General features: G+C 35.7%; 1 protein-coding gene and 1 pseudogene across 1 annotated transcript; both read left to right on the top strand.

Moving 5' to 3' along the window:
* The first annotated feature begins 23412 nt into the window (after positions 1-23412).
* On the top strand, positions 23413-25201 carry LOC107807180 (aspartyl protease family protein 2). The gene has a single exon (XM_016631514.2). It carries the CDS (start codon positions 23538-23540, stop codon positions 24897-24899), a length of 1362 nt encoding a protein of 453 aa, XP_016487000.1. The 5' UTR covers positions 23413-23537; the 3' UTR covers positions 24900-25201.
* Positions 25202-48566: 23365 nt separating this feature from the next.
* LOC107807178 (serpin-ZX-like) lies at positions 48567-49725 on the top strand (annotated as a pseudogene).
* Positions 49726-72089: the final 22364 nt, after the last annotated feature.

Here is a 72089-nt window from a genome sequence, read left to right as displayed (position 1 = left end):
GTGAAGTGTTGGGAAATATCCTACTGGATTGTAGGTTATGATTATTTTACCTTTTGAGCCGGGTGTTTTCCACATAAAAATACTTGTGTTCTTTACTTTCTGCATTTATTATTCCGCAACTATAGTGTAAGGAGCACATAGAAGAACCAAGTCCTTCTATAATCTGTGCACGCAAAATATTGAACACCACACAAATCACCCCCTCTTCTATGGTATTGGAGTATAAAAAATCAATTGGTATCATAGCATGTTATTCTTAAAGAGGCTAACACCTTAGGAGAAGATTAAGATGATTGCACCACCTAAAAATTGGGAAGGGCAATTGTTACACCCCATGTTTTCGTACGTAAAAGTACATCATGAGTAAATTGATGAAAACTCGAAAATGAGATATTACATCCCGCATTTTCATACATTAAAGTTTTGTCGAAGTTTGACATTTTAGGATAAAATACGGCCCGAACTAAAATACCCAGTATTCATGGACTAGTACCATATAAGGTACCACATGGCCATGATAGTAAAGTGTGTTAAAGTGAGTAGTATTTTAAGTAATTTGAGATAATTCTTAACTATGTAGGTAATTGGTTAATTATTGAATTAGTGGGAGATTAACAAGTTAATCAAGAGGTTAGTGGATAATTAATGATAATCTTGGATAAGTTTAAAGAGGGCAACGTGGCAGCAAGATATATCAAATTAGTGACTCTTAATGTTGTATGGTAAGGTGGCAAAATAAGAGAGTTAGGTGGCTAAGTCATTCTAAGTAGGTCCCACACCCACCAAAAGTTAAAAGCCCTCTCTAAATCACTTAAGAGATACAGCAAGTTCTCTTAAGAAAGAAGCTTCAGCAAGTTCTTAAGAATTATATAATGTGATAGCAACATACAGAGTTCATACAAGACCACATAATACAATAGTAACGTGAGTTACTTCAACAATTCATGCGAGATTGCGTCTTAACAACGTGAGATCACATATACATTTAACAAAGGAAAGCCACTGTAAGTCTTAGGAACGTGAGGGTCATATATCAAAACGTGAGATTTTGCAATTATAAGGGAGTACGGTGCAATCTTTCTCAAGAATATCATACGGATATTTCCCTACTTCGATCCGCCGTTACGCATTATCGCAATCAACGGTATTAAAGGGATTGTCAAGAGAATCGGTTCAGGTATGTTAAGGCTATTCCTTCTTTCTTTTTGGCATGATCTATACGACACGAACGAAACAAGCAAATGCACAACTTTCATAAATGACTCTATTCATAGAAATACTAGAGATGCTTATGTTCTTGATTTTTCATGTGAATTATTATTATATCTTCTGTTCATGGGTCTAAGAAAAATACGTATTTGATAAAATTTATCTGACAAGCATATTATTTTTATGACATTCCGAGAAAATCTTATTAACGTATTTCTTAAGGCATATTATTTTTATGACATTCTGAGAAGATATTATTAGCGTACTTCTTATGCATTTCATGCATTTATACATATACATTGACCCATGACCAGATGGCGTTATATACGCGTATATATGTATATTATATATATATGGGATATGGGAAAAGGTTATGGCGTTATATACGCACCACCACTTGATCAGCTGGTATACTTTGATGATTTGCCCACAGTGGCCGAAATGATATGATAGGATGCCCTCAGAGGCTTGATGATGTTATGAACACATATACCTATGCATGATATGATATTTATATGCATATGCATGACATTATAAAAATGAAATGATTCACAGAGCTTTGCAAACGTACATGTTGAGTCTTTTACTCAATGTTTCTCTCATGTCTATTATTTACTAATTTTCATTCCTTACATACTCGGTACATTATTTGTACTGACGTCCCTTTTGCCCAGGGATACTGCGTTTCATGCCCGCAGGTCTCGATAGACAGGTTAAGAGTCCTCCAAGTAGGCGATCAGCTCAGCAAAAAATATTGGTGCACTCCATTTGCTCCGGAGTTTCTTGCTTAGTTAGTATAATTTAGACGTGTGTTGTTTGGTATGGCCGGACTCTGTCCCGACTCTTATGAAGATTATGTATTCTTAGAGGCTTGTAGACAGATGTCATGTATATAAAAGATTGTATGGCCTTGCCAGCCTATGTTTTGAGTTTATAAATGATCATGTTGGCCTATTAGGCCCGTATGTCACATGTATATGATGATGTAATAAGAAAGATACGTTACGTTGGTACTCAGCTGAGTAAGATACCGGGTGCCCGTCGCGGCCCATCGGTTTGGATCGTGATAGAAATCCACTGCTAGGCCACCACTCTTCAATGGCCAGTACTATTCTTGGTGGAAGTCAAGAATGAGAGATCACATTCAAGTAGAGGACTATGAGTTATGGGACATTGTCATTGATGGTCCACTGGCTACCTTGAAGAAAACATCTGAAGGAGTAGATGTGCCAAAGACAAGAGCTGATTGCAATGCTGAGGAATTGAAGAAGTGGGAAAAGAATGCCAAAGCCAAGAAGTGGCTTGTTTGTGGACTTGATTTAGAGGAGTACAGCAGAATCCAAGGTTGTTTGATATTTTGTACTTCAATACCACACAAGATGGAGGAGGAGGTGATTTTTATAGTGTCTAATTTTTTGCGTGCACAGATTATAGAAGGAAATAGTTCTTCTATGTGTTCCTTACACTACAGTTCCGGAATAATAAATGCAAAAAGTAAAGAACACGAGTATGTTTACATGGAAAACATCTAGTTCAAAAGGTGCAAAAAACCACAACCTACTACCCAATAGGATTTTCTCAAAACTTCACTACAACTCTAAGCCAACAACAAAGTTTACAAACTCTTGCAAACCTAAGGATTACCTCTAACCCTTGTAGCAACCAGCCACAGGCTGTTGTGACTGCTTCAAGTTAACTATAACTTAAACAATACAACTCGAGTTTACAACCTATTGCAAACCTAATGATTAACTCTAACCCTTGTAGCAACCAGCCATATGCTATTGCGACTGCTTCAAGTTAACTCTAACTTGAACAATACAACTCAGGTACCTAGTACAATTTACTTCTAAAAGCTGAACGGTACAACTCAAAATGCCTACTACACTTTGAACTAGAAATAAAGAAAGACACATAGAACTCTTTATGTAGCTGGTTCTTCAATCTGGTTCGTGTAACTTCAGGATCTCTTAAAACTCACAGGAATTGCTCACAAAATGCCTTGATATTTTGCTCTCAATTTTTGCTTAACTTTAGTATGTGTGCATCAGATGTAAAAGAGAACAACACTGCTTAACATCCTATCATGTTCTTTGAACAACCACTATCCATGTACCATATTTGGCTGCTCTCCTTCACTTGTACCTGCAAAAAGAAATCAAGGGTTAGTCTTAGGAACCCAAACTAGTTTGGGTCCCTTTCTATAGAAAAAAGGATAAATAAAATTCTTTTTAGTACAACTTGGTAGCCTATTTTTTCCTAGAACAAAATTTTTGACTTGCCTTTTCTATTCCAGTGCATTTACTCTTATAGTGAACAGTGTTACCACAGTGTGTGCAAATTTTATTCTCAAGGAGTGTGAGGTACTTGATTTTGGGATCCCATTTAGGTGTAGAGTTCCTAAAGCCAAGTCCCTTTCTGTTGATACTATGGTGTTCTTGTAGCCATGAAAGTGCATCAGAGGACCTGTTCTATTTAGCTCATGCTTAACCTTAGTCAAGTCCTTTTTTAAGGTTCTTACCAGTTCATCCCTTTTATATAACTCATCTTTTACCTTTCATAGATCCTTTTCTAGTGAGAGTTGTGTGTCACTAGCTATTTCTTTACCTACTCCTAACTTTAGTTTCAGATTTTTAGATCTAAGTTCTAAGACAGTTGTATCAAGTGCATGAACCTAGTTCTTCAAAACAGTATTTTCCTATTTCAATTTTACAAGCTTTTATTTCCAGGTTTTTACATTCTACTTTAAAAGGTTACACTCTTTTGACAACTATTCTTTTTCAGAACTTATATTCTTAGATTCATCAATTAAAGTTAGCAATATTTCTGATAGTCTATCTTTAGAAAGGAATTTAATTTTATCTATTAGGTCCAGAAAACTTATCTTAGATTCTTCATCAGGTTCTTCTTCAGATTCTTGAATTGCTATAAGAGCTCGTTCAGCATCAGCATCAGCATCATTATCAATGTCCTCATGTGAACATTCTTTCCAGGTAGCAACCATTACTTTGGATGGTCTTTTGTTGTATTTCTTCTTATCATGAAAATGTTCCTTCTTTCTGTTTCTTCTTTTATATCTCTCCTTTTTTCACTCGACTTCCCACATAGGACAGTTCTTAATCATGTGGACCTTTTTACCACATTTGAAGCATCCTTTAGTAAACTTCAAGTAATCTCTTCTCCTCTCCTTCCATAAGCAATAGTAGTGATCATTGGATAGTGGTGGCCTAGTGGTGGATTGCTCTTTACAGTTTTCAGGTAGTGCACTCATCTTGATCTATTCCTAAAGTGTTAGCCTCTTCAAGAATAACCTGCTCTGATACCAAATGATATTTTATACTTCAATACCACACAAGAGGAGGGTGATTTATGTGATGTTTATTTTTTGCGTGCACAGATTATAGAAGGATATGGTTCTTCTATGTGTTACTTACACTACAGTTGCGGAATAATAAATGCAGAAAGTAAAGAACACAAGTATATTTACGTGGAAAACACCTAGCTCAAAAGGTAAAAAAAATCGTGACCTACTACTAAATAAAGATTAACTAGAGTTCTATACTCTTCCTTGGTGGAAGAGTTCTATACTCTTCCTTGGTGGAAGAGTTCTAGTTAACTTCAGTGTCTAACTCTTCAAGTAAGGAGTCCTGCTTCTTATCAATTATACAACCTTTTCGTTCAAGGAATATTATATATAACTACTTACGCTTATCCCCTTCACGTGCATGCATTTGCTTGAATCTGCATGTGCCTTGTGTACACTGCCCATGGACCTGGTTCATGCATGTGTTCCTTTGTCAATCATCAAAACCAAAACCACTTAGGTCAATATTGTTCTACTGCTAAGCAAAGTTGGAACACACTGCAAGTGGCCCATGAAGGAACAACGCGGGTGAAGAGATCTAGAGGAACTCTACTGTACTCTCAGTAAAAGAACTTTGCTATGAAGGATGGAGAAACCATTCAGGAGATGTAGACAAGGTTCACTACATTGACAAATGAACTAAAATCTCTTGAAACGATTATCCATGTCACGGCCCAAAATCTAACTAGCCGTGATGGCACATAACCTCACCCGTTAGGTAAGCCAAATAACAACAATCTGATTCAATTAATATTTAACTAACTCCAATATACTCCCCAAGGACTGGTAGTACAAATAATGAGATTCTAAGATTAGAATTTAAAAATCTGGTATGAAATAAAAATATGTCATTTGTCTAAAATATACATGAACAAATTAAAAATTCTAAAGCTACCATGAACAAGAGAAAGCAATGACTGGAACGCAGGTACATCTTCAGATCTAGCAACATCAACATTAACATCAACATCAAAAATCAACATCAACATCACCATGAACAAGAGGAAGCAACCGTCATACGCAGCAACATCAACATAAAAAATCTGCACGCAAGGTGCAGAAGTGTAGTATGAGTACAACCGACCCCATATACTCAATAAGTAACAAACCTAACCTTAGGTTGAAAGTAGTGACGAGCTGGGATAAGGGTCAGAGTCCAACTCCAATAACTAGCAATAGTTCATAACAATATAATTTAAAATAGCACAAGTAATAACTCAATAATAAAATGCTCAGCTCGTATAAAATTTCGGAAAATAAATATTTTCTTTTCAATATAACAGTAAAACTCAAATCCTTTGCCGAAAGTCACCAAAAATATGAGTAAGATAGAAATCTGTGATTTTTCTCAAAACTTTAACGACAAATAAGAAATTTCATTATCATATGGCATGAGTAAAGATACTTCTCTATGCCTACATATCAAGTATGCATATCTAATGCAATACAGCACGGTGATGAACTCATGTACTCACACTCTTAGAGTACTCAATCTCACTATCTCACATTTCCACTCATGACGTTCAATATTCAGCACATTCAGTCACTCGGCACTGTACATGGCAGATCCAGCTCAAATATAAATGACAACTCGCACACAGTCACACAGTACTGTATATGGTCAATCCAGCCCACGAAAGATCCAGATCCAGCTCAAATATAAATGACAACTCGCACACAGTCACACAGTACTGTATATGGTCAATCCAGCCCATGAAAGATCCATCCCAAATATATATACATAATAATTGACATTCAATCACTCAGTATTGTACAGAGCCAATCCAGCCCAGGGAACTCCATCCCAAATATAAAAAAACTAAATAAGGCAACTCCATGCTTTGGGATGTCCATCCCAAACGTAAATAAATAAATAAATAAATAAGGCAACTTCATGTCTTGGGAAGTCCATCCCAAACATAAATAAATAAGGCAACCTCATGCCCTGGGAAATCCATCCTAAATATAATGTCATATGCGCTCACTGTGGGGTGCAGACTCCAGAGGGGCTCCTTCAGCCCAAGCGCTATAATAAGCCATTTAGGCCTGCTGTGACGTGCAGCTCGATCCCATAACAATAAAGCCTATAAGGCCTGCTGCGGCGTGCAGCCCCAATCCATATAATAATAAAGTATATAAAGCCAATATGGCATGCTGCGGCGTGCAACCCGATCCCATAAATATCCTCATAATCAACCTTCGGCATCACTCAGTCACCAATCTCTCTAGTCTCTCGGGCTCACAATGTCTTGAAACTAGCCCAAAATGATCATATGATGAATCAATAAATAGCACAGATATTGAGAGATGATATGAAATGAATGAACATGAATGAGTATGAAATTATAATTTAAACAAATAATTCAACAGCAATACGACCTCTGTGGGTCTCAATAATACCGGCATATAGCCTCAGCATTATTTTAACATGATTCTCAGCTCAATTTCTCTAACACATGAAAGCACATGGAAAATGCCAAGATTATTTGACTACACAATTCCACTAAATCAATTACGTTACAGTTTCTACGATGCACGCCCACATGCCCGTCACCTAGCATGTGCGTCACCCTAAATAAATCATATAACACATATTTTCTGGGTTTATACCCTCAGCTCCAAGTTCAAAAATATTACTTACCTCAAACCGTGCAATCTTTTATTCCAATAAGCATTTTCCTCGCGATTTGGCATCAGAACGCCTCGAATCTAGTCACAAATAATTTGATACAATCAACACGAGATGTAGGAATCAATTGCATATGAAAATGCTAAATTTCACAATAAATCCGAAAAAGTCAACAGTGGGACCCACGTCTCAGAACCTGACAAAAGTTATAAAATATGAACATTCATTCAACCACGAGTCCAACCATATCAAATTTACCAAATTCCGACATCAACTCGACCTTCAAATCCTCATATCTTATTTTCAAATCTCTATACCCAAATTCTCGAATTACACATCAAAAACACGTAATCTAGTCGGAATATTCAATGATAATTCAATATTATTGACTAACAATGATTACAAGTGACTTACCTCAAGATTTCCCGTGAAATTTCTCTGAAAAATTGCCCCATGTCGTGTTCTTTCGCCAAAAAATATTGAAATGAGCTAAAAAAAAACAAAACTGCTCAATAAAACACTAATCGCATCGCTAAAAGTCTATTTCCCGTCATTAAAAGTCTATTGTCCGTCACTAAAGGTCCGTACCAGAACCTGCTTGCACCTGCAATTTATTATTTCACTAAAAAGTCTCTAAGCCTCTAACTCCATTATACGAACTCGGAATTCGACGATTCTTGTTCCTATGAGTTACAAATAATAATACGAACCTAGTCGTTCAATTGAAACTCAATTCAGAGCTCATTTTCTCAATATGATACCAATTTCGCTCATTAAACAATTAACTCTTGTTTCGCGCTAAAAACTCAATCACGACTTGATGAAATTAGACCAAACATTCCAGATCATTCCTATAATTTATTATCAAACTCCCGGAAGTATCAAAATCAAATTTTGATCTTTAGAACTAAAAATGGACCTTTGGCTTATGCTCAAAACACCAAACTCTTTCAAAACTCATCCGAGTCCCATGTGACCCCAACCAAGTATATTAAAAAGTCCCATAACATGACACGAACTTAGTCGATGCCTCAAATTACATTAAACAACACTAAAATACGAATCGCACCCCAATTTAACCTTAATGAAAACTAACGAACTCCAAATTCTACTTTCGATGCCGAAACCTATCAAATCAAGTCTGATTGACCTCAAATTTTGCACACAAGTCATACATGACATAACGGACCTATCAAAATTTTCAGAACTGGATTTCGACCCCAATATCAATAAAGTCAACTCTTGGTCAAACATCCAAACCTTCCATTTTCAACTTTCACCATTTCAAGCCAAAATCAACTATGGACTTCCAAATAAATATTCAGACATACTCCTAAGTCCAAAATTATCATACAGAGCTATTGGAGCCATCAAAACTCGATTCCAGAGTCATTTGCATAAAAGTCAAATTTCAGTCAACTCTATTTATTTAATCTTCTAAAGAAGGATTGTTCTTTCAATTTAATCCTGAATCATTCGAAAATCAAAGCCGACAATTCACACAAGTCATAATACATATTATGAAGCTACTCAAGACTTCAAATTATTGAACGGGGTGTAAATGCTCAAAATGACAAGTCGGGTCGTTACAATCCCTGAAGAAGAAAGAGTTGAGAAGATACTCACTAGACTCTTGCCATTTACTTGGGAAAGTAAGATTACTGCAATTTAGGAATCAAAGAATATTTCTACTCTCCCACTATATGAATTGATTGGAAACCTCACTACTTATAAACTTAGGAGACAACCCATAAAAATGGATGTACCTAAGAAGGAAAGGAGTTTGGCACTCAAAATCAGTGAAGGTTCTGATATGGAAGATGATGAAATGGTAATGATCACCAGAGACTTTAAGAAGTACCTAAGGAGAGGAAAGGGCACTTCAAGAAGTGGAAGTTACAACAAAGCAAGAGCTTCGGAGAAGCAAACCAATAATGGATGCTACAAGTGTGGAAAGACTGATTATACGATCAAAAAATGTCCTCTGTGGGAAATTGAATGAAAGAAAAAAAGAGTTGAACGGAGGAACGGGAAGAAGGAACGGGTTGAACCCAAGAAAGGCAATAACAAAGTATCAACCAAGGCTATGGTCGCTTCTTGGGGAGAAAGCTCAGATGATGACGATGATGATGATGATGAACGAGCACTAATGACCATTGGAGAATTTGATGAAAAAGCTGAGGTAAGTGTCCTTCATCTCAAAGACAAGATCAATTTTTTGTCTAAAGAAAGATTATCTGAGTATTATTGGAACTAATTGATGAATCTGAGGATGTGAATAATGAAAAGGAACAACTGTTAAAAGAATGTGTGATTTTGAAAACTAAGTGCAAAAACCTGGAACTTAGGGCTTGTGAAACTGAAAGAGAAAATGTTATGTTAAAGAACCAGGTTCATGCACTTGATATAAATGTCCTAGAACTTAGATCTAAAAATCTAAAATTGAAATTAGGAACAGGAAAAAAGAGAGATGTTCACACACAACTCACTTTAGAAGAAAATGTAGGTAAAATAAAAGATGAGTTGTATAAGAGGGATGAATTGGTAAGAGTCTTAAAGGAGGATCCGAACAAGGTCAAGCATGAGTTAGACAGAACTTGTAAGTAGAACAGGTCCTCTGATGCACTTTCATGGATACAAGAACATCATAGTAGCAACAGAAGAGGACGCTTTGGAAACTCTGCACCTAAGTGGGATCCCAAAAGCAAGTACCTCACACTCCTTGAGAACAAGATTTGCACACACTTTCGTAACACATGTCACTATAAGAGTAAATGCACTACAAAAGAGAAGGCAAGTCAAAAAAACAAAAAATTGAGCTAAAAAGAATTTGATTCATCATTTTGCCTATAGAAACGGACCCAAACTACTCTCCAAGGTACTTGGTGGTAGGGTTGCCTAACATTAAGTTCAGGAAGATAAAGTTTGTGAGGCTTGTTCAAGGGATAAGCAGGTAAGATCCTCTTTTAAAAGCAAGAAAATGGTAAGCACTACCAGGATGATGGAACTGGTCCATATGGATCTTTGTGGACCAATAAAAATACTGAGCAGAGGTGGTAAGAGATATGTTATGGTGCTTGTTAATGATTACTCTATATTTACTTGGACACTATTTTTAACATCTAAAGATGAAGCATTTGATATGTTCACTTCATTTGTTAGAAAAACTCAGAAACAACTAGGTAATCAACTTGCATCAATTAGGTCTGATCATGGTACCGAATTTAAAAATGATAAATTTGCTGAATTTTGTGATGAGCATGGCATAGATCATAATTTTTCTGCTACTAGAACTCCACAACAAAATGGAGTAGTTGAAAGAATAGGACATTGGAGGAAATAGCTAGGACTATGCTACTTGCTAGTAAATTTCCCCATAGCTTCTGGGCAGAAGCTGTAAACACTGCATGCTATATCATAAATAGGTGCGTGACTAGACCTCTTATTGAGAATACTCCCTATGAGTTACTTAAAGGGAGAAGCCAAATATATCCCACCTTAGGGCATTTGGATGCAAGTGCTTTGTGCACAATAATGGAAAAAAAACTCTCTAGGTAAGTTTGATCCCAGAAGTGATGAGGGAGTATTCTTGGTATATTCTTCACATAGTAAAGCTTATAAGATTTATAACAAAAGAACTATGTGTGTAGAAGAAAGTGTACATGTGATTTTTGATGAAACTAACAATCTTTCTGAGAGGTAGGAACAAGATGATGAAGCAATTGGATTGGTAAGAAACTCAAATGAAACCACAGCCCATACTGAAGCTGCACCAGAGGAAGGAACATGTGATGGAATATGTCCTTCCACCTAGGGCAACCTGGCAAGGGGAACTGAATAGAGAGGAACTGATCCTCAAACCTCGAGGGAACCTGTCCATGAACCTGTTCCTCAGCAATAGAACATTGAAGGAACATCTAGGGTAAACCAACTGGTTATGAAACCTTACAAGTATCAAATTTCTCATCCTATTGGAAACATAATCACTGATCCAACCTCTGGAATCAAAACCCGATTTTTTTAAAAGATCCTCTGTGCTTTTGATGTTTTTTTATATCTTATTGAACCTAAAAATGTTACTGAGGCTTTGCAAGATGTAGAATGGGTGAATGCAATACAAGATGAACTCAACCAATTTGAGAGAAGTCAAGTTTGGCATGTGGTACCAAGACCCAATGACAGATTAGTAATTGGCACATGGGTCTTCATAAACAAACTTGATGAAGATGGAACAGTAAGAAGAAACAATGCAAGATTGGTAGTTAAAGAATATAGTCAAGAGGAGGGCATAGATTATAATGAGACTTTTGCTCCAGTTGCAAGATTAGAAGATATTAGACTCCTTATAGCCTTTGCTGCTTACATGGAATTCACTCTCCATCAGATGGATGTCAAGAGTGCCTTCCTCAATGGCTATCTAAAGGAAGAAGTGTTTGTCAAGCAACCTCCTGGCTTTGAAAGCAAGGAATGTCCTGATCATGTGTACAAGCTTGACAAGGCACTCTATGGTCTCAAGCAGGCTCCAAGAGCATGGTTTGAACGATTGTCTAAATTCTTTCTTGAGCATGGCTACAAGAGAGATAAAATTGACAATACTTTGTTCTTAAAAGAAAAATGTAAGGATCTCTTGGTAGTTTAGATATATATTGATGATATAATCTTTGGAGCAACTAGAGATAGGCTAAGTAAAGAATTTGCTAAGCTAATGGGGAGTGAATTTGAAATGAGTATGATGGGTGAGCTTAATTTCTTTTTAGGCTTACAAATTAAATAAAATTTAAATGGAACTATGATCCATCAGCAGAAGTATGTGAAAGAGTTGCTTCAAAGGTTTAAAATGGAAGACTCCAAAGAAATTGACACTCTTATAGCAACAACCACAAAATTAGATATAGATGAACTTGGTTCATTTGTTGATCAGAAGATGTATAGGGGAATGATTGGCTTTCTGTTATATCTCACTGCTAGTAGACCTGACATTGTTTTCAGTGTAGGCCTTTATGCTAGATTTCAAGCAAATTCAAAGGAGTCTTACTTGACTGTTGTCAAGAGGATCTTGAGATACATAAAAGGCACCTTTGACCTATGTCTATGGTATCCAAAAGGTAGTAATTTCAACTTAGTGGGATATGTTGATGCTGATTATGCAGGTTTTCTTGTGGATAGAAAGAGCACCTCAGGTATGGCACACTTTTTTAGCTCATGTCTTGTGTCTTGGGCCACCAAGAAGCAAAATTATGTGGCCTTGTCTACTGCTGAAACTGAGTATGTGGCTGCTGCCTCATGTTTTGCTAAACTATTATGGGTCAAATAGAAATTAATGAACTTTGAAATTGATGTAGGTTGTATCCTCATATTTTGTGATAATACCAGTGCAATTAGTATGACCAAGAACCCGGTTCATCACAAAAAAACTAAGCGCATAGATGTTAGGCATCACTTTTTGAGGGACAACTATAAAAAGGGTTTGATCACTGTGGAATTTTATGCTATTGACAAGCAAATAGCTGACATCTTCATAAAATTTCTAAGTAGTGATCACTTTAAAAGGAACATGTTAGAATTAGGGATGATTAACACCGCGTAAAAGGAACCAATTCTAACTCAATAATTGGTTAGATAATTTGAAAATTTTGTAAATAATTAGATTAGATGTTGCTGAGTCTCATACTTTCACTAGTATATTCTTGTGTCATGTGCAAAAATGTCTCATTAATCTCTAATGATATTATCTTTATTTTCTTGGAAAATTCAGACTTACACAAGAAAATTCTAAGTGAAGAACCTGGTTCATCAAGATTACATGGTATGTACTCTCCACTCCACATATTTTGAAATAATTGTATATGGATCATGATCAAAAGAAGAGTCCTATTTAATCCCTATTTCCTTCAAGTTTATCTGTTATAAATGAACCAGTTTCACCAAAGAAGAATCTTACACGCCATAATTGTCTAGATTCTAGGGAAGAGTCCAACGTCTTTTCAAACTAACTTTTCCAGTGTGATTAGACTTCTGAACTTCAAAAAGCAATTGTTACCCACTCAAACTCTCCTAAATTGATTAGGCTTAAACTATTTCTTCCGAGGTCATTTCTGAAGTGGCTGGAAATCTGGAGAACAGGTTTGTTCTGGTTAGAACTATTGCTGGGGTAGAGACCACTGAGTTTGAAAGAATTGGTGGTAAAAATAAAAGGAAAAAATAAATAGAAAGTGAGGGTGTTCAAGGTGATGTGAGGGGAAAGGTAAAAGAAGGAGTGGTTGAATCTTCACCTACTCCTATTAATTTGACTGAGGAAACATGCGTGATGGTGTAATGTAGTGAGGAAGTTGTTGAGGAGGAAGAAAGTTGGAGAGAAGAAGGAGGTAGTGGATCTGGTGATGCTAGTGCAATTGATGGGCTGGTTAGGTTGAGGAAGAGGTTCCAAGAACTTGTTCCATCTGTGAAGGAACCCCTCGAAGAGTTATTGAAAAAGGTGTCTGATAGTTACAATCCAAAGAAAAAGAAAAGTTCAGGAGTTAAAATCCCTGGAACTGCTAGGGCACACAAGAAGAGAAAGACTGCCTCTTCTATCCCTGTAGAGACTCCTCCTACAAGAGGAAGCGCTACAAGGAGTCAGAAGAAGTCGAGTGAGGCTGAACTTGAAAGAGCCTTAGAAAAGAGTAAAAGAAAAGCCGATGCAAAGGGAAAGAAGAAAGTAAGTGAGCATGTTGAGGCAATTGAGATTGAGGGGATGGACCTAGTTCTTCATGATGAAGATGGGGCAGAGGAGGTGGAAGTTATGACTCCAAAGGCAAAGAAAAGAAAGACTTCCAAAAAGAAGTCTCCTTCAAAGACTGTTGATGTAAAGCTCTCTACCTTGGCAAAAAGAACCAGGTCTGCCGTGAAATCTAGGAAAGTGCAAGTAGTGAAAGAGGAAGAAAGTGAAGAAGAGGAGGAAGCTGATGAGGAACGGGAAAAAATGGTGAATTTTGGCAAGCGAACAATCTTAAAAGGTAGACTCCTCAAGCATTTGGAGGAGGAAGGAATGGCGATGCTGATAGAGAAGATAGAACTTCAGGGTTGGAAGGACATGGTCCTTCAGGTGGAAGGAAGACTAGAATTCAAAAAGTTCAGAGAATTCTCTCTGCGGCCGCAGAATTAATAAAGAAGCCCAGCAGTACTTGAAGCAGAAGTGCGGATAGCACACGATTTGTGCGGTCGTAGAACATGGTATGCACTGATAAGAATTTAAAAAGTTCAGAGAGTGTGCAATTGATCAAGACTAAAGCCTTGCATAAAGTGCGGACCGCACATGAATTGTGCGACCGCAGAAGCTAAATCGCATCCGTAGACCAAATTATGCGGCTGCAGAATCTAGTCCCCTACAAACTCAAGCAATGTTCGGACCGCATATAGAACTGTACGACTGCAGAACCTATCGAGGAGAATTTTTGTCAGCGAATTTTGGGCCACTATAATTAGATAGGAATCACATTTTTAGGTCAAGTTTTAAAGTTCTAGCAGTTGTAGTCGTTGTAGTTTTCCATTTTAGAAAATTTGTGATCATTTTGGGATAAAAACATCGTAGTTTATCATTTTAATTTTATATTATGGGTTTAATTAGTATTTCATCTTTGTTTTCTCATTTTTTACTATGAGTAGCTAGACTTTTACTAGGGTTGTGACCAACCCTAGTGCGTAAACCTTATGGGTATTTAATTTAATGCTTGTTTATGATTGAGTATTTGTTATTTTGTCTAATTCATGCTTTAATTATAGAATTATTGGTTGCAAACATTGATTCATGCCTTTTTGACTTGGTCTTTACTTGAAAAAGAGGGACCTAGTCTAGAAAAACTTGGCTAATGAGAAATTAGGCTAGTTAAGGATTTGACTAGACCAATTAAAGAGTTTGAACTAGAGCTGGGAAAAAACTGATTTGAGCTCATTTTAACTAGTTAGTTTGATACCCATTTGGACTTGAGAAAGCCAAATTGAAAACAATTACTCTATGACCGAGAGGTATTGAGTGGGTAACTTAGAGTTGGGAGCTATAATATACCCCGATCAATAAAATAAATATTAACGTGCTTAAACCATTAGGCGAACACCTAGGAAAAGGTTACATCACTAGGCCTTTTACCCATTTGGTAAAAACAACAAAAACAATTACTTGCTTCCTAGTTTCTTCTCATTAGTTTACAATTGTTAGTGTTAATTTAGAAGTAGAAAACAAAATCCCTTGTTTGGAAGTGCAATTGAGTTATTTCATTTACTCTCATCAGGTGTACACCCTAACACCCATATTAAACTCCCTATAAAAATCGACCCCGACTCTTGTTAGATACTATTATTCCAACAACCGTTTCCACTAACTATTGAACGCGAATTAGACGTGGATCAAGGGTCACCAACATAGTGAAAGGGGTGACTGTGAGCTTTGACGACAAGGAGTTGGGAGAAATTCTAGGGGTACCTACTGAAAGGTGCAATGACTATAAGAAGCTGAAATGGCCAAGCCTAGAAAACCTCCCCACCTCCCTTGCCATTACAGGAAAATTTGCTGACAATGAGTTAGAGTTATAGCCCAAGGCTGTATACAAAAGTGAGATGAAGCTTGCCCATAAGCTGCTATTTGAATTTGTCAACAAGGTTATTCTACTTAGGCGGGAAAGAAAGCATATTGTAACTTTCATGAACATGGTCCTTATGGAATGCCTGGATAGTGGGAGGTAGATAAATTGGCCGGGGTTTATCATCCAGCTCCTTGATAGGGTAATCACTTACACCAAAACTCATTTCATACCATATGGTTTCATTCTCACTACTAGGCTGACTTACTTCAAGGTTCCCCTAAAGAAATAGGATGTTAGCACAAGTAAAGATTACTTTAGGGCCAACACATTAACTGTTTGTGACTATGAAGTCCATGCTGCTGCCAAAGAACCTGGTTCTTCCAAGCAGGTGCCTGTGAACAGCAAAGTGTGAGCCTTGGTGCAGGAGAGTGAGGCTAAGGACGCTGATATTGAGAGACTGAAGAAGAGGATGGCTGAAGTAGAAAGTGAGAGGAATGCTCTTAGAACTAAGCTTGCTAAGAAAAGGAGAAAAATAAAGGCATTCTTCATGACATGCTAAAGCTGCTTCAGGCCAGAAACCAAGAACGTAGTCCTTCTTAGCCTTGAAACCTTCCTAGCCTAGTTAGAAAAACTAGTGACCCAGATTGGATATATATATTTTTGTCTTTTTGCTCATGATGTAGTACTTTTATTTCCTTTTATGCTTTATGGATGACTCTTATCAATGATAATCAACTGCTTTTACTCTAATTATTTGTTGATGCTTAATAGATGGCTAATATCCTTAAATTGATAAGTTATACTTGACTCCATGATTGCATTTAAAGTAGCCTAAATGGCCATAAGTAAGATCTGCTAAAATCTGGTTATCTAACATAATTATGAAACTTTGCGATGATGCCAAAAGGGGAAAGATAGGTTGTGCTTTTACTTTAGACTGTGATGTTTATAACCTAATGAACCTGGTTCTTGATGATTTGTGACTTTAAAATAGAAAGTGCTCTAACATTGTGTTAATGTTGAAGCTGAGTTGAAACACCTCTCATGCTTATGAAAAGCACTGAGTTTGTCATTATCAAAAGGGGGAATTTGTTAGCCTGAGTAGGTTTGTTTTGATGATTGACAAAGAAACACACGCATGAACTAGGTCCATACATAGTGTACATAAACACGGGCAGATTCAAACGAGGCATACACGTGAAGGAGATAAGCATAAGTAGTTATATCAGATATCTCCTGAACGAAAATTGATAAGGAACACGACTCCTTACTTAAAGAGAACTCTATCCAAGATAAGGGAAGAGTTAGAAGTTGAAGATAACTAGAACTTTTCCACCAAGGAAGAGTAAAGCATTAGAACTCTAGTTATTTTCTATTCTACTAACTCTATATATATCAGTTCGTTCTCTTTTACAGTTGACGCACAAACGTTGAAGTTAAGCAAGAATTGAGAGCAAAATAGCAAGGCATTTTGCAAGCAATTTCTGCATGATTCAAATGTGCGAACCTGAAGCTACATGAACCAGATAGAAGAATCAGTTCCAAGTGTCTGTCTTTTATTCTAGTTCAATTATAGTAGGGCTTTTGAGTTATACCTTTCAGCTCTATCTAAAAGCATCTGTACTAGGTACTTTGAGTTGCAGTATTCAAATCAGAATTAACTTGAAGATTGTCGCAACAACTTGAGACTGGCTGCCACAAAGGGTTAGAGGTAATACTTAGGCTTTCAAGAGTTTTGTAAACACTGTTTTGGCTCAGTGATTTAGTGAAGTGTTGGAAAAAATTCTACTGGGTAGTAGGTCGTGGTTTTTTCCACCTTTTGAGCCGGGTATTTTTCGCGTAAAAATACTTGTGTTCTTTACTTTCTGCATTTATTATTCCGCAACTGTAGTGTAAGGAACGCATAGAAGAACCAGATTCTTCTATAATCTATGCATGCAAAAAAATTGGACACCACACAAATCACCCCTATTGTGTGGTATTGAAGTATAAAATATCACGTAGTCTCTTAGGTTTAGTTGCCATTCGAATTACATGATAGATTGTCTAACAATGAAGTGTTTCCAACTTAATTCTATGCCATTTTTCAGTATTTCATGGAAAATGATCAGATTTTTTAGGAATACTCCTAATATAGTGTCTTGATGTATTTGATTTGAGCCACCTAATTTGCTAATAACTATGTGCATAACGTGTATATCATGGTAAGACTCTATAATCATGGAAATGATGCCTATAAATTTGTCAAATTTACGTGAAATAATTTAGAAAAAATGCAGACTTTAGCTGTATACAAATATGGTTCCTGTCGCATGCACAAATAGCTTTTTACAGCTATGTTTCTAGCTTTTTATCTTGAAAATGACTGATCTTCAGACACATTATTATATTACATAAGGTACAAATAATCAACTTCCTTAAAACTTCAGATTTTACTATATTCTTCCCTGTATTCGTTGTGAGTGTTAGAATTTTACATTAAAAGATTTGAAAAACTGTTCATATGAGAAAAATTAGTATTACGCAGTAATTGATGTTTTTACATCAAATAAATGAATGCAACACGTATATTTTGAAAACAAAATTGATATGTATTCTCATATAATTTGTGACTCTTACAATTACTTCTTTATTATTTTGAGTAACAATTTATTTTTTGCGGAAATCACTTGCCCTAATTTAGATTTACGCCGCCATTTAAGATGGAATCACTCCCTATTAGGAGAGGAATAATATTGACAACAGTATTTTCGACGCATAACATAAATTTATGAGTAAATATCAATAATAACAATAAATAATAGATATGAACTCATAACTTTAAAATTATAATAGGTTCAATACCAAAAATTTTAAAGGTGAAACACATAAAGTTTAAATTTTGGATATGCAGCCTCTTAAACTTGCAGTAAATTTCATTTAAGATGTGAAATAAAGCATGATCCAATGTCATAAAACACGAATTTCAGAATATTTATTTTCACTCTAAATAAATATATTTTTCAAAATTGGATGTTTAATTAATTTGAAACCTAACATACCACCAACGTCGAGAAAATAGGGGGAAAGAGGAGTAAACATAGGCAAAAATTGCGGGAGTGACAGCTGTGGATGGCAGACAAATAGTAGACGCCGTTAAGGTTGGGACAATGGTTTGGTTTTAACATGTCGTCGTAGTCAGACATCATCGGATCCTGCCCCTTTACCCCACAAGCCTTACCAATTGGTGCTAATTTGAAGACCATTGGAACCAATCGAACAGTGCCGTATCGATTCGATTTTTAAGTTTTTTAAATAAAATTATAGATTTTTATATAAATTTATAATCGTATCGATAATTAGGGATAAGTTTTTATTTTATAAAAATAAACCGAAAAAATACTGAACCGTACCGAATAAATTTACATGTGAAAAATATGTTTATATATTAAGTTTAAAAATAATAAACCATTAAATTTTCCTTGGGTCTTTGAATTATGAAAACAGTTACAAGCCAAAAAGTTATAAACTCAAAATCATAATTCCCAAACCTATTATGCTACTCTAATTAAAACTAAACTATTTCTCACATATTCGCTAGCAAGACACAATGTATTGTAGCGATTATGAGCAGCAAACTATAATGTATTGATTATGTTTTCTTTCATATGATTTAGATTTATCTTTTTGAATATTTAATCTTCTATAGATTTTATTCTTGAGTCTCACTCCCAGCTTGGTTAATATCTTTCCACTCAAGTGATTTATATTTTCTTTATATTAATTTGTTTAGTTTCTTTTACGTTGTTGTAAAATAGTTGATGGATCTATACTCTAACCACCTTTCATATTTTCTTAATTTATCACCCTTTAAAATGTAAAAATATCTAGAGAGCTTTGCTAAGTCCTATAAAAGTACGTATGTTATTGCATTCTACTTCTACTAGTGACTTTTACATGACATTTAAAAAAAATATCGAAAATTAACTGAACCGTACCAATACCGAAGAGAAACCGATATGATTGGGACGGTTTCGAAAAGTCTAATTTTGGTTATACATAATAGAATAACCGAAGAATTGGTATGGTACAAAATTTACTAAATAACCGACCGAACCGAACCATTGACACCCCTAAATTGGATGACTCAACTAATTAACAGCATCTTTTTATTCCCCATAACTACGGGTGACAAACAGGCGGGTCGGGCCGTATATGGATGAGTCGAAAATAGGTAATACAAAAATGGATAATTATCCGACCCAATCCATATTTAATATGGATAAAAAATGGGTTAACCGGCGAATAATATAGATATCCATATTATCCATGACTTCTTGAATATGATCACTTTTGGGAGAATTTCTAATCTCCCAAACTTGAGTAACCCCCAATTTGAGGCTTTACAAATTTAAAATTTAAACCCATTGATTATCCTTTGGTTATCTATTTACTAAGTAGATAATATGGTTCTTATCCATATTTGACCCGTTTTTAAAAAGTTTATTATTCAACCCATTGTTTAATGGATAATATGAGTGGATAACTATTTTCCTTTAACTATTTTGCCACCACTGCCCACAATATTTCACTACATACAAGTCACGGGTTCGAGCCGTAAAAATAGCTATTAATGCTTGCATTAGTGTAAGCTATCTACATTACATTTCTAAGGGGTGGTTTGGTAGGAGGTATTAGAAAACATAATGCAAGCATTAACTATATGCATTACTAATACCTTTTTTGGTACATTTTTTCAACCTGCGTCAGTATTAGTTATACATCATACTTGGTATTATCCTATGTATAAGTAATGCATAGAAAACCATGGCATTAGTAATACCAAGGCTACTAATGCATGTATTAGGTTGGTTAAAGACAAAATTATCTTTAAAATCCCTTAAAACTTGAGAATATGGAGGGCATTTTTGTAAACAACTATTTTTAAAAAAAATTATGTAATGCATTATAATTTTAATACATCACATCAAACAGTAGATAAGGAATAATATCTGCATAACTAATGTTTGCATTACTAATACACCTTATTCCACACTATTCTTATACACCCTACCAAATAACCCCTAAGGGTGCAGCCCTTTCCCAAACATTATGTGAATACAAAATACTTTGTGCAGCCCTTTAACATTTCACCACATTATAAGCCATTTCCTTTAAGAGGAAATTGTGTAAGTAAAAGTGGTTACAGTGGAATGAATAGAATCCTTCATTCTTTTATCAAAAGTTTTGAATTTGAGTTCTATGTATAATAAAAATTTAATGTATTTTTTTGTGTAATATAAATTTAAATTAGCCAGGGATCCAATTAGTACAAATACCCGGCAAAGGATGATAACAAAAAAAAATGTGTGTGTTTTGTCTTCAATCTATATGCACTGATCTCAAACAATAAGAGGGGACAACTACACATCAAAACTATACTGTGAGACTCTATCAGCTTATAATTACTATGTACATTACAAGTATTATGTTTCCATTTCAGAACTTTTAGTTTATTACTCTCTTCATTTTCATTTATGTTTTACTTTTCATTTTATTTTAATCTGTATAAAAATATCATTCTTTCTATATTTTGTAGTAACTTCTTAATTGCAATATTTTCATTTTATTCTTGTTGACACTCTATTATATAAATGAAATTATATATTTAACTATATAAGATTTAAAGAGTATTTTTATTATTATATACTAAAGTTTAAGATAAAAAAAACTATAAGCTTTTTCATTATTTTAATTTGTGCCATGTTAAACTAAAATACATAAAATAAATGAAAAAGAATGTTTATTTCGTATTTTGTTTTCATATTCGGTGTCTGCTACTCGCATTGGAGTCCAACTATATATAATTCGCGCCACGTAGGGCCCCATCCGGGAGGAAAGTGCTTCATACCAAAGATTTTTTCATACCTAAGGCTTGAACCCTAGACCTTTAGTCAAGGGAAGAGCTCTAATTAACTTGACAAAGCTAAGTGCAAGATAAAATAATATACTAAGGTACGATAGTTCGGACCTGTTCTCTTTGGCATCTTAGGGTTTGTTTCGATTGGCTAACAACAATAGATATTTAAATTAATGTTTTTACATTTCTTGCTTTAGCAATTTGATCATCATAGATTTATTTATTTTCTTATATTATTTTATTTATATTTCTAGACTCCACTTGTAAAATTAAATTAGATATATTACTGTTGTTGTTCTTTAAATAAATAAATAAACAAAAGCTTATTCGTTTTATAGTCAAAATCTCGTACTCTTTCTATTTTATTTTCTATAAACTCATTTGACTAGACAAAAGTTCATGAAAAAAGACTTTTTGAACTAGTGATTTTAAACATAACATGATATTTATGTGGTCATACACTCATGTCATTAAGAATAAAATAAAAGTTTAAATTCAAATTATTTTTAAATATACAAATAACTTTCTTTTTGTGACATAGAAAAGGAAGTAATGTTACATAAAATGAAAATGAAACAGATGGAGTAATTAGCTTCACCTTATATGATAATTGATAAGTTACTGCATCGTTGCTTTTTAAAACAATAGTTTGCATGTATCTCGAAATTCGAAACGAATAGAGTAATGCAATGAAGGGAGTTCCAGTGGAGTACTTGTAGTTTTTAAGAGATACAAATTAAGGAGTAGTTTGGTACGAAGTACAAGAAGGTATAATGTTGGTATATAAATTTAATATCACCTTAATATTTTGTTTAGTTAACAAATATGGCATAAGTTATCTCGAATTAAAATTAGTACCGGGATAACTTATACCTTATAGAGGGTGGGTAATTAGTGCCGGAATAACTTATATATACCTTCTTCTTATAAATTATGCAATTATTATTTTTAATACAACATACCAAACAGTGGATAAAAAACAATACCAGAATAACTAATCACAACATAATTAATTCCAGCATAACTTATCCCGACATAAGCTATATTCAAATCAAACGACCTTTTAGAGTGTAATGTAGAAAATATTGGTACTTATTATATGGCGAAGCATAAGCCTCAATAATTAAGGTACAGGCCAGGACATAAGTCCTGAATTTTTTATTATCCTTTTAATATTACTTCCTCCCTCTCAATTTATGTGTAGTGTTTGGTTAGGTACGGAATTTAAAAAAGAGAGAAAGACTTTTAGAATTTGTAATTTAGAACAAGCCATAAATATTTGTGTCATAAATCATCTTATTGAAAATAAAATAAGAAGTTTAATATTAAGTTATTTTTAAATAAGAAAGTATGTCATTCTTTTTGAAATAATTTAAAAAGAAAAATACTCTCTTCTTCTCAATTTATGTGATGCAATTCTGATTTCAAGTGGAATATATAATCTTTAAATTTTGATATATAAAATTTATATATTTGAAAACTATTTCAAAAGCATTATAAGTCACAATAATAATAATTTAAAATATTTGAAAAAAAATATAAAATAATCATAAGAAACTTATTTGATTCACAAACTTTGAAAAGGAAATGATCTCTTGTGGAACGAAAATCTCATTTAATAATAGAGTAGTACTAGTATTATTTTGATAGATGCACTTAGTCCAAATAATTGTTTTTTGTGATGATATAATATTACTAATCATTATTGGCCAAAGATAAATATATACTACTAGTACTCCATATCAATCAATAATAGAAAGAGAGTAACACGTACGTATAAATGCAACCAACCCTTCCTTTCCATTTCTCTTTCTTTCCCAGATCTTAAACACTACTCTTCACAGTACAACTCTAATCTCATAATAATAATAATCTCCAATGGGAAGAACATTGTTGTCCCTTCTTATCTTTTCTCTCTACTTCCTCTCCTCCGCCACTCCCTCCGCCGCAAACCACCGTAAAATCGAATACCTAAAACTCCCATTACTTCACAAAGACACATTCCCGCCAAACCCTTCACAATCCCTCTCCTCCGACCTCCGCCGTATAAACACTCTTTACTCCTCCGTTAACCACCGTAGCATCCGCTCAGCTAAACTCCCATTAACTTCTGGCGCATCTTCCGGCAGTGGACAGTACTTCGTCGATCTTAAGCTCGGCACGCCGCCGCAGCGCCTCCTCTTAGTAGCCGACACGGGCAGTGACCTCGTCTGGGTCACCTGCTCTGCCTGCCGGAACTGCTCTTCCCGCCGCCGTGGCTCCGCATTCCTCGCCCGCCATTCCTCCACGTACTTCCCCTTCCATTGCTACGATAAAAAATGTAGGCTCGTCCCCAACCCGCGAGGCGTTGCGTGTAACCACACGCGCCAACACAGCCCGTGCCGTTACGTGTACTCTTACTCCGATGAGTCTGAGACCAGAGGATTTTTCTCTACCGAAACGACGACGCTTAATGCCAGCTCAGGCAGTGCTGTGAAGTTTAAAAAATTTGTATTTGGTTGTAGTTTTGAAGCGTCCGGTCCAAGCATTACCGGTCCGAGTTTTAACGGAGCTCAAGGTGTAATGGGCTTGGGCCGCGGTTCGATTTCATTAGCGAGTCAACTCGGCCGCCGGTTCGGCAACAAGTTTTCTTACTGTTTAATGGACTACACTTTATCTCCAACTCCAACGAGTTACTTATTAATCGGCCGGTCCGCTGAAGTCAACGATTCGAAAATGAGTTACACGCCGATGATAAATAACCCATTTACGTCGACGTTTTACTATATTGGTATTGAAAGTGTTTATATTGAGGATATAAAATTACAAATAAGCCCCTCCGTTTGGGCTATTGATGAGTTGGGAAATGGCGGGACTGTTATGGATTCAGGGACAACATTGACTTTTCTTGCCGAGCCGGCTTATCGGCGTATAGTGAAGGAGTTTAAGCGGCTGGTTAGGCTACCCGAAGTCGATGACCCGACTCTTGAGTTTGACTTTTGTGTAAACGTATCGAGTGTGTCGAAACCTAGTTTCCCTAAAATGAGTTTCAAACTCAGAGGTGACTCGGTACTCTCCCCGACACCCGGGAACTACTTCATCGACACCGCGGAGGACGTTAAATGCCTCGCATTGCAGCCGTTGGCGGCGCCCTCGGGGTTCTCGGTCATCGGAAACTTAATGCAGCAAGGGTTCGTGTTCGAGTTCGATAGGGATCGATCGCGGATTGGTTTTACGCGACACGGATGTGGTTTGCCATAATAACTCGGTAACTTACTGAGCCGTGGATACTTTTTTTTTTGTCTTTTAATTTATTTTTTTTTGAAGGGTGGGGTACATTTTTTTTTCCTGTGGAAATTAATATAAATCGATTTGTTGTAGTGAATTGTGTTAAAAATAATTTGTATTCTTTGTCGTTTTTGTTTGTATGATTTTTATAGGAAACGGCCAAAAAATATGTGGTGAGGGAAAAATAATCAGGGAGGAGATGTTTTTGTTGCTTTCCGCTGTCTGTCTGATTTATGTTTGATGCTTTCACGTGAAATATTTAATGAATTATGGCATAATTTGGACTTTGGGGGGGGGGGGGGAGCTATGGGGTTGTAATATTATATGCTTTCCTAAGCACAAATTCAACTGTATGGTGACTGTATCCACATGAACATGTCAATGCTTGTGAAAATGAAGTTAACTTTTAATTGTTTATTTTTTTCTTAATAACATGTTTGTATAAATTTTCTGGCAAATAATGTTCATTTGACCACTCTCCTACAAATGTAGGCTTTCCTAGTCAAATATCATCATATTAAACAAAGTATATATGCATGTATTGTCCGTTTTGGCCTAACATATCTTATAGATTTATTCCTTTAGCTATGCCATCGAGTCGGAAAATACACGTGTTAATTCAACTTGTGTTCAAAGCATATTTAGAATTTCTGGAATATGTGCGCATTACTAAAAAAAGAGAAAAAATATTAAGTGGGGATTGATCCATATTCTTTTAGGTTAGTAATCCAATATTCGATCAAGTGTACTATTCATTTTTTAAAGTATCAGTGTCAACAGATAGTATTAAATTAATTTTAAAAAATACGTAAATAAAATATATAGTTTGACGGAGAGACCATGAGTATGATTTGAACTATAAATTCGCCCATGCTTGTGTTAGGCCTTATCTCTTTACTTTTCTCTTTTTCTTCGGAAGGTAATTGTCAATCTAAAAAGCCTGCCCGCCCTTCTCTTTTACCTAGCCTCATCGGCCATCCGTCATAAGCGCTATGTATTTTTATTTTTTTTATAATGTGCAAATAAATCTTTCAATGTGATTGGAAATGATATAGCTATTATTCTGCTATTTAAGCCCCGCAATTGAAAAAATTGAAGCGTGCTCACCTGCTCTGCTCCATTGTCATTCCTAATTTAAATAATTTAAAGAATAGGTATTGAATGGACAGCTAGGCAAAAAAATGAAAACGAAAGCTATCAATATTAGATAAAACAAACCAAAAGAAAGAAGTTAACTGTAATTTTCATGAACTGTATAAATCACTGTATTCTCATTTAATTTTAGAATTCGGTGTAATTTTTACCCTATAAAATAATGGTGTAATAACTTCTCCTCATCCATGACAAAAAGTTGGTTTTATAAATTACCCTAAATGAGTAATTTTCAAGAATTACTATTTCCTAACAAAAGGGCAAATAAACGTTCCATGTTTTCTACCCCATGTTTCTAAAATGTCATTATAAGTTTGTTATATATGTTTGGGGGTCGAAAAATTGAAGGATATTCCTGTCAATTTCTTGTCTTATTGTCATGTCAAACGACAACTTTTTTTCCCATTTGCCAGCTCTACTCACGTATCCCTAGGCTTAGTTCAATTTACACTCACTATTTTATTGGACCCCAAAAATAGAGATTGCTTTGTAGTGCAAAAGAGACTTTACTTTCTCTACGTCCCCATTGAATTATAGCTATTATAAACTTTGGTCCATGAATGATTTAGTTTTGGGCCTTTATTAGGTAGGTTTTATCTTTCAATGTAAAATTTTTTGGTACGAATTCGAATTTAATCAAGTCTTAATGTGAATATCGAAAATCAAAAATCGAATGGAAAATAATAATAAAAAAGACTTAAGCTTTTCATACATTGCATTCATTTCGGGGAGGAGTTTATCATAGACAAGTCACGATTTAAAGATTATGGATTTAAAATTTTAATCTTTATAGTTCGACCCAACTTGTATTTTACACACTATCTTCGCCCTGAAACTTATTGCTCCCTGGTCTCATCTAATAGGAAGGTACTTTTAGCTGATCATGAATCTTTAAAAAATAAAGAATTTTATTTTAAAAAAATTGTGATTTGAAATATACCATAAACATTCATTAATCATTTCAATAACAATAAAAATTAAAAGCTTAAAATTAAATAATTTTTAAATATGAAAAAATATTATTTTTTATGACATAAAAATAAAAAGTGCCACATAAAATAATACAATCTCCCCTCTATATATATCATGGAGCTAGTCAAAATTCAAGTTTATGTCAATTTGTGTTGAGTGTACTCATTAACAATTTTAATCACACAAGTCTTTGAATTTCAAGTTCCAGAACTTCGATATTACATTTTTCTTATTTTAATCCATAAGGAACAATAACATATCTTTATAATTTGCTGACAAAATCCTTTTGATGCACAGTTTTAATTCATTTTGCATATGCATTATGCAGTAGATATAGTTTTTCGTCCAAACAACTACAATTTTTATTTTTATTTTTGGTTCCCAAAAAATACTTTGGTTTACTTTTCAATTATTTTATGTATGTGTTTATCCATCCCGAACCTTAATATGTATAACCTTTGAACTGCTAATATAAATTAAGCGCTTCTCTAAAAGGTAAAAGTCTTTTAAGCAATCATTATTCATTAGTGTATCTAGGTGTCATTTAAAAGTACATGATCACACGGTAGAAATACTATCTCGTTCAGAATATCCTTATTTTTCAGAAAAGTTTTTCAAAAGTTTTTTCCAAAAAATTCTCCAAATTAAAACCTTTCAAGAAAAGCAAGCTTAATTGCACTACAATTGGACTATTTCAAAAAAAAAAAAAATTAAAAAGGAAAAAGAAAAAGTGAGTTAAAAGTTAATTCTTCTGTGTAAACTTCTACTTTTAACGTGCGATGATGCAATGAATTTTTTTTATCCTTAATCAAATATTTTATATTTATATTACAGAAATAAAGAATCTCCAAGTAAAAAATATTTTACCCTTTTTGAACTTATCGATGTAAATTCAAAATTATCAAACTAGTGAAATTTCGAATACCAATAATTCAAAGAACAAAAAAAAAGTACAATTTTCGCTTTTTCTTTACGTGTCAACATAAAAAGTTTAAAAATAATATAAGTCACATGATGGACAGTGTTGCCATTATTTTCATTCTAGTTTCTAGTAGAAAATTGATTACGCCCTTTGAAGATCTAAGAAGATTGATCAGTTATAATCACCAGCTTTATTTAGCAATAATTAAAACATAATAAGTTCGAGTATATACATCTTTGAGTATGACATTCCCTTATTATTGTCAATGACAATACTCCTTTTTCATTTCATGCAACACAGACCGGGTCAAATTATTTTTTCCGAATAATTGTCAATTGATATTTCGAAATATATATATTTTTTAAAATTGCATAATAATTGTATAAAAAATACACTTAAAAATGTTAATAACTAGAAATAAAAAAGTAATTCTAGAAAAACTTACTATGATCAAAGTAAAAATAACTTAATTCTTAAAATAACAGTCTAATTAATGTTATTTGGCTTCAAACATTTGGGATTTGGCAACCTAAATCACATTCAAATTGGCTACTCGAAAGTTTGGGCAGTGGCAAGTTTTAGCTAAACACGATTTTTTGCATTGGACACTAAACATAATTTTTTTCTTGAATTAAAATCTTCTTATCCTACAATTGAGTTATTTTTATATTAGATAATTTAGTTCATGGTCATATTTTTATTGTAATTTGACCCATGAGTAATATCTACATTTATATTTTTGAATTTTACTATTAAATCTACTCCTAAAATGATGTTTGATGAAATTTATTTTACACTTCGTGTCTCCAAATTGGCATAACACAGCGACAAGAAAACATTTATTTGAGCCCTTTGTGTGAATAATAATTTGGGCAATAGGGGTTGAGGGCTAGCTCACTTGATAAGCTCTTTGTCTTTTGCAGTTCAGGTGGAGGGCTCAAACTTCATCAGTAGTGTAGCATTCCCTTCTCATTTTCCGGATGTGTTAAAAAAATGGTAAAAATAAATAAATAATTAGGGCAATGGGTCATTTTTTTTGTTTCCTAGCTAATATTCTGTATCAGAGCTCCTGCTAATGTGTATTCTCGTCACGTAAGGATCACTAAATGGGGAAGCATTCTCTAACAAGATTTTTTTTCATCCCACCAAAACCCTAGGGGTTGTTTGGTATAATGGTGTAATATCCTAGGATATCCTATGGGGTGAGATTTCCCATGTGATTAGTTATCCCACCTTCTATATGGGATAACGAATCCCACATTTTAGAGTAAAAGTTATCCCAGGATTAGCTAATACCTTAAACCAAATATGGGATAAAGTTAATCACAAACTTTATCCCGGGATCATTATTCTTATCCCATGTACCAAATGACCCCTCAGTGATATCTAATCCACATGTCACAATTTGAACCTCGATATTACGAGTTCAAATCTAATAGCATCCCAGTTACTGTTGTCAAATAGAGTTTCCCTATTACCCTATTAATTATTTACTAAAAGAAAATAATTATTTACTAATGGTATTTGATCAACAGGTAATAATTCGAATCTCAGTACTAGAACAATAAACCTGGTGTAATCCCATAAGTAGGATTTGAGAAGGATATTGTGTACACACAGTTGTTTACCTGTAAAACGGTACAGTTGAATTTATACGTGGTTTATAGACAAGATTAATTTGATCCTGAAATAATGCAATAATAGAAGAAATGTACACTACTTAGCCTTAAAATGTAGATGAAACAACAAAGATGATAGTTCCGGGAACAAGGTTTTCGGGCACAGCAATGATGAGATCAAAAAGCGAAAAAGTAAGATTATATTAAGCATTGTATAGAATGTGGTATAAGTTTTGCCAGAAAATTCGTGTCCTTTACAATGATAACTGGGCTTACTATTTATAGTTGTGTCTAGGGAATGAGGTCCTAGGATCGTGCCCTCCTTTAATGTTATTTATGAGGGTCATTGATGAAAATATAACGGTGAATATAAATGTCAAATTCTCTATAACGAGTAGTCACTCTAAATGCTGTAGAATATTTCTTATTAAATACTGCCGGGCACAGAGCATTTAATATACCTTTATGAACGTTATCCCTTATGGTGACAAGCGGAATGGCTGCGTTCGATTTTCGGCCATCCTCATCTAGGGTTCCACGTGTCTTTCCTTTAGATGACCACGTGTCATATCATATTTCACCATATACATATTCATATAACTTTCCGGTGACATAACTTTGTGTTACTGGGAAGTTGGTAGAAACACTCTATTGGCGGGAATTACTATAACTCCCTCTGAAGGCTTCTTACGGTTGATTAGACGTATGTCTCTCCGCATTTAATACCCCGAACACGCGTCATCCCACGATTCATCACAACTTTTGCCGATTATTGAGGTAATCATAGTCATGAATTTAGCCGCCAAAATTTTACTTATACGCATCATTCTTTTCCTTTGCACTTCATAATTTCTCAAACTTCTGATTTGCATATTTGTTCTCCATCCTTTCTCTAATTCTCTTCAAACAAAAACCTTTTCCTTCTTCTTATTCAATGGCTTCTTCCTCCAAGTGTGCCGGTTCTTCAAAGAACAAGAACAAAGCCGAGGACTCTGCTCCTTCGACGGTGGGTTCCATCATCCCAAGGAGACTCAATATCACAAAAGACTAAGAAGAGAAATTTTCTACTGCTAACCCTCGTACATAGGCTGTTAGTAGGTACTTCTTCCATTCGTCCTTCCAGTATTCCTGCTGTGAAGGAGGACTACCGCTGCCATGAGTTGGATATTATTGCTCCTGATCTATCAGAGCGAGTGACCCTTCCCAAGAAAGGTTTTACATACTTTTACACGTATCCCTTTTCTTTGGGTTCGTTTTCTTTGAGTGGAGAGCTTGATTCCATGATTGCGAAGTTTTTCCTTTGCTACCAGGTGTGTTTGGCATAGTAAGTCCTTCAGTGTGGAGGACGGTCGCCTGCCTTCGACGCTTGTGCCAGGAGACTGGAGATGAGCTAACCTTAGCTCATATGATGAATCTCTATTCTCCCAAAATCTTCCGCGGGGGAATGATAAACCTCTGCAAGTATGGCCACCATGCTTTTCTATCTAGCATGGATGATGATAACGATCGTGGGTGGATGGAAAGGTTTGTTGTAGTCTCCACCAACGACATCATTCCGGCAACGGCTTCATCCTTTTCGGCCGCTTGGAACCGCACTCGTAAGCTCTTTGTAGATATTTCCTTTTACTAAATATTTTTCTATAGCCGTATTGATCCTCCATCCTTCGTTTGTTTCAGCAACACAATGGATCCCACCGGCGATGGAAGGCTTGGACCAGTGGGTTCAAAAGATCTTGGCCGTCACGATGCCAGAAACTCATTTTTGGAAAGAACTGGCCCTTAAATACAGGTGGACGGCCAAAAATCATGGTAATTTTAACTTACCTTGCTTACATTTTTTTTATATGTGGAGAACTTGGTTGAACCCTTTTGACTTGTTCATGAAATTAGGTCTACCTGCGGGCTCTGTTGCTGTCCCCGAGGAGGACGTCTTGGCTGATCATGCTGATGCAGTGAGGCTGTTTTAGGAGGCACTTACTTGAACAGGTATCTCTGGGCCTATTTTGGGCGCAAACATTTCTTTACGGAGTCCTCGATCGGAGGATAAATAACTGAAGAGAATACGTTCATCCACGACCGAGGAAAAGAATAAAAGGGCAAAGATTGATGTACCCGAGTCATCTCCGGTGGCGATGGTGACGGGTCCTCCTTCCGGGCCGGTCATAGACACCGTGATAATTGATGATGATGAAGAAGCTAGTGATGAGGGAGCTTCTCTACATAGAAGAAAATGATCCTCATCATCTCAACATGATGCTCGACTTGTTGAGAGAAATACACCAACCGAGGACGATGCCTCGACACTTTGGGAGAGTTTGATTTGGTAGATAATGTAACTCCCATTTTCGGGCCCCAAATGTTGTGCCCGATACTGCGGGGCTGAGTACCAGGTCCTTGCCGTATTTGGTTGGCGAGCATCCAACAACCAGCACTGCATTTGATACAGCTGCTTCTCACTCTTCAACTCCATCAGCTTCATCTCCATCTTTACCAATACCAGCAACTACTACATCACTTCCATCTTCATCCACTTTTCCACCAGCAGTTGTTACATCGTCTCCACCGGTCGTACCTGACCATGAAGAGGGTGTTCCTTTTTTTCCATAATCCCCAGTTCATGGAAATTTTGGGCAAAATTATGCTGCCCCTTCTGAAGATCCACAAAGGAGGAGGAACGTTACTCTTTCGGTCTCTACCGGATGTAACTTGATATCCCGGCCGGTGGAGCTTGCTAATTATCTGAAGCCAAAGAGAAAGACTGGGAAAAGATTCAGGCACTCTTGGGAGAGTGTTTGTTGAATAACGCCATGCACAACGCCGCAGCGGTATGCTCCTTTATTCCTTTGTTATTTCTTCTACTTTTGTATAAATGTATTCTAAGTTTTACTTCTTCTTGTTTTATAGGCCAACTTTCTTGCTTCTGAGGGCTTTCATAGGTTAATTCGTGAGAAGGAGAAACTTACTTCTGAACGGAATCAGCTTTTGGTGGAACGGGACTGAACTGTTCTCCGCCTTTCGGAACTGGAAACCAAAGCTACTGAGGTCGTTGTTTTGGAGGCTCGTTTGCAGCAAAGCGAGCAAGAAGTGGTGACCCTTAGCCAAGAAATAGGCCCACTAAAGGTTAGATTTGATGAAGCCAAGGCCAAATGGGCTGAAGTCTAGGACGTCGTTCTTGCTGCAACCGAGCGCGAGGCTGCCTCCGCTGAAAGAGTGATTAACTTAGAGGCAGCCTTGAACTCCAAAATTGAAGAGCTTGCTGCTGTGGGGGCGAAATACGCCCAGCTAGAAGAGAAGTAGAGGAAAACTATCGAGGATAATAGGCTCTTTAGTTCAACTATCCGTGACCTTGATGTCAGCCTCAAATTTGCTAGGTCCGCCCGGGAAAACCTTTCTGCCGAGGTAACCCAACTCAAAGAAAAACTCAAGCGCCGAGAGGCTTCCCTCGTTGTTGAAAAGACTTACACCATGTACATCATGAGGAGAAAAACCTTGGAAGAGGCCAAATCCGGTGTCATTGACTTTGATGCTAAAATTGCTAAGGCACGCGAGCTTGAGTTAGCTACTAAAAGTGGACTCCCATCCAGGTCTGATGTACCTGGCCCTTCTGGTTCTGGTTTCGCGTTTTTGGGAACTGAAAAAGAATCGGATGATGATGATGCCGAAGGCCAAACTGATGATAATGTTGTGTCAACGGTGGACCCACCTACTTCTCCTGGAGATGCGGACACCTCTCTTTCTCCTGGTTCCGGAGGTAGTGCAGTCTAACTTTTCTTTTCTTTTTCCCATTTTGTACTTTTACTGTTTCGGCACGTTCTTGTAAATAAAGACATATTTTTGCTCAAGTATTGTTTGAGTCTTACTTTCATTTGAATATCCATGCAAGTCTTTACCCTTTGAATTTGCTTAAGAATTCTGCGCACGTTTTTCTGTTCGCGCTTTACTATGTGTAATCTCGGATGCATTTTCCTCGAAGCATTTTGGTTTCAAGCATTATCCCTTTTACGTGAGGGTTTCTATAAGTATTTGTGCAAGTTTACTTTTTGCGTCCTTTCGTGTATGTCTTCAGGTGTAGTTTTCCTCAAAGGCATTTTGATTTCGAGCATAAATTCTTACGAAACCAACCCTTTAACGCGAGAGTTTTCATAAGAGAGGGCCCTCTTATGTTTACGGTGCTCTTAAAGAGGATGTCTCATGTTCATTATGACACTAACATTTGAAGTACTTGTTTAACTTTCAAATGAGAAAGTTAGTTTATCGTTCAGACAAGAAACAAGATAAAAATAACAGGATTTATTTTCATATAATTTCTTCTATTTTCAAAAGTACACAAGCATTTATTATGCTAAGAAATTGCCATTACTTGTGCCTAGCATGTATTATGCTAAAAAGAAATTGCCATTACTTATAGTTATCTTGTTATAACTTATTTCTATGGGGCTGGCTGCACAGTCCCCTGGTCTCGATGATGCATTTAGTTTCGTATTTTCGTTTCTCGGTTGACGTGGTAGTCAATGTTGCCGTATTCTCATATCACTCCCCCCCAGTGTTCGAATGCGAAGAATGCGAATTGGAACACTGGAAGTCTTGTGTCTTCAAAGATCCCACCAATGAATTGCTAGATAATCCTTAACTCGGTAACATACCTTACTTCCCCTTAGGAATCCATGCTATCGAGCGAAAGAATATCTAATAACCCTCTAGCGGTTTGTGCTCGTGAACGGCCGGGTAACCTTTGTTCGGTAGCAAACTTAACTTCCAGTGGGAATTTGCTATCGAACCAAAGATTATCTAACCATGCTCGAGTGGAAGCTTGTTTGTTTGCCTTGCTATCAAAGGTCTTATTGCTGTTGTCTTCATAGTATGCTTTCTATCCCTGCCTCATTAAAAACCTTGCCAGAAAAACCCAATTGGGACAAAAATTGAACGAAGAGAGAAAGAGTGCAGGATATACTTTTCGCTTAAATAATGTTCATCAGCAATAATATCTTTTGAGGTGTACCACGTTCTAGTTGCTAGGTAAATTATCTCCATTCTAGTTCTCCAACTAGTATGAACCTTTCCCAGTGATAGCTAAAATCCGGTAGAGACCTTCCCACGTTGAACCTAGCTTCCCCATGTTGAGCTCCCGGGTAGGTTACTTTCCTCAGGACCAAATCTCCTACTTTGAAATAACGGAGGTTGGCTCTTCGATTATAATATCACTTCATTCTCTGCTTTTGAACTGACATTCTTACACGTGCCAAGTCCCTGCGTTCCTCGAGCAGTTCCAAGTTGATTAACATTGCTTCATTGTTCGATTCTTCATATGTCCGAAAATATCTCAAAGTGGGTTCGCCCACTTCCACCGGGATTGGGACTTCACAACCTTACACAAGGGAAAGAGGAGTTTCTCATGTGCTCGATTTGTCCGTTGTTCCGTAGGCCCATAAAACTCCGGACAATTCTTCGGGCCATTTGTCTTTTGCTGCTTCCAACCTTTTCTTGAGGTTTTGAATAATCACTTTGTTTGTTGACTCCGCTTGACCGTTTGACCTCGGATGATAAGGAGAAAATGTGATCCTCTTTATCTTCAAATCTTCGAGAAACTTTGTAACTTTTGCACCGATAAACTGTGGCCCATTGTTGCATGCTATATCTTTTGGTATTCCGGACATGCAAATTATATTTTCCCACAGGAAACCCACCACTTTGCGTTCTCCGATCTTCTGATAAAGACCTGCTTCCACCCATTTAGAAAAATAGTCAGTTAGAATTAAATAAAATCTTACCTTTCCGGGAGCCGGTGGCAGCGGTCCGACGATGTACATCCCCAATTTCATGAATGGTCATGGGGACATAACAGAATGTAAGGGTTCTATCGATTGGTGTACTAGTGGTACGTAGCGTTGACACTTATCATATTTTCGTACGAAGTCTTTGGCATCTTATTCCATGCGAGGCCAGTAATATCGTGCCCATACCAACTTCAGCACCAAAGAATCTGCGGCTGAGTGATTGCCGCATATCCCTTCGTGGACTTCTCTCATGACATAATTAGCTTCTAACGCTCCTAAGCACCGGGCCAGCGGGCCTTGGAAGGATTTTCTATACTATTGGCCTCTCTTGAAGCTATAACGTGGAGCTTTGGTGCGTAACGCCCGAGATGCTTAGGGGTCTTCGGGCAACTTCCCATGCTCGAGATAGTCGATTATTTCATTTCTCCAGTCCCAGACCAGACTAGTCGAATTTACCTCATAGTAACCATCCGTATCCAGGACTGAGTTCATCAGTTGCACCACCGTCCCAGACTTTGATCCCTTTATTTTCGTCGATGATCCTAAGTTTTCTAATGCATCCGCTTCTGCGTTATCCTCCCTCGGGATATGAGTAATTGACCATTCCCGGAATCGTGCCAAAAGAGCCTGGACCTTTACCATGTATTGTTGCATACGTTCTTCTTTGGTATCAAAGATCCCGTAGACCTGATTTACCACCAGCTGCGAGTCACATTTGATTTCGATAACCTCGGAATCAAGTCCCTTGGCTAATTCGAGCCCTGCAATCAAAGCTTCATACTCTGCTTCATTATTAGTTAAATGGACCGTTCTGATGGCTTGGCTTATGGTTTCCCCCGAAGGCATGATTAGACACCCTTTTACATTGGAAGCTCCGTCTGTAAATAAGATCCAAACCCTTGATGTCGATTCTGACACCATTACTGCCTCCTTAGTTGATAGAGGCAGTAGTGTCGGACTGAAATCGGCCACGAAGTCAGACAAGACTTGTGACTTAATTGCAGTCCTTGGTTTATATTCTATGTCGAACTCACTCATTTAGATGACCCATTTGGCTAATCTGCTCGAGAGCTCGGGTTTATGGAAGATGTTCCGTAAAGGGAAAGTAGTCACCACAACTATCGGGTGGCATTGGAAATAGGGACTCATCTTCCGAGCGGCGACTACGAGAGTTAAGGCCAGTTTTTCCAAATATGGGTGGTGAGTTTATGCTCCCGTTAAAATTTTTCTAATGTAATAAATGGAAAATTGCGTACCTTCGTCCTCCCGGACTAAAACTGCACTTACCGTAACTTCTGAAACCGCGAGGTAGACTAGCAAAGTTTCACCTTCTTTTGGTTTTGAGAGAAATAAAGGGATTGATAAGTACTTCTTTAGGTCCCTCAGAGCCTATTGGCACTCCGATGTCCATTTGAAATTATTTTTCTTTTTGAGCAGTGTGAAGAAGCGATGACATTTTTCCGACGACCGGAAAATGAACCTGCTTAAAGATGCTAATCTTCCTGTGAGCCTTTGGACTTCTTTTATGTTCGACAATTGATCTGGGATATCCTATATGGCCTTGATTTTGTCGGGGTTTACCTCAATTCCCCTTTGTGCGACCAGAAATCCCAGAAACTTACCAGAACTGACCCTGAATATACACTTCTCGGGATTAAGTTTCATGTTATGCTTCCTCAGGATGTCGAATGTTTCTTGCAAATGCTTAAGGTAGTCACCTTCATTCAAAGACTTAACGAGCATATAGTCTATATAAACTTCTATAGTCTTTCCTATTTGCTTTTCAAACATCTTATTTACGACCCGTTGATAAGTGGTTCCGGTGTTTTTCAACCCGAAAGGCATCACATTGTAATAATATGTACCGAAATTTGTTATAAACGAATTCTTTTCCTGATCTTCCGGGTTCATCTTGATTTGGTTGTACCTGAAATAAGCATCGAGGAAACTCATTAACTCGTGACTGGCCGTGGCATCAATCATTTGATCGATATTTGGAAGTGGGAACGAGTCTTTTGGACACACCCTATTAAGGTCTTTATAGTCTACACACATGCGAAATTTATTATTCTTCTTCGGAACTACTACTACATTGGCTAGCCAGTCCAGATATCTTACCTCTCGGATTGAACCGATATTAAGCAAGCGGGTTACCTGTTCTTTGATGAATTTATTCCTGGCCTCGGCAATAGGGCATTTCTTTTGTCTTACCGGAGGTAAGTTGGGATCCAAACTCAGCTTGTTCACGGCTACTTCCGTCGGGATACCTGTCATATCCTCGTGTGACCATGCAAAACAATCGACATTAACTTTAAGGAATTCAATAAAACCAGACCTGAGCTCCAGGTGCAGTCCTGCCCCCAAATAGGATTTTCTTTCTAGGAATTCTTCAAACAAAGCAACTTGCTCCAGTTCCTCTGCCGTGGACTTCGTTGCGTCCGTCTCTTCTGGAACTTGGAAATATCTAGGCACTTGATAATGTTCTGACGACTCTGCTCCCGGACTAACTTATTCTAGATCGGGAATAGGTGCCGATTCCTGTAATTTATATGCCGTGTGCTCATTCCCTTTGCTACTGGAAATCGAAATTGCATTCATCTCTCTTGCTGCTAGTTGATCACCTCTTATCTGCTTGATTCCTTCGAGCGTTGGAAACTTCAGCAATTAGTGATATGTTGAGGGTACAACTTTCATCTTGTGTAACCATGTCCCTCCCAGGATGATATTGTATCCCATGTCACCATCTACTACTTCGAAGAGAGTTGTTTTCATTATTCCTTAGGCATTCGTGAGCAGCAAAATCTCTCCCCGGGTCGTCACGCTTGCAAGGTTGAATCCAGCGAGGAGCTTTGTTGCCGGAATAATGCTTCCGGTGAGTTTATCTTGCTCCAATACTCTCCATTGTATGATATTAGCCAAACTTCCTAGATCCACTAGAACACGCTTAATCTTAAAATCTAACACATTAAAAGAAATTACTAGTGCATCGTTATGTGGTAACAGCAATCCATTTGCGTCCTCCTCCATGAAAGTGATATCGTCTTCCCGGAGACTTTTACTATGAGTTATTGATACTTTCGTCTTCTTCACTGCCGAAAAGTGACCTCGTTAATCGCATTCCCTCTGAAGATCATATTGATCGTTTGCCGTAGGGGCTCTTCTCCTACTTTTGAAGGTCCCGCGTTGTCTCTGTTACGAGCGTAATTGTTCTTATCTCGATCACTCAAGAATTATCTGAGGTGACCATTCTTCAATAGTGTTTCCACCTCTTCTCGGAGGTGTCAGCAGTCCCCTGTTCGGTGGCCGTTCGTCCCATGGTATTCACATAATAAGTTAGGATCCCTCTGGCTGAAATCGGATCTCATAGGTCTCGGGGAATCGTGCTTCTTTAATATTTCTCATGGATGATACCAACTCCACTATACTGACGTTGAACTTATATTCCGTTAACTTAGGGTAAGAACGATCCCGAGACCCCGACGTCTCTTTATCCTGAAGTGATCTATTATTTTGACACGATCGGTCCCTCTGTCAATAGTGAACTTGTTTGCTGCCCGAAATTTTTTGCCACGACATTCGATCCGCTCGTAAGGCAAAAACTGGTCCCTCGAAGTCCGTTTGTCAGCGTCGTAGTCATCCTTTGATTTTTCTCTGCTCTTCTCCCATCCCTTGGCCGATGATGTAGAACCGACCTGGTCATCTTCGATCCTTATCTTTGACTCATACCGGTTGTGGACATCTGCCCAAGTTGTTACTTGAAACTCAAGCAGGCTCTCCTTCTGCTTCCGGGAAGTGTCCGAGCTTCTCGAATTCGATCCTTTGGTGAATGCTTCAGCTGCCAATTCATCCGGGACAGTCGGAAGCAACATTCTTTCTTTCTGGAATCGGGTAACGAACTCTCGTAATAATTCGGATTCTCCCTATGCGATCCTGAATATGTCGGTCTTGGGGGGCATGAGCCTTGATGAAAGAATCTGCGAGCATCTCAAAGGAATCTATGGAATGCTCGAGTAATAATGAGTACCACGTTAGAGTTCCCCTCGTGAGAGTTTCTCCAAATTTCTTTAACAACACAGATTCAATTTCGTGAGGAACTAAATCATTTCCTTTTACTGTCGTTGTGTAGGTGGTAATATGCTTATGTGGGTCTGAAGTCTCGTCATACTTTGGCATTTCAGGCATTTTGAACCTTTTTGGGATTAGTTCTGGTGCCACACTCAGGTTGTACGATAATTGAGTATACTTCTTCGAGTCCGGGCCTTTCAATACTGGTGGCGCGCCCAGGATCTGGTCCATGTGGGCGTTTACTTTCCTCATAAACCGTAAACGTTAATTCTTGAACGGGTCATTCTCGTTGTTGAGACCGAGTCCGTTCCCCCCAGCCCCGTCGGAGCCAAATTCACCCCTGGGATTGTTGTTGTTGACTCTCTACTTGCATTATTCGAAATTGGATCTCCGGGAGAAATTGGATCTCATCTGTTTGCATTATTCGAAACCCCCAATAGCGCCTACTTCAGCTCTGTCATAACCTTATCTTGCCGCGTGAGATGGCCTAGAATGATCGCCTATTGCTCTTGCAGGACCCTCACCGCATCCATGACATGCTCCCCATCAACATCATCAGGAGTTGTCTCCCGAACCTATCGAGGGTTCTGCCTGTCATCCACCGGCGTGACGTCATTTCCCTCATCGTGAGTGTCACTAATTGAATCCTCGAAATGAGGCTGATCCCTTCGAATTTTAAGGTTGTATGTATTGTTAACAGTGTTATCTGCCATTTTTGTGATTTTTTTCTAACACAAAATAATCAAATCACTTTAGTAAAAAAGGCAAGAATCAATTTAGTTGCACGGCTGTCTAGGCCCCACGGTGGGCGCCAAACTGTTTACCCGTAAAACGGTACAGTTGAATTTATATGTAGTTTCTAGACAAGTGAACTAATTTGATCCTGAAATAATGCAATAATTGAAGAAATGTACAATACTTAGCCTTAAAATATAGATGAAACAACAGAGATGACAGTTCCGGGAACAAGGTTTTCGGGCACAACAATGATGAGATCAAAAAGCGAAAAAGTAAGATTGTATTAAGCTTTGTATAGAATGTGGTGTAAGTTTTGCTAGAAAATTCATGTCCTTTACAATGATAACTGGGCTCACTATTTTATAGTTGTGTCTTGGGAAGTAAGTTCTAGGATCGTGCCCTCTAGGATCGTGCCCTCCTTTAGTGTCAATTATGAGGGTCATTGATGAAGATGTAACGATGAATATAAATGCCAAATTCACTGTAACGGGCCGCCACTCTTAATACTGTAGAATATTTCTTATTAAATGCCACCAGGGGCAGAGAATTTAATACACCTTTATGAATCAAGTCCCTTCCGGTGACAAGCGGAATAGCTGCGTTCGGTCTTCGACGATCCCCGTCTAGGGTTCCACGTGTCTTTCTTTTAGATGACCATGTGTCATATCATATTCCACCCTGTACAATAGTCTTATCCCTACCTTGTGAAGGTAAACGTAGAGTTTCCTATAGACCCTCGGCTCAATTTTAGTATTACGAGTTCAAATCTAATAGCCTCCTTAGTTACTGTTTGCCGAATTGACTTTTCCTGTTCTTATTAATTATTTACTAAAAGAAAGCAATTTTATTTGGATCATAAGGGACCACTCAAAGTTTTGAGAATGGAGTCCACTCTTTCATAGGCCCAAAGTAGTTCGTTCTAATTGAAAATTATTGAGGAGGCTTTTTGGTCTAAGCTAATGGCTTGGACATAAGAATTGTAAAATTTTAATAAAAAGTGAAAAATATTTTTAAGTGAAAATGGTATTTGAAAATTAGAGTTGTGTTTGGACATGAATATAATTTTGGGTTGTTTTTGAAGTTTTGTGAGTGATCCGAGTGAAAATTTTTAAAAACGGCTTTTTGGAGTTTTTTTAATTTTTGAAAAATTTCAAAATGCATGTTCAAGTGAAAATTGAAAAATTTATGACCAGACGTTGATTTCGAAAAAAAGTAAAAAATTTCTTATGTCCAAACGGGCTATTAGTGTTTAGATTTCTTTCTCAAATAAAAGAAGAGAATCTAATGATAAACAAAATAATACGTTAAATGTTGTGGGCTTGGTCTACACAACAAGTGTTGTTTTGGTCCACAAGTTGATGATTGTTTGGTGTACTGCCATTATAATTTTGAACAACCCCATTTTTTGCTTTCTTTGTGTGGGTTTCTGTCAGATCGAATAGTTATTGCTGAAGCTGTAGGAATGGTCTACACTTCCTAAACCCACCTACAATAAAGGGTCTCTATTTATTTCATCCCGAACCACGAGTTCGAGCTCTCTCAGAATGAAGAATTTCTTGGTAGAGAGCGATTTACCTCCTTAATGGTTCTATCATATGCGAATTCGAATTATATCGGGCTAGTGGCTTCTAATACCGTAGGAATGACACAGGGTAATCATTCTAAATGGCTGTTATTTAAGAATTAACCAATGTATCCTGAATTTCAGCTTTTCGGTTCAATTTTTCAAGACGCAAATATCACGAGTTATCGTGAAATTCAGATTTTGTATTTAATTTTCATGACAAATACTGAATAATCCCTAAAAGAGCCGTGAAAATGGCTATTTGTATACTTTCCCCTCTAATACCATGTGGCTAAACCTAAATAAAGACTATAATCTTTTCATTAATTTAACTTCCATAAATAGAATGTGTAAAATTATTTTACACTCTCTCAAGTTATTTAAAAGATAATTACATATAACTATTGATCATAATAAATGAAATTAATAATTCAGAAACTACGATAAATAACCTTCTATAGCAGGTTAACTTATACTATAAGACATTCATTAATTTATCCGTGAATAAAAGTTAAATCCTCTTCTCACCGTCTGCAATGAGATAGTTTAACTGTTCAAAAGATCAAAATTCAAATCGCATTATCAAAAATTATTTACGGCTTCAAATTTTAGATAAGTGATGTAGTTCAATAAATTTTTCTTACTCATCCATTGATTATTTGATAGGATAACTTATTCTTCCCACGTGATCTGTAAAATTTCTTTTTTAATTTCTTTTTTTGGTGGCCATCTCAATATTTAATGAGCCAAGCCTTTCTTTAAACTTTACAACAAATAGTACATTTAAATTTTTGTCTTGGTATAGATGGAAGTTGTGGGTCTTTCTACTACCCAACGTGCACAAATTTATTGATGGAAAGACACTCGTGAATGACATATATTCCCATTTATTTATCCTATAAGCCCTTTTGCTAATTTTAATTCTCTTATTAAAATATACAGCAAAAACTAGTCTTCATATTTCTTAAAGATTGTAGAATAAATAGGACCAATTTTACTTAGTCGAATTCTAGATTTCAAAGTCTTGAGAGAGGTGCATGTTTCAAATATCGGTATTGTAACCATTCAATCCCAAACGTTCAAAATTTGTAGTATATTCTATTGTTTGAAAAACAAGAATTATTACTTCAAATATATACTTGTCCATTTTCCAGTACAATTATTGACTTTTTAAGGCGAACATGTTTGTTATGTGTAAGTTATGTTATTTATATCTTGTGCATAAATGCATGTAGGGAGAGGGAGAAGTGGAAGTACTATCCATAGTGAGAGGTCACGAGGCTAATACATAGTACGATCAACTATCTGACTTATTCAGAACGATGGTGAACCAAGACACGAAGAAGTGCAATGCAAAAGTAAAGATTTATTCGCATTCGATCACAGCTCCGCCAGTACCATATGTTGGTCTAGAATTGTAACTTTCAGTCCAGATTTTACTAATTTAAAGAAATTTATATTTGAATTCACAATGAAAGTTGAATATTTTGATTCACTCTTATTCTAGTCGATCTTTTTAATATAGAGGAATTGTACTTTATTGTCTTTCCCACAAAAAGTAGATATGTCATGTATTTAGGAGTATTGGCGATGCAGTTTGACTCAGTTTTATTAACCAGAAAAATACAACTAATTAGTTGCTAAATATTTGTCCAAACCAAATCAAACAAAGTACAGTTTAATTGGTTTTGGTTTTTGCAATTTCTTTCGGGTTATATAATCATACAAACATGCGTACAACTGTAACTACAGTCACGTTAAAAATAAAAAAAATAAAAAATGTAACTACAGTCACTTGACTTTAATCTCTTTCTTTTTCCCTTAATATACAAAGTAATAGATATTCCTTTGTAGGCGGGAAATTTAAAGTTTTTTTTTATTACTCACCCAATGTCTTACCCGTACTGGGACCTCTTCGACTAATTCGAATTCGCATTCCATAAGGTCCATAACGCTTCTATCTCGATTTTTTTTTTCCTGAGAAACAAAACTCGGGATTTTGGTTTAGGGTAGAAAAATTTTATCCATCCCACGGGTGGTACAAGTTTGAGGCGAGTATGAGGGAGTGAACAAGTCTACATCAGTGCAACTTTACTATACTAGGAGTGAGTTGCACCTGCAAAAAGAATAGTGAGAATTAATAAGAAGCTTTATTTAAAGCTGGACAAGAATTGGAAAACACGAACTTTGTTTAATGGGCTTGAATAGTCCTTCTATTGGGCCTACAATTTTTTGGATTTTTTTCTTTCCTGTACATTATATAAAACTTTCTTATCAAAATTGTCCTACTTTTAAAAATTACCCGCCCTAAATAAGGTTTGCTTACAATTTATATACAATCCATTATTAGTGCCTTCAATTAGGGGATTAAGTTACACCATTTTTTCTTTTTTCTCTCTTCTCTTTCCCTATTTTCTGTCGCTTCTCTCCATGTACTATCCATTACTAGTATCAGTACCTGCACGATGCGCGGACACAAATTATGTCAAGTTTTGATATAGGTTATTTGAATCATATGTAAATAACCATAAAATATAAACCTCTCAGATAAAAATTATATAGCATTAGATATTAATTATGAAGCAGGATATGAAATTATTATAAAAATCTCGTATTTGACAACCTAATTTTTTTTTATTTAATATTTGTAGTAACCTAACCCCTTAATTTTAGTACTTACATTTCGTTTCGCTGTTGTTTGCAATAAATTATTTGTGATACCAAAAGAAATTGCAACCACAATAAAATATGAAGAAACATAATTTTATTGATAAAATGATGCGGGTACAATTCTGTTTGTTCCCTTGATTATTCTCTCTAGATCGTTCTTCGTGATTCGAGGGTTTAACCAGCGTATTTCTCGAATGTAGGATGATGTGAACTTCCTTAGTATTCTCTTCCCTACTATAAATTTTAATTAGTTTTTATATTAATGTTTTGCATATAACCAGAATAATATCATATTTATTTTAAATTGTAACTTTAAATTAGTCTAAAATATTAATACATAAGTTATTTTATTATTATGTTCCAAATGTATTGAGTTCTCTTATAATTATTTTTGTATTTGATTATGAGGAGTGAGTTGCACCTATAAAAAGAATAGTGAGAATTAATCGGAAGCTTTTTTTAAAGCTGGACAAGAGTCGGAAAACACGAACTTTGTTTGATGGGCTTGAATAGTCATTTTACTGGGCCTACAATTTTTGATTTTTTTATATTTCCTATACACTAAAACTTTATTATTAAAATTATCCACTTTTGGAAATTACCCGCATTAAATAAAGTTTGTGTATAATTTATATACACTTTATTATTAGTGTCTTAAATTAGGAGATTAAGTTACATCGATTTTTTTTCTCTCTCCTCTTCTCTTTCCCTATTTTCTGCCGCCTCTCTCCGTGTATTATACATTATTAGTGCGTTAAATTAGGAGCTTTAGTTACGCTCTTTCCTTCTTCTTTTTTCTCCAATTACATATTCTCTGTCGTTAACTTGTGTATGTATGTGTATCTGTAGCCTAACTTGAGTATCTATGTGCACTGTCGTTACCTATTAGTACTAAATTATGAATTTGAATGTGTTCTTTACTATTAAGTTATATATTTTTAATAATCATTATTTTTATACGATATGCAATAAGTAAATAAAAAAATTCCACTCTCTTTTATGTTTAACATTAAATTTAAATTTTGGGTTTTATATTTAATTTAATTTCCTATAAGATAAATTCACATATTTTACTTAATATCTACTCTTCTGCTCGGAAGTTTTTCAGTATTTGATATTTTTGATTTTTTACTTTGTCTGTTAAGATTCAGATACATGGTATTGTCCATTGTATATCTGACTTTTCTCATCATAATTCAAAAAATACTTTTTCACCTCAAATTCAAATAGGTCTTATCATTCTATATTTTTATATTTAATTTTTTAAAACTTTTGTCCTTTTGTTACATGTTTATTATTATGACATTATTCTTACTTACAATTGTTATATTGAGATGTAGTTTTTTAGGAACTTGGATCTTGACTTAATGTTATTGCTTATTATTTTTGTTTAATAACATATACATAAAAGCAATTTTTTCTTACTCTAGAAATTAATTGATCACAATTCTTGAATAGTTTATCAATAATATGTAACATAAGATATATTTAATATTTACTATTTTGATTGAAATTTTTTCAGTATTTGATATTTTTGATTTTTGACTGTCTGTTAAGATTCCAAATACGTGGCATATACATATTTACTATTTTGATTGAAATGTGTATGTATGTATATATATATGTATGTATGTATATATGTATGTATGTATGTATATATATATATATATATATATATATATATATATATATATATATATATATATATATATATATGTATGTATGTATGTATGTATGTATGTATGTATGTATGTTTCTTATCATAATTCAAAAAAGATTTTGTCATCTCAAATTCAAATAGGCCAAATACATATGTAGGCCCTCAAACTTGTCCCTTTTTGTTACTTGGACACCTAAACATAGGGTTGTTTCTATCACGCACTCCAACTAAATCACATCTGTGCCAATTAAACACTGTCAAGGGAAAGGACACGTGAACATGAGAAAAACTTGTTGATTTTTATTATTTTATTTTATTATTATTATTATTATTATTATTATTATTATTATTATTATTATTATTATTATTATTATTATTATTATTATTATTATTATTATTATTATTATTATTATACTCCATATTATGATTATTTTATATATCCTAATATATTATTCCTATTAAAGCCAGATCGTCATTTTTTTTCTTGGCAAAATCAAAGGCAAAGTTGCTTGCCCTCTTAGATTTCTTAAGAATTTCATCGTCATACCACCTGAAAAAATTGCAAGCAACTTTGCCTTAGATTTTACTAAGAAAAAAAATGACGATCTGGCTTTAATAGGAATAAATATTAGGATATATAAAATAGTCATAATTTGGAGTATAATAATAATAATACTAATAAAAATATAAAAAAATTAACAAGTTTTTCTCATGTTCACGTGTCCTTTCCCTTGATAGTGTTTAATTGGCACAGATGTGATTTAGTTGGAGTGCCTGAAAGGAACAATCCTATGTTTAGGTGTTTAATTGGCACAAATAGATTTAGTTAGAGTGCCTTATAGGAACAATCCTATGTTTAGGTGTCCAAGTGACAAAGTTTGAGGGCCTACATATGTATTTGAATATATATATATATACATACATACATATATATATATATATATATATATATATATATATATATATATATATATGAAAAGCACGAAGGCCCTTAGCGAAATATCGTTCGCCTTTTTTACCCTTAAAATATGTATTTCACGTTGGACAAAATAGTAATTTAGTTATTTTACTAATTTTTAGGACTTTAAAATTAGCTAAAATTTTGGTTATTAAATCCTTCCTTATTTAAAATATGTATATTTTTGTAACGATATTAAATGCACTAAATCTCCTTTTATAAATAAATTACTAATAGTTTGAGATCACTTCTATTCTTTAAAAAAATCAACGTTAAGTCTACATGAATAGAAAAAAGTTCAAAGAACAAAAGTATGGCTTCTAAAATCCTACCAAATCTAATGGCTTCGTATTCACCTAAATACAAAATTCACAAAAGGAAGTTTTCTCTTTTTGTATTGATTCCAACAAATGACTCAACGTAGTTTTTTCATATATTAAGTATTTATATTAGTTGATACATTTTTGAGAAATTGCGATAAAACCTTATGGAGTAACAAATATGCATATTTTAGATTTAATATTAGGCCAGACAAATAATAATATTTTTCAAAAGATATATTTAGAGGATATTCTTTTCAAATTCATGCAAAATCAATATATCAAACCTTGATGTAAAGTTAAACGACCTTTTAACCTTAAAAATAAACACTCATTTTATAATATTTATGTACAAAAAATAAAATACATATTCCAACAAATTCTTCTGTTACTCGCTATTATTATACTCTTTAATTCAATATTAAATTCTTACAATACTTAATAATAAAAGAACACTTATGACTTAACAATTATACATATAAGTTCAAAAGATATATCTAACTTTAGAGGAGACAAAAATATTATTAATACATCATTATCATTTAATTTATGTATATCAAGTACATTTTATTAATTAATCCAAAAATAAAAATGAATCGGATAACTTCAATAATGTAATCGGATGCACCAAAAAACGGAAGTCCGAAGTCGTCGCCATTTAATACACTTATTATCATCATTTGCCCAAAATCATCATTTAAGTTTTCCCAAATATTTTGAATAACTAAAACATAGTGTAAGTTAATATAATATTTATATAATTATTTTACACATATTTACTCATCGAGATGGGGTACACGCGCAAAGCGCATACCCTAAGACTAGTATATATATATATATATATATATATATATATATATATATATATATATATATATATATATATATATATATATGTATGAATAAGTCTTGTCCTTCTTCTTACATTATTCTTACTTAGAATTGTTACATTGCGATATAATTTTTATTAGCTTGCCCGTGACTTCTTGTTATGTATTATTATTTTTTAATATTATATAGATAAAACAGATTTTTCTAACTGCCCCCTCCGCAAGAAACCTAAAAGAAGTTGTAACCAAAAATAACTCTATAAAACCCTAAGCCTCTCTCACCCCAAAATAATAATTTATAAAGAAAGTAAAAACCAAAAAACTTGCGAATGCATATTATTTGCATAACTATACTGCTCTAACATATAGGTAAAAACTTAATCATAGTCAGTGAATATATATTTTCTTCACTTTAAATCACTTAACTAGGGTAAATGAATATGATTTGGTATAAATACTTGACGCCTTCACGAAATTCATATATTCTCCCCATTGTTACATTAATTCACTCATCAGAAATATATAATTAATCTTCTCCAATATGTATTATCTCCAGAAATTGATTCTAAAGCAAAGGCATGTTTCTTCTATGCTTAAAAAGCATGTATTCTACAGCCAACAATCCATTGCCTCATGGACCTAAGCAAACAGACAGATGTATCGTTAACGTTAACCAAACATGTTTTTCCAATGGCAGGGGACAACAACATGGTATTCTCTCCCTCGTCAATTCACGTATTATTGGGTCTGATCACGACGGGTTCAAGTGGTCCGACCCGTGACCAACTTCTCTCTTTCCTCGAATCCAAATCTGTACCTGAAATCAACCATCGCTCTTCTCAACTTATCGATTTTGTTGTCGCTGATGGTAGTCCCAAAGGCGTCCCTCGTTTGAAAGCTGCTAACAATGTTTGGATTAATCGGAATTGTTCTTTCAAGCCTTTTTTCAAACAGATTGTGGACAATATTTACAAGGCTGCTTCTGTTTCTGTTCATTTTAACAAGCCTTTAGAGGTGACAAATCAAGTGAATCAATGGGCTGAAAAGGAAACAAACGGCCTTATCAAAGAAATTCTTTCTCCCAACTCAGTTAAACAAGGAATAATAAAACTTATCATTGCAAATTCATTGTACTTTAAAGGAGAATGGGATGAGAAGTTCGATGCATCAGTAACAAAGGACAATGATTTCCACCTTCTCAATGGAACCTCTGTTCAAGTTCCCTTTATATATGTCTACCAAGAAGAAGCAATATGTGAAAGCTTTTGAAGGTTTTAAGGTGTTGAGGCTTCCTTATAAACAAGGTAAAGACTTCGTTGCTGATCATCCATTTCTTTTTCTGATTAGAGAAGATGAGACAGGCGTGATATTGTTTCCTGGAAGCGTTCTTAATCCTGAATAGTCGTTCATAATAGCCTTTGTTCCTCCAATTTCATTACATATATACGGAGATTGATATGTGCTCTTTTCATCTTTTATGTGTTGCATTGGACTTTTTTGGTATCTTGAGGTAGAAATAATTAATTTGTACTATGAAAGAGTATTGCTATGGTACCATTCATGAATCCTACTTATCCTTTACCTTGCACTTTGAAAACATAGAGACAGCGGCGGCCCTACCCTACGGTAGGTAAAGCAACCCTGGGGGCCATTTTTTATTACACCTATTATATTATATACTCTCTATGTTTCAATTTAGATTACTCATCACAAAGTTTTTTAAAAAAAGACTTTTAAAATTTGTCGTCTTAAAAAAAATTACAACTGATATGATTTCTACCAAGAAAATTGCATCTGAAATGAAAATCAAACCCGAACTTTGTAAGTAACGTGTGATATATAGAAAAATATAATTTGACGTGAATATTGATATTGAAATCTCTTGAATAGTCCTTCTGAGTTAATTACTATTTATACATAGTAGACAAGACTATTTTTTCACTTCAAAATAGATTTGAACAATTCGAAGAATATGAAAATATTTTTTGTTTTCTATTTAGCGTAAAAAAACCGAGATCACTAGATAATGGAAATTTAAAAAAATATTGCCTTAATCTTTAATGTTTCTTAAAGCATAATAATCAATCCGATATTGATGGTTTAGATTTATTTTCTGAAATAAAAGTGTTAAGTAAAATAGTACAATTAGAAGATAACAGTTTAATTGATATACTCAATCAAATATAAAGATTTGATTCTTTTCCAAATGCCTATATTGCTTATTGCCTACTGTTTCGATGGACCTTAAATGGTCACCCCCCACCCCTATATGGGTTACGGCCCCCCACGGGCCGGTCCACACACTCTCTCTTTATATATAGTCAAAAACATACTTGTTGGATAAAAAGCTTTTGCAAAACTTAATATATTTGAAATTGTACCAATAGATTACAATAAAACACAAAAAGCGAGGACAATATTTCATTCATTAAAAGTCACTATTCAACTTAAACCACTCAAAAATATTTTCAAGTTGCTCATGACATATCCAACACCAACAAATCATCTTCATCTAGCATATATGAATCCTTTTGTAAAACAAAGATGCCTTAACATCTTTATTTTCATCTAAATATATAATTATATGCAATGTTAATATAACGATCCGACCGGTCATTTTGAGTATCATGGCCTCGTTCCCCCATTTACTGCTCAATTTATACTTTATAATTATTTTATAATTTATCAGGTTAGTTGGTTCGGGTCTGGAAGGAACTCAGAGTGAAATGAGATACTTAGTCTCATAATTGAAAATTTTAAGTTAGAAAAGTGGACCGGATATGGGCCTATGTGTAAACGACCTCGTATTTGAATTTTGATGATTCCAATAGCTCCATATGGTAATTTTGGGCTTAGGAGCGTGTCCGGAATATTATTTAAAAGTCCGTAGAGGAATTGGGCTTGAAATGCCGAAAGTTTAATTTTTGAGAAGTTTGACTAAGGGGTTGACTTTTTGATATCGGGGTCGGAATCCGATTCTAAAAATTAGAATACCTCTATTATGTCATTTATGACTTGTGTGCAAAATTTAAGGTCAATCAGATGTGATTTGATAGGTTCCGTAGTCGTTTGTAGAAATTAAAAATTTTAAAGTTCATTAAGCTTGAATTGGGGTGTAATTCATGGTTTTAGCGTTGTTTGAGGTGATTTGAGGATTCGACTAAGTCCGTATGATGTTTTAGGACTTGTTGGTATATTTGGTCGAGGGCCCGAGGGGCTCGGGTGAGTTTCAGATGGTTAACGGGTTGGATTTTTGGACTTGGAACTCTGCTAGAATTTTTCTGATGCACCATATGGTTTCCTTCATCGCGTTCGCGAGTGGAGCCTCGCGTTCGTGAATGGTGGACTGGGTGTGCATCGCGAACGCGAGAGGTGTTACGCGTTCGCGAAGAAGAGAGGAAGCAGCTGAGGGCCCCAGGCAATTGGTCTACGCGTTCGCGTAGTGAGGGGGAACGAAGCATCGCGTTCGCGATGGGTTGAACGCGTTCACGTAGAAGGCATTGAGGCAGAGGCATTTTGAGTTTCGCGAAGACGAGGGTGATGTCGCGTTCGTGAAAGAGGAATTTGGACGGGAGATATTTTGTGCTTCGCGAACGTGAGGCATTGACCGCGTTCGCGAAGAAGAAAAGCCTGAGCAATGAGTTTATGTTCCAAAAATGGGACTTCATCCCATTTTCAGTTTTTGACGATTTGGAACTCGGATTTGAGGCGATTTTGGATGATTTTCAGATGAAACAATGGGGTAAGTGTTCTTAACTCAATATTGGTTAAATTACTCGAATCCATGTTTGTTTTTATCATTTAATTGGTGAATTGAGTTGGGAAAATTTGAAAACCCTCTTGGTTTAAATTGAAGATTTGAGGATCGAGTTGGGGTCGGATTCTGATAAAATTGGTATGGTTAGACTCGTGGTTGAATGAGCTTCTGGATTTTATAACTTTTGTCGAGTTCCAAGACGTGGGCCCCACAGGCGATTTTTGAGCTAATTTTCGGATTTTTTTGAAAAATCATTATATTCTTATGGAATTAATTTCAAAGAATTTTATTAACTGAAACGAATTATTTATGACCAGATTTGAGGCGTTTGGATACCAATTCACGAGGAAAGGAAATTGCGGAATAACAATTTCACGGCTTGAGGTAAGTAACAGTTTTAAATCTGGTCCTGAGGGTATTAAACCCCAGATTTTGGTATCATGTGATTAATTTTGAGGTGACGCACATGCTAGGTGACGGGCGTGTGGGCGTGCACCGAGGAGATTGTGACTTGGTCCGTCCCGGGAAACTGTAAAGTTGAATAATTTGTTGTTAGCTATATGCTCTCTATGTGTTGATAAAATTTGGCTGTAAATCATGTTAGAAATCATGCTTAGGCTATGTGATAGTACTGTTGGGACCCACATAGGTCAGTACTTGTTGAATTGCATGCTAAATGTTATATGTACTCTGTCTCAGTTTTTACTTGCACATTTTATCTCAGTCTCTGTTATTATTATTGATACATCATATCATTATTGTTTGGGCTGATTTCATGATTATTGAGAGCCCGAGAGACTGGAGAGATTTATGACTGAGTGAGGTCGAGGGCATGATTGTGAGATATTGATACTATATATTGTCTGTGCAGCACGTGAGTTGGCCGTGCAGATCCTTATATTATACTATAGCACGTGAGTTGGTCGTGCGTATCCTTATATTATACTATAGCACGTGCATTGGCCGTGCAACACGTGAGTTGGCCGTGCGGATCCAGATATTTATATTATGGCACGTGAGTTGGCCGTGCGGATCGAGATATTTATATTATGGCACGCGAGTCGTACGTGCAGCACGTGAGTTGTCCGTGCAGATTATAGCACTTGAGCTGTAGGATCCCCTCCGAAGTCTGTACACCCCCCCTCCCCCCAGTGAGCGCGGGTACCCATTGAGTGAGAGATAAGGGCTGGGAGCCCAGGGAGTGATGGGGGCTGGGAGCCGAGTGAGTGATTGTTGTCCTGAAAGGTTGTACTTGATTTTCATTTGTTGCACTTAGTTGCTATCTGTCATTGTTGTGAAATCTCTGAAAGATTGTTGATATACGGATTACATGAACATGAACTGTATAAAAATTGATTTGACACTAAACTGCCAGATTTGATAGCATGTCTATTCTTTGGTGGGATTACTGAAAATGAACCATAACTGTGTAGCTCGTTACTATCTTCAGTTCCATATTTATTATTGTTACTTGCTGAGTTGGTTGTACTCATACTACACTCTGCACTTCATGTGCAGATCCAGGTGTTCCCGAACATAGCGGGTAGTGATCCTTTCGCGCGGTTGATTTTCAGGAGATTTTGAGGTAGCTGTCGTGTTCCGCAGACCTTGTCTCTCCTTCTCTATCTCTTTGTTCACTGTGTTTGGTCTTAGACTATTATAGACTATATTTTCCAGACTTGTATTCATATTAGATGTTCATGTACTCAGTGACACCGAGTTTTGGGGAGTGTTTGTATTGTATTTAAATATTATATTTTCAACCTTAAAGAGAAGTTTTGGTTTATTGAGATTATCGGCTTGCCTAGTATCGAGATAGGCGCCATCACGATAGGTTGGGATTTTGGGTCGTGACAAGTTGGTATCCGAGCCTAGGTTACATAGGTCTCACGAGTCATGAGCAAAAAATATTTATATTCGCATAAAAATGTTACTAGTTTGAGATTAGACTACTCTTCTTGTTGTTTTTAGTTTCCTGTACTTTTTTATATTTTTAATTAAATACCACTACAAAAAAAAGTCAAATTGCGGCAGTTATTTTTATAAATTGCAGCAGTCCGCAACTCCCGCAATTTGTTGTTGCAGCGATTCACAAAACTCCCGCAAGAAGGCTCGCGGTAATCAATTTGCAGTAGTTCTACCGCGACTGCAGTAATTAATTAGCAGCAGTTAATTTGGGGCAATTCAACCCCCGTATATTGATTATTAAATTATTAAAAAAATTATATTTTTTAAAAGTTTCGGCAGTCTAAAGCTATGCAACATAGGAAATATTTATTTAACAATACAAAAATTACCGGCGTTCAAAACCCACGCAATTCATTGAAAGTATTAATTTTGTTTTACTGTATTTTTTTACAAATATTGAACTTTGAATATTATCTACTAATGAACCTGTACACACCATAATCTAACCTCTCTCTCTCTCTCTCTCTCTCTCTCTATCTATATATATACTTAGAAATATCAACATATTTAGTATCACAAAAGTATTACTTTTATAAATATAGTAATTCAGTAGTTTTCAAACTAAATTTTAGTAAAAACATTCACCCTAGCCATTCTAACATCCGCTCCAACCATGTAATTACATTGTCATAATTAACTATCCAATTCAATTACAAAGAACATCAATTGTTGTCACTTGGATTACTGCCATCAGATGATCTTCTTGCGTCCATGGGTGATAGGGATCCACTAGCTGCATCTCTTGGCTGCAAACAAAATAAAACAATAAGATCTTTTGAATACTAATTATAACTTGAGCTATTTCTTGAATAAAAATCTGATCTTTACCAATTCCAAGCTTTATTCTCTAGTCAAAATTTCAAAACACATGATACTAGGAATTCGGCAGTACACATACATAACTATAATCCTAGAAACAAGAAAGTGTCAACAGGAATAAATTACAATCGATCCACAAAAGAAAACCGGAGAAAGAATATCTTTAGTTTTTTTTATATGAGTTGCTCCTGATGTAGATAATATCAGTTGAAAAAAAGAAGAGGTTTATTTACCGTTGTAGGAGGAGAAGCAAAAAATTCCGCAAATTATTTTGTTATTGTCCCTTCTTTCATCATCATATATATCTTGAAAGAATTCATCATATGTTTGTGAGAATTCACTATTTCTTTGTAGTTCTCTTGGCTTTGGTTATGAGCATTCAACAATTTATTGTAGTTCTCTTGGCAATGGTTCAAACATGAGGCATCACTACTTGAAGCATTCATATCAACAAAACAAAGTCTTGCATGTTTAAAAACTTTATTGGAGATAACTCCTAATCCTAAGCACCTTACCCTTCTAGAGTGCTCTTTTCCTAGCACTTTACCAATAACATCATTCGGCGAAACTTCAAACTCATCCACCGTGCTTTGGCTCAAAGCAAACTCAATTTTTTCCTAAATATTGTTTGTCACAATATTAATAAGTAACTAAATGCACACTAAGACAAGCAAAAAAAAAATATAGTTGCTGAAATGCATCAAGCCAGACACTTTAAAAGTATAAAATACACCTAAATACAAAAGCAACACCAAAAATGAACTTCATCCTTATAGGTCTAGTTTATTTTACTGACTCCTTTTGCATTTGAAGAAGCAAGATCAGTACTTAATACTCTGCAGCGGAACTACCTATTGTTTCTGCACAAGCTGAAGCAGTAAATAGTTAAACTGTAGACCAGACTAAACTACATCATGATCAATAAGGATCATAGATGTGAAACTGCCATATCAATACAAATAGGTGTTTATATATACCGTGTTTATTTCAAAAGTACTTCACACCAGTAAAAAAAAGTACCACAGACTATAGTCAGAAGTCATTTTCTTAGTAACTTTGATGGACAAACTCTATTTACTATCTCTAATACTCTTAGCTGACAATAAAAAAGCAACAGAATTAAACTTTCTTTCTCTTAAAAGCCAGAGGCAAGATTAAAATTATCACAACACAAAAGTAACTCTTTTGGCACAAGAACCGAAGAAAAGGGCAGAAACTAAACCCCATTATAAGTTATACCCTCTATTTACTACTCCTCCGTTTTAATTTAGATGAGCTAGTTTGACTCGGCACGTACTTTAAGAAAAATGAAGAAGACTTTTGAAACTTGTGGTCTTAAAATCTTAAGGGTTAAAGCTTTGTGGGGCCATGGCATTTTTGTGGTTATAAAAGCTTCTTATTAAGGGTAAAATGAAGAGTTTAAAGTTGAGTTATTTCCAAATTTAGAAATGTGTCATTTATTTTGGAACAGACTAAAAAAGAAATTACCTCATCTAATTGGAAACGGAGGGAGTATCTCCTACAGTAGTATAGCTAGAAATGCTCAATGCGTTGATTAAGATAGGAAAATATTCCAGACAAAAGCACCAAACCTTAATCAAGAGGATAAATAGCACATTCCAACTGAACAAGTGCCAAATCAGTGACGTAAGTGGCACACTCCAACTGAATAATTACAAATAATTAATTTTGAAATGTGTAAATCTAATGAGTTGTGGTAGACTTTCGAACTGAAGCCCATAAAATTTAAATTCTGAATATTCAAGTTGTGGTGTATTTGCGACCAATTTAAAACATAATTTGGTACTTTTGACACACAAAATAACAGTGAATCAGACAGATACATATATTAGATTTCATAACCCAAAAAGGAAAAATAACCTTCAACAATAAAAAATACACACAAGAAACTTATAGTTATCTCCTTTGCCGCATCATTCAAATATGTTCCATCTAGTTTCTTAAGAGTATAAAGATAAAGTTGTGCTCGTCCGAGCCTTCGTCCAGTCTCACCTATCTATGTCTTATGCCCCCAAATGCTTCATTAATCAATAATTCTATAGGATTATCAGGAAGTATTGTATCATGGGTAACCTCTATGTTTTTAGAACTGTGCATCACATTCATTTCCCCATGCATAACCCAAGTGACATAATTTTGAGGGAATGGTTTGCATACCTAATGATCAAATACTATATCTTTAGTCCTCCACTTTCTAAAATCACATTTAGGACATGGACATTTTATTCTATCTCTTATAGCTCCATTCTTAAATGCAAATTCTAGAAATTGATTCAAACCAAGCAAATATTCTCTTGTGTTCCTTGACATTCTAATCCAAGACTTATCCATTGAAAAAATAGATTACTGTGAAACAATATCACCTACAAGATTTCAAAGCTATAAGATTAGAGACATATTTTAACACTTTATAAGACAATAAAAAGTAAAGGTAAATGTAACGACCCGACTTGTCGTTTTGAACATTTACGCTCCTCCCAACTATTTGAAGTCTTGAATAGCTTTATATGATGTATTATGACGTGTGTGAATCGTTGGTTTTGATTTTCAAGTGATTCAGAAGAATAAATTCTATGTTGGAAGCCTTAAGTTGAAAGAGTTGACCAAATTTAACTTTTTAGTATTCGACCTCGGGTCAGAATTTTGATAGTTCTCTTAGGACCAGATGGTAATTTTGGACTTGGACGTATGCCCGGATTTGCATTTGGATAGGTCTAGAAGGTTTTCGCACTAATTGGCGAAAGTTGAAAATATTAAGTGGAAAAGGTGTCTTACTTTGCACAACACCTACTCTTGAACGGGTATAACTCTCATAATGTGAAGATACATTCCATGAATTTTGTACCTAGAGTGTAGCCCTTTGAGTCTAATTTTTAACGCATCAAGTCGTTCGTCATTTGGACATTCCTACTAAAGGTTATGATAAATTACAAAAGTTATACCATCTAGTTAATTTGGCAGACCGCGAGTCGAAGCTTGCTTGCCAGACCATATGTGGATCTTGTGCCTGCAGTGGACAGCAAAGTGCGGCACACTTCGCTAGAGTAGACGCGCCCCAGCTACAGCTCTTTTTAAGCCACTTCAGGATTCATTTTTCTCATTTCACTTGGACGGATTTTGGAGCTCTTCTCCAATCTCTCAAGACCACCAACTCCCCTCTTCTTCAAGGTAAGCATTCCCCGTTATCCTGGTGTGAAATTTCATCATTTCTACTGTAAAGACCCAACCGGTCGTTTTGACTATTAGAACCTCGTTCCCCTAAATAAAATTTCTCGTATGTGCTTTTTAATAATTTATAACTTGCGGGGATGGTTGGTTCGAGATTTGGAAGTTTGTGAGTTGAAATCGGAACACTTGGTTCCTTAAGTTAGCTTTAAATGGACAAGTTTGACTTCGGTCAATATTTTGAGAAAACGACCCCGGAATCGGGATTTTCCAATAGGTTTGTATGATAATTTTAGACTTGCGCGTTTGTCCGAATCGGGTTTTGAATAATCCGAAAGCGTTTTGACGCTTAATAGTAAAAATTAACTATTTGAAGGTTTAAAATTCTTTAAATTTGGTTTGGAGTAGGATTTTGAGTAATTGAAGTCCGTTTGGAATTTCGAGTTTGGGAATAGTTTCGTATAGTGATTTAAGACTTGCACTCAAATTTTCGTGTCATTCTAAGTAGTTAAGTATATTTCGGTGCATTAGAAGTAAGTTGAAGAAGTTGAAATTCTTAAGTTTGAATCAATTTGGTTTAGGCTATGATTCTTAGATTTAATGTTGTTTTACGCGTTCCGAAAGTTAGAGCGAGTCCGTTTTATAATTTCAAACTTCTTGGTATATTCAGGGGGGGAGTCCCGAGTGTTAACGGGACGAGGCTCGGACCAATTTCGGACTTGAGAGAAAAATGCTGAAGTTTTCTACTTCTGGTACGTTCACACCTGAGCTTGGACAGCCGCAGGTGTGACCCTCACAGATGCGAGCTTCAATCGCAGAAGCGGAAGAGGGAATGAGGGCCTGCCATCGCAGGTGCAGAACATTGGGCGCACCTGCGAATGCGCAGGTGCGAGAATTTTTGCACAGATGCGACCTTGGCCCAGGCGAGTGGAACTCGCACCTGCGAGGAATTTCCTCAGGTGCGAAAGCCGCATGTGCAGTAACCCTCCGCAGGTGCGAAAAGGTTGTTCAGGCAGAATGTTAAAAAGGGGCGAGGCTGAGCCATTTTTGTCCGTGTTTCCTCAATTTTTGGGCGATTTTGGAGCTGTTTGAGAGAGGATCTCAACTAGCAACATGAAGGTAAGTTAATTCTACACACTTTGAGTTAAATATATAGATTATAAGTAGATTATAACTAGTAAATCTTAGAAATCAAAGAGTTAGATAAAAAACCTAGATTTTTATAAAAATGAGATTTTGACCATGAAAATAGTTATGGAAATGGCTAGAAATTATATATTCAAGTTCTTGAAATTATGGGTTACGTTTTCATCCGAAAATTTCCAGAATCCGAGCATGTGGGCCCGTGGTGAATTTTAGGAATTTTACCATTTTGGATAGGGTAATTTATCTAATAGATGAATTTCGAATTTATTGAACATATATTAATTATTTTATATAACTTTTGGATAGTTTCGAATTTTTTGACGCGACACGATAATTGAAAAGTGGACTTTGAGACAAGGTAAGTCTCTTGTCTAATCTTTTGAGGGAGAAATTACCCCATAGGGATTAAATTGAATAATTATTGCTAATTGCGGGGGCTACGTACGTACGAGGTGACGAGAGTCCGTACGTAGCTACTATTAATGCTAAAGTACGGGTAGTTTAGGACTCAAAGCATGAATTACTTGTGTAAATTGTATTCCTTGATTAATTAATATTAATTAATATATAGGAATATATTTTGAATTGTTAGATAAAGATATTAAAGGATGAAAATCTCATATTCTTGATTTTCTGTTTAAATCAATTAATTGTTAAAAGAAATTATTCTCCTCCCGAATTTATCTCATAATAAATATACTCTCCTTCCGGAGGTACATAAGAAAATGTCCTCCTTTCTTGTAGAGCGGGCCGAACTCCTCGGCAGGATAGATGCATCTATGGATCGCGCCGCACGTCCCTCGACAGTGTACACGACACTCTGGATCGGATCGTACGTCCTCGGCAGAAATCGTGCTTAATAATAATAATAATTACACGATACTTTAATAATTTATTTCAGCTTGCGAAGCTAATTGATAAATTAGAAAATCCATGGAATTGAATGAATTATTATTCTTGCTTGTTAAGGAATTAATTGTTATTCCTGTAAATGAGATTTAATTGATAAATTAAAAATTTATTGAAATATAATTGCAGCTTGTAAAGTTATTTGATAAATTGGAAGTTTTATTGAAATTGCATGATTTAAATAAATAAATTAGAAAATTATTGCATTTGAAGGATTTTTTATTATTATTTATGCTAATTGAATAAAATTATTGTTAACTCTGTGAACCATGCTGATTTGAATAATTATAATTTATTTCAATTATTATTATTGACCCATAGTGAGTGTCAAAGTCGGCTATCTCGTCTCTACCACTTCGAGATTAGGCTTGTTACTTAGTGGGTACTACTGCACTTGCAACATATTTTATTGTCCAGGTACATATATGTATAGTGGCCTTGTGGGCGCAGATGTGTGGTTAATAATTTTGGGGACATAGGTGAGCTGCATTCTATATTACGATCCACAGCTAACAGAGTCTCCTTCAGAGTTATTATATTTTCCTGTCTAATTTGTATTCTAGACAGATGTTGTATTTTATTTTTAATTCCTTAGTAAATGCTTATGCACTTGTGACACCGGGTTTTGGGAATGATTGTGAATTATTTAGAAATTAGTTGCTAAAACTATTTATCATTTACTCTCTGAGTTTTATCTTTACAATTTCATTGAAGAAATTTTTATTTCAAAAATACTAAAATGGGTAATTAAGTTAATTGATTATGGTTGGCTTGCCTGACAGTGGTGTCCGGCGCCATCACGGCCTTTAATTGGATTTTGGGTCGTGACAACATGGTATCAGAGGACTAGGTTCACGTAGGTCTCACGAGTCATGAGCAAGTCTAGTAGAGTCTTACGGATCGGTACAGAGGCGTCTGTGCTTATTTTCGAGAGGCTACAAGGCTGTTAGGAATACTTCCCTTCTTGATTCCTCATCGTGCAATTCGATTCCTTTGAGGCTTATGCCTACATTTCCTTCATATTCAATCTTACGCAACGTGAAGTGCTTGTTATACATTGAGGATCGAGTAAATGTTTAATGGTACTACAGATGTAAAAAACTGAGATCACTAGATAATGGAAATTTGGAAAAATATTGCCTTAATCTTTAATGTTCCTTAAAGCATAATAATCAATCCGATATTGATGTTTTAGATTTATTTTCTGAAATAAAAGTGTTAAGTAAAATAGTACAATTAGAAGATAACAGTTTAATTGATATACTCAATCAAATATAAAGATTTGATTCTTTTCCAAATGCCTATATTGCTTATTGCCTACTGTTTCGATGGACCTTAAATGGTCACCCCCCACCCCTATATGGGTTACGGGCCCCCACGGGCCGGTCCACCCTCTCTCTATATATATATAGTCAAAAACATACTTGTTGGATAAAAAGCTTTTGCAAAACTTAATATATTTGAAATTGTACCCATAGATTACAATAAAACACAAAAAGCGAGGATAATATTTCATTCATTAAAAGTCACTATTCAACTTAAACCACTCAAAAATATTTTCAAGTTGCTCATGACATATCCAATACCAACAAATCATCTTCATCTAGCATATATGAATCCTTTTGTAAAACAAAGATGCCTTAACATCTTTATTTTCATCTAAATATATAATTATATGCAATGTTAATATAACGATCCGACCGGTCATTTTGAATATCATGGCTTCGTTCCCCATTTACTACTCAATTTATACTTTATAATTATTTTGTGACTTATCGGGTTAGTTGGTTCGGGTCCGGAAGGAACTCGGAGTGAAATGAGACACTTAGTCTCATAATTGAAAAATTTAAGTTAGAAAAGTGGACCGGATATGGACCTATGTGTAAACGACCTCAGATTTAAATTTTGATGATTCCAATAGCTCCGTATGGTGATTTTGGGCTTAGGAGCGTGTCCGGAATATTATTTGGAAGTCCGTAGAGGAATTAGGCTTGAAATGCCGAAAGTTTAATTTTTGAGAAGTTTGACCAAGAGGTTGACTTTTTGATATCGGGGTCGGAATCCGATTCTAAAAATTAGAATACCTCTGTTATGTCATTTATGACTTGTGTGCAAAATTTGAGGTCAATCGGATGTGATTTGATAGGTTCCGGAGTCGTTTGTAGAAATTAGAAATTTCAAAGTTCATTAAGCTTGAATTGGGGTGTAATTCATGGTTTTAGCGTTGTTTGAGGTGATTTGAGGATTCGACTAAGTCCTTATGAGGTTTTAGGACTTGTTGGTATATTTGGTCGAGGTCCCGAGGGGCTCGGGTGAGTTTCAGATGGTTAACGGGCTGGATTTTTAGACTTGGAACTCTGCTGGAATTTTTCTGATGCACCATCTGGTTTCCTTCATCGCGTTCGCGAGTGGAGCCTCGCGTTCGCGAAGAGGAACTGAGAGGCTGGCAATATTTGCTCTTTGCGTTCGCGAAGAGAAGCACATGTTCGCAAATGGTGGACTGGGTGTGCATCGCGAACGCGAGAGGTGTTACACGTTCGCGAAGAAGAGAGGAAGCAGCTGAGGACCCCAGGCAATTGGTCTATGCGTTCGCGTAGGGGGTGTCGCGTTCGCGTAGTGAGGGGGAACGAAGTATCACGTTCACGATGGGTTGAACGCGTTCGCGTAGAAGGCATTGAGGTAGAGGCATTTTGAGCTTCGCGAATGCGAGGGTGATGTCGCGTTCGTGAAAGAGGAATTTGGACGGGAGATATTTTGTGCTTCGCGAACGTGAGGCATTGACCGCGTTCGCGAAGAAGAAAAGCCTGAGCAATGAGTTTATGTTCCAAAAATGGGACTTCATCCCATTTTCAGTTTTTGACGATTTGGAACTCGGATTTGAGGCGATTTTGGATGATTTTCAGATGAAACAATGGGGTAAGTGTTCTTAACTCAATATTGGTTAAATTACTCGAATCCATGTTTGTTTTTATCATTTAATTGGTGAATTGAGTTGGGAAAATTTGAAAACCCTCTTGGTTTAAATTGAAGATTTGAGGATCGAGTTGGGGTCGGATTCTGATAAAATTGGTATGGTTAGACTCGTGGTTGAATGAGCTTCTGGATTTTATAACTTTTGTCGAGTTCCAAGACGTGGGCCCCACAGGCAATTTTTGAGCTAATTTTCGGATTTTTTTGAAAAATCATTATATTCTTATGGAATTAATTTCAAAGAATTTTATTGACTGAAACGAATTATTTATGACCAGATTTGAGGCGTTTGGGGACCAATTCACGAGGAAAGGAAATTGCGGAATAAGAATTTCACGGCTTGAGGTAAGTAACAGTTTTAAATCTGGTCCTGAGGGTATTAAACCCCAGATTTTGGTATCATGTGATTGATTTTGAGATGACGCACATGCTAGGTGACAGGCGTGTGGGCGTGCACCGAATAAAAATATGATCTTTACCAAATCCAAGCTTTATTCTCTAGTCAAAATTTCAAAACACATGATACTAGGAATTCGGCAGTACACATACATAACTATAATCCTAGAAACAAGAAAGTGTCAACAGGAATAAATTACAATCGATCCACAAAAGAAGACCGGAGAAAGAAGATCTTTAGTTTTTTTATATGAGTTGCTCCTGATGTAGATAATATCAGTTGAAAAATAGAAGAAGTTTATTTACCGTTGTACGAGGAGAAGAAAAGAACCCCACAAATTGTTTTGGTATTGTCCCTACTTTCATCATCATATATGTCTTGAAAGAATTCATCATATGTTTGTGAGAATTCACTATTTCTTTGTAGTTCTCTTGGCTTTGGTTATGAGCATTCAACAATTTATTGTAGTTCTCTTGGCAATGGTTCAAACATGAGGCATCACTACTTGAAGCATTCATATCAACAAAACAAGGTCTTGCATGTTTAAAAACTTTGTTGGAGATAACTCCTAATCCTAAGCACCTTACCCTTCTAGAGTGCTCTTTTCCTAGCACTTTACCAATAACATCATTCGACGAAACTTCAGACTCATACACCATGCTTTGGTTCAAAGAAAACTCAATTTTTTCCTAAATATTGTTTGTCACAATATTAATAAGTAATTAAATGCACACTAAGACAAGCAAGAAAAAAGATAGCTACTGAAATGCATCAAGCGAGACACTTTAAAAGTATAAAATACACCTAAATACAAAAGCAACACCAAAAATGAACTTCATCCTTATAGGTCTCATTGTAAGTAAAATGAACTTAAAAGATACATGATGATTTTTTAGAATTATATGGTGGTCTAATTCATTTTACTGACTCCTTTTGCATTTGAAGAAGCAAGATCAGTACTTAATACTCTGCAGCGGAACTACCTATTATTTCTGCACCAGCTGAAGCAGTAAATAGTTAAACTGTAGACCAGACTAAACCACATCATGATCAATAAGGATCATAGATGTGAAACTGCCATATCAATACAAATAGGTGTTTATATATACCGTGTTTATTTCGAAAGTACTTCACACCAGTAAAAAAGTAACACAGACTATAGTCAGAAGTCATTTTCTTAGTAACTTTGATGGACAAACTCTATTAACTATCTCTAATACTCTTAGCTGAAAATCAAAAAGCAACAGAATTAAACTTTCTTTCTCGTAAAAGTCAGAGGCAAGATTAAAATTATCACAATACAAAAGTAACTCTTTTGGCACAGGAACCGAAGAAAAGGGCAGAAACTAAACCCTATTATAAGTTATACCCTCTATTTACTACTCCCTCCGTTTAAATTTAGATGAGCTAGTTTGACTCGGCACGTTGTTTAAGAAAAACGAAGAAGACTTTTGAAACTTGTGGTCTTAAAATCTTAAGGGGTAAAGTTTTGTGGGGCCATGACATTTGTGTGGTTATAAAAGCTTCTCATTAAGGGTAAAATGAAGAGATTAAAATTGAGTTATTTCCAAATTTAGAAATGTGTCATTTATTTTGGAACAAACTAAAAAAGAAAGTACCTCATCTAATTGAAAACGGAGGGAGTATCTCCTACAGTAGTATAGCTAAAAATGCTCAATGCTTTGATTAAGATAGGGAAATATTCCAGACAAAAGCACCAAACCTTAATCAAGAGGATAAATAGCACATTCCAACTGAACAAGTGCCAGATCAATGACATAAGTGGCACACTCCAACTGAATAATTACAAATAATTAATTTTGAAAACTGTGAATCTAATGAGTTGTGGTAGACTTTCGAACTGAAACCCATAAAATTCAAATTCTGAATATTCAAGTTGTGTTGTATTTGCGACCAATTTAAAACATAATTTGATACTTTTGACACACAAAATAACAGTGAATCAGACAGATACATATATTAGATTTCATACCCCAAAAAGAAAAAATAACCTTCAACAATAAAAAAGATAAAGAAGAAACTTATACATATCTCCTTTGCCGCATCATTCAAATATGTTCCATCTAGTTTCTTAAGAGTATAAAGATAAAGTTGTGCTCGTCCGAGCCTTCGTCCAGTCTCACCTATCTATGTCTTATGCCCCCAAATGCTTCATTAATCAATAATTCTATAGGATTATCAGGAAGTATTGTATCATGGGTAACCTCTATGTTTTTAGAACTGTGCATCACATTCATTTCCCCATGCATAACCCAAGTGACATAATTTTGAGGGAATGGTTTGCATACCAAATGATCAAATACTATATCTTTAGTCTGCCACTTTCTAAAATCACATTTAGGACATGGACATTTTATTCTATCTCTTATAGCTCCATTCTTAAATGCAAATTCTAGAAATTGATTCAAACCAAGCAAATATTCTCTTGTGTTCCTTGACATTCTAATCCAAGACTTATCCATTGAAAAAATAGATTACTGTGAAACAATATCACCTACAAGATTTCAAAGCTATAAGATTAGAGACATATTTTAACACTTTATAAGACAATAAAAAGTAAAGGTAAATATAACGACCCGACTTGTCGTTTTGAACATTTGCGCTCCTCCCAATTTTTTGAAGTCTTGAATAGCTTTATATGATGTATTATGATGTGTGTGAATTGTCGGTTTTGATTTTCAAGTGATTCAGAGGAATAAATTCTATGTTGGAAGCCTTAAGTTGAAAGAGTTGACCATATTTGACTTTTTAGTATTCTACCTCGGGTCGGAATTTTGATAGTTCTCTTAGGACCGGATGATGATTTTGGACTTGGGCGTATGTCCGAATTTGTATTTGGATAGGTCTAGAAGGTTTTCGCACTAATTGGCAAAAGTTAGAAATATTAAGTGGAAAAGGTGTCTTACTTTGCACAACACCTACTTTTGAACGGGTATAACTCTCATAATATGAAGATACATTCCATGAATTTTGTACCTAGAGTGTAGCCCTTTGAGTCTAGTTTTTAACGCATCAAGTCGTTCGTCATTTGAAAATTCCTAGTAAAGGTTATGATAAATTACAAAAGTTATACCATCTAGTTAATTTGGCGGACAACGAATCGAAGCTCGTTTGCCAGACCATATGTGGATCTTGTGCCTGCAGTGGACAGTAAAGTGAGGCACACTTCGCTAGAGTAGACGAGCCCCAGCTCTTTTTAAGCCAATTCAGGATTTATTTTCCTCATTTCACTTGGATGGATTTTGGAGCTCTTCTCCACTCTCTCAAGACCACCAACTCCCCTCTTCTTCAAGGTAAGCATTCCCCATTATCTTGGTGTGAAATTTTATCATTTCTACTGTAAAGACCCAACCGGTTATTTTGACCATTAGAACCTCGTTCCTCTAAATAAAATTTTCCGTATATGCTTTTTAATAATTTATTACTTGCGGGGATGGTTGGTTCGAGATTTGGAAGTGTGTGAGTTGAAATCGGAACACTTGGTTCCTTAAGTTAGCTTTAAATGGACAAGTTTGACTTCGGTTAATATTTTGAGAAAACGACCCCGGAATCGGGATTTGACGGTTCCAATAGGTTTGTATGATGATTTTAGACTTGGGCGTATGTCCGAATCGGGTTTTGGATAATCCGAAAGCGTTTTGACGCTTAATAGTAAAAATTAACTATTTGAAGGTTTAAAATTCTTTAAATTTGGTTTGGAGTAGGATTTTGAGTAATTGAAGTCCGTTTGGAATTTCGAGTTTGGGAATAGTTTCGTATAGTGATTTAAGACTTGCACGCAAAATTTTGTGTCATTCCGAGTAGTTTAAGTATATTTCGGCGCATTGGAAGTAAATTAAAGAACTTGAAAATTTTAAGTTTGAATCAATTTGGTTTGGGGTATGATTCTTAGATTTGATGTTGTTTTACACGTTCCGTGAGTTCGAGCGAGTCCGTTTTATGATTTCAAACCTCTTGGTATATTCAGGGGGGGAGTCCCGAGTGTTAACGGGACGAGGCTCGGACCAATTTCGGACTTGAGAGAAAAATGCTGAAGTTTTCTACTTCTGGTACGTTCACACCTGAGCTTGGACAGCCGCAGGTGTGACCCTCACAGATGCGAGCTTCAATCGCAGAAGCGGAAGAGGGAATGAGGGCCTGCCATCGCAGGTGCAGAACATTGGGCGCACCTTCGAATGCGCAGATGCGACCTTGCCCCAGTCGAGTGGAACTCGCACCTGTGAGGAATTTGCTTAGGTGTGAAAGCCGCATGTGCAGTAACCCTCCGCAGGTGCGAAAAGGTTGTTCGGACAAAATGTTAAAAAGGGGCGAGGCTGACCCATTTTTGTCCGTATTTCCTCCATTTTGGGGCAATTTTGGAGCTGTTCGAGAGAGGATCTCAACTAACAACATGAAGGTAAGTTAATTCTACACACTTTGAGTTAATATATAGATTATAAGTAGATTATAACTAGTAAATCTTAAAACTCAAAGAGTTAGATAAAAAAACCTAGATTTTTATAAAAAATGAGATTTTGACCATGAAAATAGTTATGGAATTGGCTAGAAATTATATATTCAAGTTCTTGAGATTATGGGTTACGTTTTCATCCGAAAATTTCCAGAATTCGAGCACGTGGGCCCGTGGTAAATTTTAGAAATTTTACCATTTTGGATAGGGTAATTTATCTAATTGATGAATTTCGAATTTATTGAACATATATTAATTATTTTATATAACTTTTGGATAGTTTCGGATTTTTTGACGCGACACGATAATTGAAAAGTGAACTTTGAGACAAGGTAAGTCTCTTGTCTAATCTTTTGAGGGAGAAATTACCCCATAGGGATTAAATTGAATAATTGTTGCTAATTGCGGGGGCTACGTACGTACGAGGTGACGAGAGTCCGTACGTAGCTACTATTAATGCTAAAGTACGGGTAGTTTAGGACTCAAAGCATGAATTACTTGTGTAAATTGTATTCCTTGATTAATTAATATTAATTGATATATAGGAATATATTGTGAATTGTTAGATAAAGATATTAAAGGATGGAAATCTCATATGCTTGATTTTCTGTTTAAATCAATTAATTGTTAAAAGAAATTATTCTCCTCCCGAATTTATCTCATAATAAATATACTCTCCTTCCGGAGGTACATAAGAAAATGTCCTCCTTTCTTGTAGAGCGGGCCGAACGCCTCGGCAGGATAGATGCATCTATGGATCGCGCCGCACGTCCCTCGGCAGTGTACACGACACTCTGGATCAGACCGTACGTCCTCGGCTGAAATCGTGCTTAATAATAATAATTACACGATACTTTAATAATTTATTTCAGCTTGCGAAGCTAATTGATAAATTAGAAAATCCATGGAATTGAATGAATTATTATTCTTGCTTGTTAAGAAATTAATTTTTATTCCTGTAAATGATATTTAATTGATAAATTAAAAATTTATTGAAATATAATTGCAGCTTGTAAAGCTATTTGATAAATTGGAAGTTTTATTGAAATTGCATGATTTAAATAAATAAATTGGAAAATTGTTGCATTTGAAGGATTTATTATTATTATTTATGCTAATTGAATAAAATTATTGTTAACTCTGTGAACCATGCTAATTTGAATAATTACAATTTATTCCAATTATTATTATTGACCCATAGTGAGTGTCAAAGTCGGCTATCTCGTCTCTACCACTTCGAGATTAGGCTTGTTACTTAGTGGGTACACGTTATTTTCGTACTCATACTGCACTTGCAACATATTTTATTGTGCAGGTACATATATATATATAGCGACCTTGTGGGCGCAGATGTGTGGTTAATAATTGTGGGGACATAGGTGAGTTGCATTCTATATTACAATCCACAGCTAACATAGTCTCCTTCAGAGTTATTATATTTTCCTGTCTAATTTGTATTCTGGACAGATGCTGTATTTTATTTTTAATTCCCTAGTAAATGCTCATGCACTTCTGACACCGGGTTTTGGGAATGGTTGTGAATTATTTAGAAATTTAGTTGCTAAAAATATTTATCATTTACTCTATGAGTTTTATCTTTACAATTTCATTGAAGAAATTTTTATTTCAAAAATACTAAAATGGGTAATTAAGTTAATTGATTATGGTTGGCTTGCCTGATAGTGGTGTCCGACGCCATCACGACCTTTAATTGGATTTTGGGTCGTGACAACATGGTATCAGAGCACTAGGTTCACGTAGGTCTCACGAGTCATGAGCAAGTCTAGTAGAGTCTTACGGTTCGGTACAGAGACGTCTGTGCTTATCTTCGAGAGGCTACAGGGCTGTTAGGAATACTTCCTTTCTTGGTTCCTCATCGTGCGATTCGATTCCTTTGAGGCTTATGCCTACATTTCCTTCATATTCAAACTTATGCGACGTGAAACGCTTGTTATACATTGAGGATCGAGGAAATTTTTAATGGTACTACAGATGTAGTGCATGATGCTTCTCCCTGTGTAATTAATTGGGCTATTGTTGTCGCCTTGCGAAAGGACGCTCTGTCATTTCAAGTTAAGTATCAGTACTACCTAAGGTTTCAAAATTTGGCATTGATTGTTACGACGATTCGTGTGTTGTTATCGCACAATGTTTATGAAAGGGTAAATTGCCCGTCTATGTGTCAGGGCAGTAAACAACTTGAAAGAAGGTTTTCTCAGTACATAATTCATAGGTTCCATGTTTTAATTTCAGCGGAAAAAAGGTAATCGGACTATGAATGTTCAGGTTTGGGGTTGATGGAGTAACGAAGCTTGATATTTTTCAAGTGTGGTAGAGTTCTCAATTTTGATGTGGTGTCGTCGCCTTGTAAAATGCATTTAGGTTTGCCAGTGTTATGGTTTTCTTCAACTCGCCTTCACGACGGGGTGTTAGGAATTGGTATAGGGGAAGCAGTCGTTAGAGATCGCGGTGCACAGTGATTCAGGATCGAAGTAGCATTTCTAGTATTGATGTCTCGAGAAGGATGATCGTCAGAAAGGTTTAAAGTTGGTAACGAGCTATTGGTTCAAGTGCTATAGAGACGGATTTTGAGTTAAAACAACAACTGGACAATGAAGGATGAGGAAGGACATGTGGTAGGTGCCATGCGGTGGTTAGGCTCCGAAAAGGCCAAGTGTAAGAAAATAGAAGCAGAGTAGTTGCTTAAAGGAGATGGTTGAACAAAGTGGGAGAGTGCCAAGGTAGCACATGGGTTACGTGGTAGGATGATTACACGTATTGAGGAACGTTTGGAGTGATTTGGGATGTAGAATGGACAATGACTAGGTCTACAAACTTAAGTTGTAATATTAGCTGCTATATTGAGGAAGATTGGATACAACAAGAGGGAGCTGCTTGATATGAAGAAGGATACAACATGACTTTGGATTGGAAGGTATTGTCGCACCTCTAGTTGACATCCATGAGAAGTGAACGGACTGGGGCAGCTGGTGAATCAGCCTGCACTCACGATGATCTACTGATTTGGTAGTATTTGCACCCAGTGCAGCGACGTTGGAATATGTCGGCATGTAATTTCCACAGGTGGGTTATCTCCTATGAGCAGGTTAGCGATTGAGTGGTATTGACGATGCTTCCGGCAAGAAATTTAATATGTAAATGCGACTAGTAGTTTAGAGTATTTATTAAAGGTTAATAGAAGGATTTCGAGAAAATTTGGCGAGTTGCATGTGCAGGATCATGTCAACAATGAATAAAGAATCTCGGTGGATTCCAACAATTTTGTAATTGTAGCTTCAAGCTAAGTGGGAGAGCCCCACCGTCTATGATTAGATTGCGTAGTGTCAACTTGTGCGGTTTCTAGTTATCGGTGTATTGGTGGGTCATTGCAACTAAGGAAAGAAAACATCAGTGGTAATTTGAGCAAAGTATTTGGGGAATGTGTGACATATTTGGCCTTATTAATTCATATTCAGGTTTTTTGAAGACTCGGAGTTTATGCTTCATGTAGATGTAATGCACGGAAAAGTAAAATAGTCGGATGTTTCCTTGATAAAGTGTCCATGTGCTAGCAGGCCCTTGGAATTGATCTTGTTTGGGAAAAAGTTAGAGCAAGTGACTCTCAATAACGGTCCTAGTGGATTCAACAATTTAAAGTGTGGTATCTAAGGATCTCAAGTCTATAGTATGGTTGAGTATCGAGATTTTTCAGCAAATTATGAAATGGGGCTTGGAGAACTCTGCGTTATCTTCAGGTTGTGGTGTAGCATTCGAGAAACAAAAGGAAATAACTTGGGATTCATAAAAGAAGTATCAGAATGGGTGTACCAATTGAAGATGTGAAAGTGCGCACAAGGAGGGATATGAGATGACTAGTGGGTTTTGAAACAGTGTGGTCTCGTGAAATAAGGTCACTCAGGATAAGTACGGATTTGAGTTCATGATGTAATGAATGGAGCTATTATTATTTCTAAGGTAAGTTGAGAATAAATTAAGAAAAGACGGGTCGCATAACAATGGTTGAATCGGCATGATGGTGGTAATGATCAGTTCCTTCAACGCATTGAATTATGTGTGTGATTTGTAGCGGTACGTGCGAGGCTTGATGGCCGCCGTAATTGATTTTATTTGGAGGAATTAAAGTATTATGATATGTTATGTGTAGATGGATCCCAGAAGAGTTATGGTGGTTTAGACCACTACCCAAGGTCGGTATTTTCTACGGATATGGGAATTCAGTCACGTGTTGCAATGGTTATCTTGAAATGAGTTAAGAAGAAGGTTTCTATATGATGA

Source organism: Nicotiana tabacum, chromosome 24, assembly GCF_000715075.1.
Source record: "Nicotiana tabacum cultivar K326 chromosome 24, ASM71507v2, whole genome shotgun sequence".
NCBI classification, from domain to species: domain Eukaryota; kingdom Viridiplantae; phylum Streptophyta; class Magnoliopsida; order Solanales; family Solanaceae; genus Nicotiana; species Nicotiana tabacum.
The sequence above is the reverse complement of the archived record's forward strand: the minus strand, read 5'-3'. Positions and strand labels throughout refer to the sequence as shown.

Excerpts from the sequence above, each read along its gene's own strand:
- LOC107807180 (XM_016631514.2), top strand. The coding sequence starts at position 23,538 with ATGGGAAGAACATTGTTGTCCCTTCTTATCTTTTCTCTCTACTTCCTC.